The 72,089-nt window shown below is 33.1% G+C and overlaps 1 protein-coding gene across 2 annotated transcripts; it reads right to left on the minus strand.

Annotated features, from left to right (window-relative positions):
• Window positions 1-23,181: 23,181 nt before the first annotated feature.
• On the minus strand, window positions 23,182-55,923 carry LOC143075977 (uncharacterized). 2 transcript variants are annotated; one of them, XM_076251590.1, is made up of 14 exons: window positions 55,841-55,923; window positions 51,045-51,073; window positions 48,762-48,806; window positions 46,640-46,722; window positions 45,341-45,412; window positions 44,307-44,445; window positions 41,616-41,698; window positions 40,804-40,875; window positions 39,397-39,535; window positions 33,989-34,042; window positions 25,862-25,978; window positions 24,989-25,123; window positions 24,086-24,223; window positions 23,182-23,325 (listed from the first exon to the last, which is right to left on the minus strand). In XM_076251590.1, exons 1-14 carry the CDS (start codon window positions 55,846-55,848, stop codon window positions 23,291-23,293), a joined length of 1,149 nt encoding a protein of 382 aa, XP_076107705.1. In that variant the 5' UTR covers window positions 55,849-55,923; the 3' UTR covers window positions 23,182-23,290. The 2 variants fall into 2 exon arrangements, with proteins under 2 accessions (XP_076107705.1, XP_076107704.1); XM_076251589.1 differs by lacking the exon at window positions 23,182-23,325 and adding an exon at window positions 23,539-23,737.
• Window positions 55,924-72,089: the final 16,166 nt, after the last annotated feature.

Raw genomic sequence — 72,089 nt, forward strand, 5'->3', positions numbered from 1 at the left:
AAAAATTGTATATAAGTTGGTAAATATAAGTATATAGAAGAATCATGAACGATATTGTCCTCGATCAAAACGTATATTTAGTTAGTTTTAAAAAAATCAGTTCCCGAGGTCTAATATTCGCAACTGCATGGTGAACACTTGTTCAATTACTTTTACCGTTCTTAAATAATGTGCAACTCCTTTAATTTTATAAAATTAATATTAATCTGGGAAATTTGAGAAACGTATCTGTCGGTGTTTAACGATTTATAAATCTTCAGCATAAACTGTGATCCATTATTATCTTTTCGAAATAGTATTCATATATTATTGTTAAAATTGAAACATTCATCTCTATATATTTTCCCCGGGCGCTAATTTTTTTCCCCGGCGCTTTTTATTCATCCGGGCGCTCCCGACGCTTTTTAGTAGGACCCGATTAGATATCTTAACTTAAGTAGTTTTAAATTATTGAAAAACAATAGTTAATAGTTTTAAATAGTTTTAAGGAGTATGATTGAATTTAAGTAGAGTAGAACTCGTTTTTATAGTTTTACTTATAATTTTGCAAGTTAAATTAATCTAATCGTTATTTTTCAGTACAATATGAATTATGTTGAAACAAAGTTACAATTTCTTTTACAAATAACAGTATTTTTTAAATAGTTTATTACAGTGTAGAAAGTTGAACGTTAATCTTAACGGGATTCCTAAATGTTATGACACCTTCAGTAGGTCAGTCTAGTCATTAAGAGTTCAAATAATAGTCGTCTGCAAATGCAGCTGGTGGATATTTAATTACATTGTTTTTATCATCTCTGGGAATCAGGTTAACTTAGTGTGAAATTTTCTGTCTAATGTTGCAGACGTAAACAGTTCGCTTTTATTACAGCGAAAACAATGTTGTGAAATTATAATAAATGTTGTAAATATTGGATAAAATTAGTTATAAGCAAACATTCGATGTCACTGCTTTAGAGGAGATGATACTTTTGCAAATTTAAATGTGAAATTACAAAAAATCCTAATGCAATTGTTATAAAATATATCATATAACAAATACTATGAGAAAAATATAAAAATATTCATAACTGTCATACAAGCGCGGAATATAGTTTCAATTGGGAGATATATTCTCCGTAACACATTCGAATATCAACCAGAATACAGGTGCGCCTATACATGCGATTTCTTTATAATAAATAACTAGAGGCTCTAAAGTACGAACTTCAAGTCCTGTTGGTCTCACACAGATTATAAAGTGTCTTTTAAAGTCCTGCGCTGTGTAAAGTGTAGCGCTGGAGATATAGAGTCTAGCGCTAGAGATGTAAAGTCTAGCGCTGGATATGTAAAGTCCAGCGCTGAAGATGTAATGTCTTGCGCTGGAGATGTAAAGTCCAGCGCTGGAGATCTAAAGTCTAGCGCTGAATATGTAAAGTCAAGCGCTGAAGATGTAAAGTCTAGCGCTGGGGATGTAAAGTCTAGCACTGGAGATGTGTAAAATCTAGCGCTGGAGATATGCAAAGTCTAGCGCTAGAGATGTAAAGTCAAGCGCTGCAGATGTAAAACCAAGCGCTGCAGATGTAAAGTCTAACACTGAAGATGTACTATCAAGCGCTGGAGATGTAAATTTAAGCGCTGGAGATCTAGATGTAAAGTAAAGCGCTGGAGATATAAAGTATAGCGCTGGAGATGTAAAGTCAAGCGCTGGAAATGTAAACTCCAGCGCTGGAGATCTAAAGTCTAGCGCTGAATATGTAAAGTCAAGCGCTGAAGATGTAAAGTCTAGCGCTGGGGATGTAAAGTCTAGCACTGGAGATGTGTAAAATCTAGCGCTGGAGATATGCAAAGTCTAGCGCTGGAGATGTAAAGTCAAGCGCTGCAGATGTAAAACCAAGCGCTGCAGATGTAAAGTCTAGCGCTGAAGATGTACTATCAAGCGCTGGAGATGTAAAGTTAAGCGCTGGAGATCTAGATGTAAAGTAAAGCGCTGGAGGTATAAAGTATAGCGCTGGAGATGTAAAGTCAAGCGCTGGAGATCTAAAGTCTAGCGCTGAATATGTAAAGTCAAGCGCTGAAGATGTAAAGTCTAGCGCTGGGGATGTAAAGTCTAGCACTGGAGATGTGTAAAATCTAGCGCTGGAGATATGCAAAGTCTAGCGCTAGAGATGTAAAGTCAAGCGCTGCAGATGTAAAACCAAGCGCTGCAGATGTAAAGTCTAGCGCTGAAGATGTACTATCAAGCGCTGGAGATGTAAATTTAAGCGCTGGAGATCTAGATGTAAAGTAAAGCGCTGGAGATATAAAGTATAGCGCTGGAGATGTAAAGTCAAGCGCTGGAAATGTAAAGTCAAGCGCTGGAGATCTAAAGTCTAGCGCTGAATATGTAAAGTCAAGCGCTGAAGATGTAAAGTCTAGCGCTGGGGATGTAAAGTCTAGCACTGGAGATGTGTAAAATCTAGCGCTGGAGATATGCAAAGTCTAGCGCTGGAGATGTAAAGGCAAGCGCTGCAGATGTAAAACCAAGCGCTGCAGATGTAAAGTCTAGCGCTGAAGATGTACTATCAAGCGCTGGAGATGTAAAGTTAAGCGCTGGAGATCTAGATGTAAAGTAAAGCGCTGGAGGTATAAAGTATATCGCTGGAGATGTAAAGTCAAGCGCTGGAGATCTAAAGTTTAGCGCTGAATATGTAAAGTCAAGCGCTGAAGATGTAAAGTCTAGCGCTGGGGATGTAAAGTCTAGCACTGGAGATGTGTAAAATCTAGCGCTGGAGATATGCAAAGTCTAGCGCTAGAGATGTAAAGTCAAGCGCTGCAGATGTAAAACCAAGCGCTGCAGATGTAAAGTCTAGCGCTGAAGATGTACTATCAAGCGCTGGAGATGTAAAGTTAAGCGCTGGAGATCTAGATGTAAAGTAAAGCGCTGGAGATATAAAGTATAGCGCTGGAGATGTAAAGTCAAGCGCTGGAAATGTAAACTCCAGCGCTGGAGATCTAAAGTCTAGCGCTGAATATGTAAAGTCAAGCGCTGAAGATGTAAAGTCTAGCGCTGGGGATGTAAAGTCTAGCACTGGAGATGTGTAAAATCTAGCGCTGGAGATATGCAAAGTCTAGCGCTGGAGATGTAAAGTCAAGCGCTGCAGATGTAAAACCAAGCGCTGCAGATGTAAAGTCTAGCGCTGAAGATGTACTATCAAGCGCTGGAGATGTAAAGTTAAGCGCTGGAGATCTAGATGTAAAGTAAAGCGCTGGAGGTATAAAGTATAGCGCTGGAGATGTAAAGTCAAGCGCTGGAGATCTAAAGTCTAGCGCTGAATATGTAAAGTCAAGCGCTGAAGATGTAAAGTCTAGCGCTGGGGATGTAAAGTCTAGCACTGGAGATGTGTAAAATCTAGCGCTGGAGATATGCAAAGTCTAGCGCTAGAGATGTAAAGTCAAGCGCTGCAGATGTAAAACCAAGCGCTGCAGATGTAAAGTCTAGCGCTGAAGATGTACTATCAAGCGCTGGAGATGTAAAGTTAAGCGCTGGAGATCTAGATGTAATGTAAAGCGCTGGAGATATAAAGTATAGCGCTGGAGATGTAAAGTCAAGCGCTGGAAATGTAAACTCCAGCGCTGGAGATCTAAAGTCTAGCGCTGAATATGTAAAGTCAAGCGCTGAAGATGTAAAGTCTAGCGCTGGGGATGTAAAGTCTAGCACTGGAGATGTGTAAAATCTAGCGCTGGAGATATGCAAAGTCTAGCGCTGGAGATGTAAAGTCAAGCGCTGCAGATGTAAAACCAAGCGCTGCAGATGTAAAGTCTAGCGCTGAAGATGTACTATCAAGCGCTGGAGATGTAAAGTTAAGCGCTGGAGATCTAGATGTAAAGTAAAGCGCTGGAGGTATAAAGTATAGCGCTGGAGATGTAAAGTCAAGCGCTGGAAATGTAAACTCCATGCAGCGCTGGAGATCTAAAGTCTAACGCTGAATATGTAAAGTCAAGCGCTGTAGATGTAAAGTCTATCGCTGTGGATGTAAAGTCTAGCGCTGGAAATGTGTAATATCTAGCGCTAGAGATATGCAAAGTCTAGCGCTCAAGATGTAAAGTCAAGCGCTGGAGATGTAAAATCAAGCGCTGGAGATGTAAAGTCTAGCGCTGAAGATGTAAAATCAAGCGCTGGAGATGTAAAGTTAAGCGCTGGAGATCTAGATGTAAAGTCAAGCGCTGGAGATATAAAGTCAAGCGCTGGAAATGTAAAGTCCAGCGCTGAAGATGTAAAGTCTAGCGCTGAAGATATAATAAAATTAATGGTATCAATTTTCTTGCACCAGATGCGCAATTCGACAATACATGTCTCTTCAGTGATGCTCGTGGCCAAAATATTTCAAATCCAAAGCTTATAAAAAAGATGAAGAGCTATAACCCAAAAGGTCCAAAAAGTATAGCCAAATCCGTGAAAGGAATCAGAGCTTTGCATGAGGGAGATACATTCCTTAATTTATAACAATTTCTATCATTTTGTAATAGCAAATTTTAATAACACATAAAAAATCCGTATTTTCATGCCAGTACCGAAGTACTGGCTATTGGGCTGGTGATACCCTCGGGGACTAATAGTCCATCAGCAGAGGCATCGACCCAGTGGTAGTAATAAAATTAACGGTATCAATTTTCTTGCACCAGATGCGCAATTCGACAATACATGTCTCTTCAGTGATGCTCGTGGCCAAATTATTTGAAATCCAAAGCTTATAAAAAAGATGAAGAGCTATAATACAAAAGGTCCAAAAAGTATAGCCAAATCCGTATAAAGTGTAGCACTGAAGATGTAAATTCAAGCGCTGTAGATGTTAAGTCTATCGTTAGAAATGTAAAATCGTGTTTTATAGTGTGTTGCAAATAAGGATGCAAGAAAAGCCTCGGTCACATCTTACCGGATAGCTCGAACCCACGCCTAACGGAAAACCTTTTTTCAATCCGTTCATATCCGTTAGACGTCCGTTCTTATTCGTAAGACGTCCGTCCATATCCGTTGCATGTCCGTTAAGCGTACGTTTTATCCGTCGACGTCCGTTCTGTCCGGTGGAAAATTTTGAGCATATTCAAAACGTTGAACGGACGTCCAACGGATAAAATGTCCGTTGAACGTCCGTTAGGCGTCTGTTTTGTACGATACTCGTCCGTTTCGTTTCCATTTTGTATACGTTACGTGTCCGTTATACATCTATTGGTGGTCTAAATGATAAACTCACCAACGGACTTCAACCGGACGTATAACGGATAAAACGGATGTTAAACGAATGAGAAACGGACTTCTACCGGACGTATAACGGATAAAACGGATGATCAACGGATCTGAAACGGATATATGCCAATTGAATTTTTTGCGTCAGAAATGCCAATTATTGGTATGTCAGATTTCTTAAGGTTCATGAATTCTTATTATTCATAATCAACCTTCAAATAAGGGCGATTCTTCACAATCAAGCAGCTCTTATTTCAGACGCTGACCTTATGCGGTATTTTGAAGAATAAACCAAAAACAGTTACACCTAAACATTTTGAATATTTATGCGATGTACATGTATTATTAACGTTGCCTTTTATTTTTCCGTATATATTGTTCATCCGTTTTATCCGGTACGCTTCCGGTAGGTGTGCGTTTTATGCGATACTCTTCCGTTGGATGTACGTTCGACATCCGTTCTGTCCGGTACATTTCCGTTTCTCGTACTTTGCATATCACACCTTACCGGATAGCACGAACGGACGCCTAACGGATGAAAAAAAAAGATGTCCGGACAGAACGGATGTCCAATGTATATACGGATGGTATTTACCAAAGAGAATAAGCCTTCTTCAAATCTCTTCGATCAGAAGCTTAAGTTTTATAAAAATGTCTATGAACCAGAGTTTGAATAGTGTCGAAACTTTTATATTGACTGCTTTATTTGAATGAACGAATCAGTACATTGCTTTAAAATTAATGCACTTATATAATAGAATCGAAGAGTACATCGATACAGAATGGTTATTAAATTGGGTATGTTGTAAATGTTAGATGAAATTGTCTACGTTTTTTTATTCTTCTGTAATGTTTACTGTTTTCAGAGTGTTTTTTTTTCTTTTTTAGCCATGGCTTAGTCAGTTTATTTTCGACTTGTGGGTTTTTATGTCCTCTGGGTATCATTTGCCTGTTTTTTAGTTATGATTTTTTTTAAAAGTAAAAGAAATGGAGGATAAATGGTTTATTTTTAAATAAATTGTTACCTATGTCAAATTCAAAACATTGCCAGTGTTTATCTTATGAGATCACCACATGGTAGACATGTCTACCGAAACAAAAACATATTCCAATAAAATCGTTATCACGATATGATCGATTTTTTAATATCTTGATGCATTATAAGCATTTCCAAAATTATTTGATTTCATAATATTAATCCACACATTATGCTATCTTATAATATGATGGATTTCTATAATATATCTTAAATTATGGTGTACCATAATATTCGTTATGGTGTAATACTAGCACTTTACCAAAGAAAATAAGCCTTCTTTAAAAGTCTTCAATCATTAGCTTTAGTTTTTCAAAGATGACCATTAACGAGAGTTTGAATGGTGTCGATAGAGTATGCATGTTATTAAATGTGGTATTTTGTAGATGATAAATGATAGTTATGGATTAACCGTTTTACAGATGATATCGGATATGTTCCTTATTTCATAACTAAAATCCCCTTTCCTTTTCACGTATATGACATACCGAATTAAAGTATTTACCGGGTTTGTAATAACATGAGCAACACGACGGGTGCCACATGTGGATCAGGACCAGCATACCCTTCCGGAGCACCTGATATCATCCACAGTTTTCGTTGGGGTTCGTGTTGCTCAGTTTTTACCTTTCTGTGTTGTGTATTGGGTTCTATTATTTGAATGTTTGTCTTTTCTTTTTTTGCCATAGCCTTGTCAGTTTATTTTCGATCTATAAGTTTGACTGTCCCTCTGGAATCTGTCGCCCATCTTTCACAGAGAGTGGTTATATTGTTTTAGTATTTTGTAAGCGCGACATTTTTGTAAACTTAATAGGTAGTAACATTCATATATGTAATTTATTATTGTATTAGATTATAGCAATTCAATGGGACGTCGTCATATATCTTATATGAATTCACTCGTTTAAACTTAAATTGGAGAAAAACAGTTTCCTTACGACAAAACACGATAATACCATATCAACCCGGCTTTTTACTAGTCTGAAATGTTCACCAGGATTCAAGTCTTGCTAGTTCACAAAGTGTCAGTCTGTTGTCTGCTCTCTGGCTGGAGTTGTCTCTTTTACATATATTCCCTATTTCGATCTCAATTTTATGTAATTAGACATGACGTCCTACTCGGACATATTATTGTGAATCCGGAGCAATAAGTCATTACTCTCAATAAAAAAAAATACTACTTAATTCGGAAATTAAGGAATACAGGTGTTATAGTTTTAGAATATTAGCCGAGATAATAGAACAATTTTTAAACCTTTATACAACATTTCTCGTAGCTTTTATATTATATTTTATTGTTTGAATCAACTGATTTACCATTCAATGAATTTCGATTAACACGTAGTGATTGATATTTGTTTGGAGTGTTCAAATCTCTATATTATAAATATTTAATATATTTATTTATATTATTCTATATTATATTTTGACTAACAAACTTCGTGTTTTGACTAGTATGATGTGTAAAGAAGTCAACGAATAAATTTGGATAAATAGAAATAGAATATTTTTTTTTCGATTTTAATATTATATATTAACAAACAAAAATTAAAGTCTATTATAAATGTCGTCATGTATAAGTCATCATCCACATTTCATACAGTACTTATATCTTAATTTATTTCCAAAAGATTATTTTGGCAGGTTGCACTCCCATTAGTACGTTGTGATATAATTTCAACTAGGCATTAATATTATGAGTTCATTCTGCAATGTGTATAAATTTTCATATCAAACGTAAATTATGTCATCTGTTTCTTACCAATTAATGATACTGCTGAACTAAATAATATTGTATTACATATGACCTTGCTTCGCATTGAAATAGTTTAATATTTACAATTTATTTCTTCTGCTGTTTTTATACTTGTATATAAATTAATTTTGTGGTTCTCAAGAACCAATATGTTATTTCAATTTTTTAAGAATTTTTTTCTGCAGATATATAGAAGTGAAATGGACAATAACTGAATTTTGATATGCAACGTGTTATGTAGGAAAATAACAATCATACATGTCATAGTGCTGTTTTAAATACTCAGGTGTATCTATCATCAAATATTGACCGACGTCGAAATAAATATTTATTGGTAATACATCAAAATGAATATCTAATTTCTACCTGCCTATGTTTATAGATTATGATTTAAATTCTGTCTTGATGTCTCGATTTTTATTCTAAGATGTAATTTTTATTTACATGTAAGACAACACAAGAGACTTTTCTTTTACAGACACAATTTTATTTTTAAAGGATTTGAAAAGAAACATTTCAAATTTGATGGTGACAGAAAAAATACGTTGTATGCATGTGTATTCGAATTAATGTACCCACCTTACCCAATATACACAAATACACATAAGCAACATTAAAACGGTCTGCAACATAAACTGAATTTGAAACAATAACAATTGCATGTAATGAGTTTTTGTGGATCTGACCATGAATTAAATTTCGTCAAATCAAGACATATAAACACGTGAAAGTAATGCGTTTCTATACCTATTGTGTACATAGTCATTTATAATTTATAAAGACGTCTGAAGGATGTGTACTATTTTTTTTATAACATTTGCCCTTGATAAAACTTATGTATTGAAAACGAGGTCAACTGACACACTTATTTTCTACATTTATTTTCTAAAACACGATTTATTCATTGTTTAAGGAACGATAATACACTTAACAAAAATATGGCTTATAAGACTACACGATTTGTCTCCCTTGTACAAAATACTGTTCTAGATAAAAGACATTGAAGACGAAAGCATTTTAAATAAGACGCGAGAAAGGCGACGATTGTCGGATGAATATAATCAATAGATGATCATAAAAATAGCATTTCAAGATTAATAAATTACGGAACTTGTTAGCAGTACCCAAAACATTGTTTTTCGGACACATCAAATTTTATTTTTTCATGCATAATTATGAAATTCAATAATATTCAAAATTATGGACACACATAATATTACTGGAAATATTATTTAATCTCATAATATTATGGCTTTTCATAAAGCAGTCAAATTTAGCCAATTCCATAATATTATGGAGTTCGCTAAGTGCCCCGACTGTAAAACTGACACAGCGTAACAAAAAACTTTACCTTGTAAGAGTTATCTCCCCGAACACTGTTTTTCTTGTTATCTCTAAGGCTTCGCAACCGTATAAGAAACCGACAAAATTATTTTATCAAATTGCTCGTTTTATCCTCAGGATGATTTGATTTATTTTGACCGAAGCTATCCGGAGACTCCATATGACAGTTATCCCCCCTTTTGTATATGATATAGGTGATATGCATTTCTAACTGGTAAACCATTAGTGATAGAGACCCAGGGTCTTTTGATTTAAGATCCTTGGTCCAAAATATTGAAAATTAGGTCAAGGTCAAAGGTCAAGGTCAAATTCTAAATTTTAATTTTGGTTTATTTTCACTTATAAACCTTATAAGATATCAACAAATTATTTTTACTAAATTGTTAGTTTTGACATGTCGTAACTTATAAATTTTGGTTGCAAGGGTGCATAGACATTAAATGGGAGTTTTCGCCCCTCTTATATTTAGAATTAGGCGTAAAGTGATATTACTAATGAACCATACATATATAGGAACTAATGTCTTTTGATTTGAGATGTTTAGTCTATGACCTTGAAATTGAGGTCAAGGTCATAGGTTAATTGGACGTTCTAGATTTTGACCTTTGCTCGAAATTCATATTTCTACATCATAAAGCCATAGGAACTGACATTTTCAACTGAATTTTAATATTTTCATATCAAAATAGATGCTATTTGGTTGAAAGACCTTCAATTGTTCTCTGAACAATTGATTTTTAATCATTATTTTTTTTCTTCCGCCAACTTTTTTTTGCTTCACAGTTTTTTTGTTTCGCAAGATGTCGCTTAGACATATGGTATATGATATCGAACAGTTATTACGCTTTTGTGACTCATATTGTGTAACCAAAATCTTTTAAATGTAAGAGTTATCTCCCCAACACTGTTTTTCTTGTTATCGCTTAATATTCGCAACCGTATAAGAAACCGACAAATTTATTTTTCCAAATTGCTCGTTATATCCTCAGAATGTTCTGTTTCATTTTGACCGAAGCTATCTGGACACTCCATATGAGAGTTATCCCCCCTTTTATATATGATATAAGTGATATGCATTTCTAACTGGTAAACCATAAGTGATAGAGACCTAGGGTCTTTTGATTTAAGATCCTTGATCCAAAAAAATGAAAATTAGGTCAAGGTCATAGGTCAAGGTCAAATTCTAAATTTTGATATTGGCTTATTTTCACTTATTTTCATTAACTTTATACGATTTCGACAAATTATTTTTATTAAATTGTTAGTTGCGACATGTCGTAACTTATAAATTTTGATTGGAAGGACGCGTAGACAATAAATGGGAGTTTTTGCCCCTCTTATATTTAGAATTAAATATTACTCATGAACCATACATAATACAGACCTAGGGTCTATTGATTTGGTATCCTTGGTTTATGACCTTGAAATTGAGATCAAGGTCATAGGTTAGTTGGACGTTCTAGATTTTGACCTTTGATTGAAATTCATATTTATACATCATTAAGCCATAGGAACTGACATTTTCAACTGAATCTTAATAGTTTCATATCAAAATAGATCATTATTGGTTGAAAGACCTTCAATTGTTCTCTGAACAATTGGTTTTTAATTATACCATAGTTTTTGTTGAAACCCCCAGGCAACCTCACTCGACCTTCGGTACTTTTGTAAAATTTTGTTTGATTTTTAAATTTCTATTTAGGTTAATTACAAGTCTATCCAGTATTGCATTTTAAAGAAATAGCTTGATCAATACGTATTCAAGTTTCTAAATAAAACAAGTTAAGCAGATTACTGTGACTGACAGTACGCAATTCTTCACATTATCTGGAGAATAAACTTATACAATTTGAAATGCTGATGTAACTAAAGTCCGTCGGTAAGTAGAAAGAACATCTATATTTTTGTAGCCCAGAAAAAACCACATAGTTTAATCTAACAACAAATCAACAAGTTAAGTCCTCTGTCGTCTTTTGGAAGCACGTGTTTGGAGTGTACTTAATTTAAAGCACGTGATTTAAAGCCGTTTCTCTGCCATGGAACTTCACATGCACAGTTCTACTTCTGCTTCTCCCATTACGCGGTCACCATCAATAAACTAGTTATCTATTTTGCCACTTTTGGATGCACATGTAAGTAGTTTAAAGAAAAAAGGTTGATTTGTGCTTTTAGATGTTTTTTCAATACGTTTCTAGTTTTAAACATTGATGAAAATATTTATGCGATTATCAAGCCTCGATAAATGTATATCAATATTCTCAATGTAGATTCGGTTAATAATTGTCACCGATATATATCAAAACTGTTATTTTACTTTGCGAGCTGATCTGTTTCATACGCGTATTTGATCAGGGTGACCCACTGTGCTTCACTTCCGTTTGGTATAATTAGAGGGTATTAGTGGCGTGTTTTACTAAATCGTTCAGGTGAGCAAATGACGAGCAGACAGTATTTTGGAAATATCTCGATAATTACAAGATAAAATTTTATCGTCATTTTTGCGTTTCTTTACGATTATTGCGCACTTTAAAATTATTCAAACATGTTTTTTGCGTTGAATGCAATAAACTCAATATCCTTACTTTAACCAGCTTGACTCAAACTGTAAACTTAAAACTATTTAGATCCCCAAAAAGATATTTTGTCAAGTGTTGTATCCTATATAAAGCAGTCCATGGAGGTGCAAAAATAAGGTGTGGACCTTATTTTTGATACTTATATATATACATATATATATATTATTAATATTTACTTGACTTGTTTAGAACTTTATTCATGTTGTGCATGTTTCTTGTGTATATGTCTCTTAAGTTTGCATTTTAACCCGTCAAGGTTTTACTTTTTGCAAATAAAGTTATGTATATATTATATTTGATAATTGACACGCTCCTTGTACATGACACAACTCTGAAAGGTCTATAGATTGTCTGTGACTGGGTAAAAAATGTTCCCGTTTTCAAAATGTTCAGAGGTCGGCTTATCTTATAGAAGGTGAACGATTCAATTGTGCATTATAGTTTTAGGTCCTACACAGATTCATGTAATTATATAGTTATATAATTAGAGCAAGATAATAAAATAATTTTACGCAGATTATATAATGAAATATTAAAATTGATATGTATGCTTTTTGGTCGGGTTATTTTCTTTTTGACACATTCCCCATTACAATTCTCAATTTTATGCTCAATTTCAGATAAAAATGTTTACACAACAATGTTTATAGAAGTAAAAAGAATTGTTCATGAATATAGTGTTGGACGTTCACTAGTGCATGGCCATGTCGCACATTTTGCATCATTTATCTTAGAGCTTCTGCGGGCCTTGAAGATCCACAGACACTTATTCGTCTGACCATCTCGGTTGGTCTGAAACGTTTCGCGTCCTTGTTCCACATTCACTTTATGTTTAGCGTTCTCTTTATTTGATTGTGGCTTCTGTGTCATAGATTTGGCTTGTAATTGTAATGTAAATTTTATAGAAGCTGTTCAAGAGTAACTACACGTAACCTGTTTGTAAATTATCGGAATTACGATGGCTGTGATTTTTATATTTGCTTAGACTTTTCTGTTCATATGTTTGGTTTTTTTTTTTGTGGTCTGTTATTTTATTTTATTTTTTACATTTTTCAACATTGGGTATATAAGAAATGAGCAACTATGTACATACCAGGTTATGCTTATCGGTACATCTTCGTTTTGTATGTTATATCATTCTATAATGTTCTCCATTGTATTACATATAGATCTTTTTTTTTCCATAAAAAATTGTTCTAATCGTTTGTTTTAGTGAAATTATTTAAATGTTGATAGTCATGCTCACATACTTATTAAATATTGATATATATATACCGTGCCAAATTATGGTATAATTTTTTTCTTTCATAAACAGACTTTAGTTTATTTCCTTGCACAAATCAAGGATACATCCATTAACTTTACTACGATCAACATGTTCAGACCATTGTTTATTATCAATACACTTAGAGCTGTAAACAAAAAGGGACTTTAAAGGTCATCTTCGCACATTCTGTAACACTTATTTTCGGTTACATTTTTTTATTTATCATTCAACTGTTCGGCGACTTTTTAACTTTGATGATTTATTCAATAAAGAAAAGGCAAAAGTTTGATATATGTGAAACAATTTTGATATGTGTTATTGTTTTACTCTCTTGAATTAGCATGCTTAAAAATGGGAATCTCTCGGCAGTATTCAATACCGCGAGTAACCAATATTCTCTTAAAAGAGGGACGAAAGATACCAAAGGGACAGTCAAACTCATAAATCTAAAACAACCTGACAACGCCATGGCTAAAAATAAAAAAAGACAACTCGAAAAACAATAGTACACATGACACAACATACAAAACTAAAGAATAAACAACACGAACCCCACCAAAAACTAGGGGTGATCTCAGGTGCTCCGGAAGGGTAAGCAGATCCTGCTCCACATGTGGCACCCGTCGTGTTGCTTATGTGATTACAAATCCGGTAAATAGTCTAATTCGGTAGGTCACATTCATGAAAGGGAAGGGGATTGTAGTTACGACGTGGTAAAAGTTTTTCAAAAGTTCGACCGAAAATTTATTTTAAAAAAGTGTATGTGATATGGCTTGCATTCACACAATATTATGTTAATTCGAATTCTTTATTTACTATAAGCTAAATGTTAGGTAAGCATCAAAGAAAAAAATGTCCTCTTTTTCATCGTCTCGTCTTGCTACTGATGGTGGTGTAGCGCTGGCATCTATAAAAAAAAAGCAAAAAAAAATATAAACTATCGAGTATATTCACATCAATTTAGAAAATATCAGGTTCTTACGCTACCTTTCGGAATGTTGGGTCCTCACTGGTCTTTAATTTTGTAATGTTTTGCCTTTTAACTTGTTTTCATCGAGTAAACCGGTAAGTCCTTTGTAGGCAAAATGCGTTTCTGGCATACACAATCATAAACCTCGATTTTTTTTACGCTCATAAAAATCTTACTCGAATAATTACGATTAGTGATCGAAGTGCTTGAAATAAAGCGACTGGCTTTTTCGGGTTAATTAAAAGCAGTATCTTTATTTGTAGATTTTATATTTCAGACTATATTCCTTTCAAATGAGGACCAAATAATGAAAGTAGTCAGAATCCAATGCATTCTGGGTAATATTTTCAAAAACTATAAAACGTTACAATTGGCTTACATTGTCCTTAACAATTGATATTCAGCCAATGATGTGACGCTATTTTCATTTTTGAGTACGAACGAAACGGGGAGTTGTTAAAAAAAACCAACATGCATGCACATAATATATTGTTCATTTAATTTAACCATGGTTATCAATGAACATTTGTTATGTGCAAAAAACGGTAATTACTAGTATTGAATAATTAGACATTTTCTGAAGTCATCTAATTTTACAACTGGCATCTTATGTTTGTATTTTTTATTATCTATTATGTGTAAAAATACGGTAATAATTTGAATAGTTAGACGGATTTTAAAGTCATATAATTTAACAAATGTCATCTTATGCACGTTTAACTCAATGAAAATACACAAAACTAATAAAAAGTCATGCAGATCATCATATTTTCATATTTGATACTCTGACTTTTCAAGGAATACTGGAAAAAATACACGTCGGCATCCCTAATTATAACAGAACAATTAGTGTTCCATGAAATGAGAAAAACTATAATTCTAATGCAATTATTTTGTATCAATGGTTCTGATTGGATGGTAATAAGAGTAAAATTATGTATCTCCCTGTCTGTAACTAAGGAAGCCGACATTTTGAAATCCGAAATGAATTGACATGTAATTTATCTAGTAATACGCTTAAAAAAACTCTCTTTTTATCTAATTGTATTACTTTCTGAAGCGCACAAGAAGCCAGAAAACGCCCGGTGTTTACGGTGCACGACGGAAGCATACCTATGACGTCACCTAGTTTAGGCGTTAAGGAAAAAACATCATTTCGCGGTATTTTCGTTTAATGAAAATTTAACACCAAAATATTGACTAAAATTAAGTGATTTGTTTATTTTGCATTAGAATAGAGATAACTGTATTGTATTTGAAGTTTTACGGACGTCCATCGGTAGTTTACTGTCGCAAAAAAAACGTTTACCTGTCTGCGCTACGCGTCGCCAGATAAACTCAATTTGCGACAGTAAAACAACCGATTGACGTCCTCAAAGCTTCAAATACAATACAGTTATCTCTAAATTATTATAATATTACCTGCTTTTTTGAAAAGTCCACAAAACCGTTGACGCTTGTCTTCTCTAAAGAGCCTGAACAATGGGTGTGTGCAGAGATCTGCATCATACTCATAACAGTAAGATATTTTGTCGACGCATGATGATTGTTCTGGAACTAATTCATCATTTCTTTTCATTTGACCATCATTTTATATTGTTAATGTTTCATTGCGTACATCGTTTTGCGTACTCCAGTTTTAGGAGTTTTATACAGGAAAGTGTAGGAATCCGTGTTACTTTCCCCTCTCTTCTGAGAGACGAAAACTGATCAGCAGGCCGTGTGCACAACTACAAGGAACATTCAGCGGACACGTTGTCCAAAGGAACAATTCGTGGCTAACCACAGCGTGAGTTACATTTAAATCATTACAAATCATGTCTTTACATCAGCGATGAACTGTTTTTATATATTTCCTATGTTATAAAGAAACTATGAACATTTCACCGTTCAAACTGTTCGTATCTGCGATTACACAATTTAATTCAAGACAGAACCCGACGTGTGCAAGAATAATCATCTATTTATTATTATAAAGAACATTAACCGCTTTATATATCTACGAACTGTTTATCCGTATTTTTAATGGACTTTAATTATCATTGAACACATTGTAAAATTGTATTTATATTTTTATTTTCAGTTTTTCACCTTTTTGATTGGTAGTAAAATAAAAGTCAGCTCCTGATTGATTTATCCTTACTTAAACCCATCTTGGTTACACTCACTGGTCCGGCCAGTACAATGAAAAAGCTACAACTTGCCTGTTGTTTTTCTTGTAAAACAAACGCTACTCTAAGACAGTCAGCAAACCAACAACGTTGAACATACATTGTCTACAATTAGTTGATTTACATTATGGATCCCAGTCACTAGGAACAGCAAGAAGTTCAGCCCCCGGAGGTAGATGTCACCAAAGAACCAGAAGAAAAACCGTAGTAAAAAACAAATCTAGATGAAAATGGCGAAACTAGGCAAGTGCGTGAACTTACCGAAAAAGGACAGGGAGCCTTTACAAAAAAAGGTGATAAGTTCTATCACGACTTAGAGGCCCTATGGTCAAACCTAGAATCTTGGTTAATAGAAACGGCCAAGCCTCCTAACGACCTCCAGCAGTTGTTAACAAGATAAAATTGTACAAGCCTGTACTAATTATCGCAGGCTCACAGACGAGTACTTGAAATTTCTCAAAAATACAAAAACATTAGACAGCCTTTAAGACATTAATACGTTCAAATTCTCAACGGATATCCGAATGTCTAAAATCGACCTAGCAATTGAAACTGTACACGAGCATCGCCTTACCTTGACAGAGGCTAAATCAACAAAAACGAGGACATCAAAGGGCAAGACCACCTCGCACAGTGAGAGCTCAAACGTCTCTGACATGTCGAGCCTAGCAAGGAGAAAGTGTGCCTAGGCAGAGTCCGCTAGATCAAAGATAGCCTTTGCCGAGCAAGAAGCTGCGCTCCTAAAGCAGGAGGCCGTTTTACAGGAACGAACCCTATACAGACAAACTGTAATCAAGGCCGAAATTGAACAAGAAGCCATCCGTGCAAACCAAGAGGCCACACGTAGAAAAGCCGAAGCGGAACAAGAGGCTACACGTAGAAAAGCCGAAATGGAACTTGAGGCTGTTCACCTTAAAGCTCGAATTGAACAGGAGGAAGAGCATATCAAAGCTAAAAAAGAACAGGAGGCCGTTCGCAGGAAAACTCAAATGGAACAGGAAGCTGCACGTGCGGTCCGAGAAAAAGCCGAACTTGAGGCCGCTAGGAACATTCTCGAAGCAAAAAGAGAAGCTGCAGCCGCAGAAGCCGAGGCCCGTATCCTGGAATACGACGGAAGCCAAGCAGTTAGCGATCTTCCTAACGAAAAGGAAGACCCGCTCCAGCGTGTGCAAAATTTCGTCAAAAAACTTCTGTATCAACTGCTATAAAGACGTAACAGGAACTCGCAAGATAAGACAAAGTCCTGGTATGCTTAAGCTGAGTCATGAAGCACCAGCGTTCGTGCCATCCATGGCACTGAACCTGCCGCCACAGGCACCTGCTGTCTTGCCTTCCGATACTAAGTCACCGGAAATTACCTTAATTCCAGATCTGGAAATAGTATCTGGCATACAAAAAGTAAGCCTTTCAGATGAGATCCCTGCTGAACACCAAAAACAGGGTGTTAGAGAAGCGATCTCTGTCTTACGCATAAAAAAAGATGTTATAGAAGAGATCCCTGCTTCAAACCAAAAACAAGGTGTAATAGAAGAGACCCCTGTTGCATACCAGCAACAAATTAATCTTACGTCAGAGATAACTAGATTTCTTCTACGCAAAGCCCTATTGTTCTCCCGGCTACTAAATTTTAATGACCAGGCAGAATCCTTCCATACATGGAAGTCCAGCTTTAAAACATTATAGACGAATTACAAGTTTCGGACTCGGAACAAAATAGACTGATTAAGTGGCTAGGATCAGTCTGATAAACATGCCATGAGTATAAGGGCATCAAAGCCAACAACCCTACAAGATGCCTACAGAGGTTATGGCAAAGATTGGATGAGCGATATGGTGCTCCAGAAATGTTGGAAGCCCCTCTCAGGAGTAAACTTGACAAATTCCCATCATTGACAAAAAAGGACAACGCACGTCTCTATGAACTGTCTGACATTCTATCAGAAATAGAATACCACAAGGACAACACCAAGCTGGGATGTCTGCTAGTTTATTTTGATTCACCGACCGGAATAAACCCTGTCATTGAAAAACTACCCCATGGACTTCAGGAAAAGTGGATTACAAGGGCGTCTAGATACAAATCTAACCACGACGTTGCCTTTCCTCCTTTTACAGAGTTATCTGCATTTATCAGTGAAATCAGTAGAATTAAAAACGATCCTGGATTCATTTTTGGGTCAAGAGTCACACCAAGCACAAAAGGTGCTGCGCCAAGGTTCACACCTCAGCCTGGAACGAACATCAACGTTCACAAGACAGCTGTCGAACAACGATCTAGAGAGACTGCACAGCAACAAAATCTGTGCATAATACACAATACCGAACATTCGCTAAATGAATGTGTGGGTTCAGAGCAAAAACTATAGAGGAACGCAAGGAACTGTTGAGGCAAAACAATCTTTGTTACAAATGCTGTGATTCGACTATGCACAGAAGTCGTGATTGCAATGCAAGTATCAGTTGCAATGAATGCGGAAGTAAACAACACACCACCGCATTACACACAAATCGAGTAAACCAACCTAGATCAGTCGACGGCGGGGAGCAACTTGAGTTAGCTAAAACCAAGCTAACCTCTGTTAGTTCTACTTACACAGATATCTCCAAAGACGGCAACAGTAGTAAATCTTGTGCCAAGAAACTTCCTGTGAATGTCTTTCACAGAAAGAATCAGGACAAAGTAATTCGCATGTATGCAATTATTGACGACCAAAGCAACCGGTCTCTCGTGGCTCCTGAATTCTTCAGCCTACTCAATGTACAGGCAGAAACGAAAGACTATTTGTTATCCACATGCTCCGGCAGCAAGGTTACTTACGGTAAACGAGGAAGCGGCTTTGTCGTGAAGTCTGTACACGACAATACTAGATTCAATCTGCCTGAACTGATTGAATGCGATAACATTCCCAATAATCGGAACGAAATTGCTACACCTGAGGATATATTGCAATATCAACACTTGCAAGAACTACAAAAACATATTCTCCCGATTGATGGAAAATGCAAAATCCTATTGCTCATTGGAAGAGACCTTATAGAGGCACATCATGTTCTAAATCAACGTCTAGGACCACCAAAGGCTCCATTTGCACAAACGTTAAAACTGGGTTGGATTATTGTTGGAGAAATACGCTCTGATAAGCAACATGTTCTCCTTGAACTCACTACAAAGGAAACAAATCCAACTTACAGTGTTGTGAAACCACAGACAAAGAAATTACCTGAGTGTAATAAAACCAACACCCAGTGAAATGAAATTCAAACTGAGTCGTTAAAACATCCCCTTTTACATGGGCAACCGAAAACAAAATCAGCGACTTCAATCGCCAGATTTGCAGAAGCCGAAAAGTTCACTTCGGAATCAACGCCACCAAAAGTGAATGCCGACAAAGAAAAGTACATCCAAAAACATTCAATTCCCAAGGAAAGCTTCAATTCGCTTTTGGATACGCAAGGACAAGAGGAAAGCAGAATAGACAATTCCAACTTAAGTGACAGAGAAAAGAAGCATAAAGAAATCGCAAAGGCTTCAACCGACACAGAAGTTATCATAACTAAGGAAGACGTCCGGAAAGCTATAAACCAACTCAATACTAAGAAAGCAGCAGACGAATATGATTTAGCCTCAGAACATTTGAAACACTCAGGGGAAAGCTTGCATGAAATACTACAAGAAACATTTAACCAAATTCTATTAGAGGAAAAAGTACCATCAACGTTTAAAACCGGAACAGTATCTCCGATTCTGAAGAAAGGAAAGGCATTCTATGAGGTAGAAAATTACCGTGGTATAACAGTCACATCAATTATTGGAAAAGTATTCGAATATATCATTTTGGATAAATCTAACTTAATGAAATCAGGTCAATCTCCTTTACAGTTTGGTTTTACACAAGGACTATCTCCAAACATGGCAGCCCTAATACTTTCGGAGGCATGCTCAGAGATCACAGGAAAACAAACCATCTTCGTCACAACACTCGACAGTCAAAAAGCATTTGATGTTGTAAGTCACGTAATACTGATGGACAGGCTATATCACTACGGACTAAATCTGAATTTGTGGAACATTATCGAGGAGCTATATAGCGGCGTAACATCAACAGTAAAATGGAAAGGAGAAACAAGTACAAGCTTTGAAATACACCAGGGCGTGCGACAAGGAGGTGTCCTATCTACTCACCTATATAAGGCCTACATAAACGAACTGCTTCTAGATCTGCAAAAACGAAATCTAGGTTCTCATATAGGCAACAATTATGTTGGATGTCCTACTTGCGCAGACGTAAAGATCCTGAAGATAGCGATGCTTTTAAAATGGGGAACAATGATTTAAATTGTACGGATCGTACAACCCACCTAGGGCTAACAAGATCAACAAAAGATGAAACCCGAATAAATGTAGATGATCGCATCAGTTTAGCCAGAAGAACATTATACTCGCTCATAAAGACTGGTGTACACGGCTCAAATGGTTTAAATCCTAAAACTTCATATAGGATCTATCAAGCATACGTCCTACCAAGGCTACTGTACGGGCTTGAAACTCTACATGTGAACTCTAAAGAAATGTCACTTCTTTCAAGCTTCCACCTCGATACCTTGAGAAAACTTCAGTCTCTTCCGAAAAGGACAGCATGTGCATCAGTATACCTACTTCTGGGAGCTCTACCGCTTATTGCTGAAATTCACAAAAGACAACTTAGCCTCCTATTTGGTGTTCTCAATAGCGACAATGAAAATATTAGATCACTAGCTATGCGTCAATATATGTCCGGAAGATCAACAAGCTTCTTCACTAAAACAGCAGAAATTTTAGAGATGTACAACCTACCTTTCTTTCTGGAATTATGCGAAAAGAAGTATTCAAAAATAGAATGGAAAAAACGGACAAAATCAGCAATAAACGGTCATTGGACTAACAAACTACGCCTAGAATGTGAAGAAAAATCAACTCTACAAAATTTAACAATTTCGAACTTAACAATAGGTGTCACACATCCTGTTTGGGCTAAAGTTTCTTCATCAGTCTCGGACATTAGAAAAGCAATTACAAAAAGCCGCATGTTAACGGGAACCTATATATTACAAGCTCATAGACACAGATTTAACCAGGCCAAGGTAGACCCGATTTGTCCAAACTGTAGAACTGAAAACGAAGACCTATGTCATGTGTTAACAACTTGTCCATTGTATATGAACATCAGGATAGCATTATATACTCCAATTAAGAACTTTATAGTGAGTATTATATCTGCATCAACATGGGCAACTCACTTCAGTAACCGTGAGGCAATATGTACACTTATAGTAGACTGTCAAAGCTTCGCAAATCTGAACATTATACCGAACAACCCAGAAATACTTGGAAAGATTGAAAATATGTCCAGAATATACTGCTATGAAATTCACAAAAAGAGACTATCAGCCGAGATATAACACTTCCCTGGGTTTCACAGCTCCCCATAAAGACACTAATGACAATATTTACTACCATGTGTCTATATATGATATATATCATAAATAGTAAAATAGTTGCCGTAATTAAAATACTTTAGTGTGATGTTTATGCATAAATATTTAGAACGTTAATATCTGCTTGCTTAACTATAATATACACCATATATACAAGCCTGAACGTGTGTACCGTGCAAGACTTTAAAATTTGAGTACAATGTAGAACTAACTCTTAAAACGCAAAAATATATCATTGCTTATTAACAAAGATATCAACATTAGAAAGAAAATAACCATCTGTAGCATCCTCTAAATGCATAGTATTTTGGCTTGCACTTCTTGGCTCCCATATGAATGAAGACCTTTTAATTCATTAACTCTATCCAGTGAATTCAACAGCCAAAATAGTTAATTGATTTTATTTAACTAGACATTACTTTTTTCACCGTATCTACATCCTGGATAACGGAGGAACAGAACCTGGATAATGAATGGGTAATCCGTGTATATAATATGTACATTTCTGTAAATAAATTTTGTGCATGTGCAACGTTCTGGTGGAGGATTTTATTACAATTTGGAATAACTTGTGGATATGTTAACATTTTTAAAAACTAATTCGTTAAGGAAACACAGCTAGCTGTGTGTGCTCCAACACTGGAGGGATTTACATAAAGAAGAAGAAGGCACCGGATGGTCTACTGTATGCCGTAAACGTAAAGGAAAGCGTCCGTCTCGCACGACGTCTTCGTTGGATTGCATATCCGTGTCGAAAGGAAATTCTTCAATTAGAACTACAGCCATGGAGTTGGATCTTAGATCGCCGCGATCTCGTCGGAAACACCGCCTTATCTAGAATAGAAGCTGTGAAATACCCAGCCTCCCCTTGGACTACTTCTAAGTGAACCATCGGACAGTTGTTATATATTTAGCATTTTATTTGTTTTTGATAATGGAATAGTGATGTCAAATAGACCTCAGACGGGAAGTTTTATACAGGAAAGTGTAGGAATCCGTGTTACTTTCCCCTCTCTTCTGAGAGACGAAAACTGATCAGCAGGCCGTGTGCGCAACTGCAAGGAACATTCAGCGGACATGTTGTCCAAAGGAACAATTCGTGGCTAACCACAGCATGAGTTACATTTACATCATTACAAATCGTGTCTTTACATCAGCGATGATCTGTTTTTATATATTTCCTATGTTATAAACTATGAACATTTCACCGTTCAAACTGTTCGTATCTGCGATTACACAATTTAATTCAAGACAGAACCCGACGTGTGCAAGAATAATCATCTATTTATTATTATAAAGAACTTTAACCGCTTTATATATCTACGAACTGTTTATCCGTATTTTTAATGGACTTTAATTATCATTGAACACATTGTCAAATTGTATTTATATTTTTATTTTCAGTTTTTCACCTTTTGGATTGGTAGTAGAATAAAAGTCAGCTCCTGATTGTTTTATCCTTACTTAAACACAGTCATCTTGGTTACACTCACACGTCCGGGAAGAATGGTGGTGTTGTACTGACTGAAATATATATTTAGTCTTTATTTTAATGCATTTTGATATTCTGCATAAATAGTTCTCCCTATCTTTTTTTGTTGTTATATCACTTGATCCTTTAACAACATGTATTTTTGTTTTTATCTTAAGATTTTAATTGTAAAGAAATAAAAGAAAATTTGACAGACGATATGCAACTTACGCACATAAAAAGCAGTATCTGTATTTGTAGTTTTATATTTTAGACTTGATTCCTTTCAAATGTAGACCAAATGATGAAAGTCTTCATAAACTTATGCGCTCCAGGTAATAATGTCTAAAGCGATAAAACGTTGAAATTGGCTGACATTGTCCAAATGGAAATTCAACTCATGAACTGACGCTAATATCATCATGGAAATAGTGAACAATGCAATTTCCCATAGTTCTTTAGGTTCTGAAACGGCCAATTGTTAAAAATACATGCAAGCACATAATTATTTTGATCATTTAATTTCACCATTTGGAGAAAACATTTATCATGTGCTAAAATACGGTAATAACTTGAATAATTATACATTTTCTGAGGTCAACTAATTTAACAAAATTAATGGCATCTAGTGTACGTATAACTCAATGAAAATTCACAAAACTAAAAAAAAAAGAAGTAAGATCATCATATTTATATATTTAATACTCTGACTGTTCGATGAATTTTGAAGGAGGTACGCGTCGGCATCCCTAATTATAACAGAACAATTAGTGTGCCCTGAAATGAGTAAAACTATAATTATTATAATATTACCTGCTATTTTGCAAAGTCCACAAAACCGTTGACAATTGTCGTCTCTAAAGAGCCTGTATAATGGGTTTGTGCAGAGATCGGCATCATACTCCCTACAGTTAGATATTTTGTCGGCGCATGATGGTGGTGGTGTACTGACTGAAATATATATTAAGTCCTTATTATAAACATTTGGATATATTGCATAAATAGTTTACCCTATCTTTATTTTTTGTTAGATAACTTGATCCTTTAACAACATGTATTTTTGTTTTTATCTAAAGATTTTATTTCTTGAGAAATAAAAGAACATTTGACTTAAGACAGACGAAATGAAACTTGCGCACATAAAACGCAGTATCTGGATTTGTAGATTTTATATTTCAGACTTGATTCCTTTCAAATGTGGATTAAATGATGAAAGTCGACAGAATCTAATGCGACATGGGTAATAATTTCTAAAGCTATAAAACGTTGAAATTGGCTGACATTGTCCAAATGAAAATTTAACTCATGAAGTGATGCTAATTTCGTCATGGAAATACTGAACACTGCAATTACCCATAGTCCTTTAGGTTCTGAAACTGAGAATTGTTAAAAATACATGCATGCACATAATTATATTGGTCATTTAATTTCACAATTAGGAATGAACATTTATCATGGGCTAAAATACGGTAATAATTTGAATAATTAGACATTTTCTGAAGTCATCTAATTTAACAAAATTAATGGCATATAATGTGTTTATAACTCAAAAATAAATTAAAATACACATAATAAAAACTAAGATCATCATATTTTCATATTTGATATTCTGACTTTTCGAGAAATACTTGAGGAAGTACTCGGCGGCATCCCTAATTATAACAGAACAATTAGTGTGCCCTAAAATGAGTAAAACTTTAATTATTATAATATTACCTGCTATTTTGCAAAGTCCACAAAACAGTTGACAATTGTCCTCTTTAAAGAGCCTGTATAATGGGTTTGTGCAAAGATCTGCATCATACTCATTACAGTTAGATATTTTGTCGGCGCATGATGGTGGTGTACTGACTGAAATATATATTAAGTTCTTATTATAATACATTTGGATATATTGCAGACATAATTATCCTTTTCTCTTTATTTTGTTTTGTTACTTGATCCTTTAACAACATGATTTTTTTTATCTTAAGATTTTATTTCTTGAAAAAGAAATAGAAGATTTGACTTAAGACAAACGAAAAGAAACCAGACAACCAGTGAATAGATGACAAAAACACCGGCACAGTCAAGATAGACGATACTAAACAAACCCGAAAAAAATCATATTCGCGGTTACTGAAAGCAAGATCAAAGTATATACTACTTTCTTCAATCATGCCGTCTTATATCCTTATATCTTAAGAAGAAAATCCTTTAAAATGCTCAAAATAAAATCGACACAATTTCGACACAGAAAAAGTAAAAGAAACATGCGAGTCTTGATTCAAACTTCGAATTAGGGAACTGATGTTCTTAAATATAAGTCACTATAATTGAGCAACACGCTTAATTGTAACCTTGTATTGATTATGAATTCTTTTGAGCTTTAAAAAAACCCAAGAATGCATTCATAGTCATAATTTTAATACAATATTATCAAAACAGAAGTGTGCCTTCCATAAAAATCGACAAGGAGTGTAATTTGTTGACCTTCAACCAAATTCGTTGCTTGCGTTTTGTCGGTTTTCTTTCCTTGTTTTAATGTAATACGCCCAACCATTTGTACTGTCTTGATATTTCTATTGCTAATCAAAACTGATAACTTACCAATACAAAAACCACAATACATCCTGCATCTTACATTTGCCCAAGAATGGTAACTACTATTGGCTGGACAAATCCTTTCTTTCGGATACGGGCGACAGTTTATCAAATCTTTACAGTCTAAATAACGGAAACAGGGTTTAAAGTAATTGCAAGAATAAATCTAGAAGTGGGCTGTATTTCAATCAGACGGCAACCCGACAATTACAATAATAATAACAAAAAAACACTTCGAGCAGGGCAACCTACAGGTTGCACTTTGTAAATACAGCTGTTTCTCAAACCACGCCTCTTTTGGGGAGATATATAATATTCATAGATAATTAATTTTGTTTACGTACTGGTTCCCAGATATGCCATAATGATCTCTATGTGTTATCTCGTAGAGACATATCTTGGGAATGTTACCAGTAAATATACATATGCATAGCAATGAAAAGGAAATCTGTGGAAATCCTTAAGTCAAGGTAGGAGTAGTATAGAATTTTATGTAAGTTTAAACTCTTAGAAGTTCGGGGCATATGCCGCACAGCCCTATATTTTGACCTTTGAAAAAAATAGAAGTGCATATGAACTTTCCATTCCAGGATATGGTTTTTTTCAAAACTTCATATTAAAAGTGGTAGTTTTAGCCGTGACAGGAGTTCCCATGGGAAATTGCATTGTTGATATTTACAGAAATGCAACCTTGTTGTCTGCTCTTTGGTTGGGTTATTGTCTCTTTGACATATTCCACATTTCCATTCTCATTTTTATACTATATTGAGTAAAACAAGATAACATACAGAATTTAACCAAATCTGGTTTATCTCCGAGATTTTAATGAAATTAACTCAAATATGAAGTTTTATAAATAGTTCATGATGATTGAGAAAATCCTTGCCCTTAACTATGATGACTTATTTAGCATAAATTCACAGTTTACAGTATGCATAGTTTACTTAAAGCCCTGAATGCAAAATAAATTCATAATGTATGGATATTAGTAATTTGAATTGTTGAAAAGTGCTTATATTTACTCTTCACAGTCTTTGAAACTCATAGATCCTTCCTGAATATTATTGTAGGGGTGTTTTTTCTGTCGATAACCCAAAAGTAAGCCCTAACATCTAAATGTGCTTTTTTGTGACCGCGAAATAAAAAATACAAGCTAGAAATACACAAATACATCAAGAAAACTTACAATAGTGTGTTCTATCCCCAATATTCCATATTGCTAGAAACAGCAGAATAATTTAGGAAATTTTAGGCCCCAGAGGCAAAACACAGAGAAAAATGCCTGCCCCTTGGGTCATTAAACAAATAATTTAACTTGTAAATGCTATGACTTTATCATTTTAAAAGGTCTTGTGTATAGAAACCAATGACTGTGCTTAGAAGTAATGCAAAAATCAGATGTTAGCAGTCATTTCTATAAAACTTTTAGTAAAGTCATACATCAGACTGGTATCTCCATACATATTTATAACTTTTGACAATACTACTTTGTTTAAACACTTCTAGTTTAAATATTAGCTAAATAATGTTATATATATGGTAAGAGATGATTCTGTTGTGACAAGATTTCTAAACTGACCATTTGAGGCAGTAACTTTGAACTTTCATTGACAAATAGGCATACAGTAAGATGTGGACTGGAGAAAGAGGCATGATTGGGTAATTTATATTATCTTGAATGTTGGAATGATTAGCTGCTAAACATTACATTAATAGTGTTCTGAAATGCTTTCAATTTGTCATCAAAATAGTTTCAAACAGGTTCTAGACATTTCATGTCAGAAAACATGCACATAGGGGAAGCTGGCGATCATTTTAAAAAGTCTTGTTTTCAAATTCTTTAAAAAAATGATACAGGGATTGGGGTATAACATGTACTGTACAAGATAACTAAGAGTATATGCAGTGATTTCTTAAAGGCTATAATTCTGATAAATAAGTATTGTTGTGAGAAAAAAGTGTTTTAAGAGAGTTTTCTATTGGAATAAATGTGAGTATAGGTTGCACTTTGTAAATACAGCTGTTTCTCACACCACGCCTCTTGTGGGGAGATATATAATATTCATAGATAATCAATTTTGTTTACGTACTGGTTTCCAGATATGATCTCTATGTTTAATCTCGTAGAGACATATCTTGAGAATGTTACCAGTAAATATACATATTCATAGCGACAGAATTGAAATCTGTGGAAATCCTTAACTCAAGGTAGGAGTAGTATAGAATTTCAATGTATGTTTAAACTCTTAGAAGTTCGGGGCATATACACGTTGAAAATATGCCGCACAGCCCTATATTTTGACCTTTGAAAAAAATAGTAGTGCGTATAAACTTTCCATTTTAGGATATAATTTTTTTTCAAATTATAGTGGTACAATTTTAGCCGTGAAAGGAGTCCCTTTGGGAAATTGCATTGTTGATATTTATAGAAATGAAACCTACAGTACTCAAAAAGAGACGGGTGCCTATACACTATGTCAATCTCAGGATGATCCCGAGTCTGTATAAACTGTAATTTAAAAAATTGGATAGACATTTGTAAAAGTTGAGATTACGTACATTAAATCAAAGATCTGCCGTTATCAATAAATTATCGAAATTATCGACAAAAAAAGCCCCCAAAAAAAGAATATGAAATAAGACAACCTCGAGTAAGGTTCAGGCACATAGTCTGGTAGATACCCTACTAAACACATTATCAGTTCAGAACTGTGGTGGGGATTAACTTAGATTTTTTATATAGATCTGAACCCTCCCCTTATTTATATTTTCTTAATGTTTACATGAAATGAAATATGTTTATTTTTTATTTTTGATCGTTTGCTCTTCTTTGGGTGGTAAATATTTCATGCATATTCATGTTGAGTAAAGATAAACAATTGATCCAATTGGTAGGTACTGCAAAATTAATTGACGGAGATGAAAAAGTGAAAAACAGAGCAAGTTGGATACAGACAGAAACTTTGCATGGCAACATATCACATGCAGACAACTAATAGTTATCAAAAGTACCAGGATTATAATTTTATACGCCAGACGCGCGTTTCGTCTACATAAGACTCATCAGTGACGCTCAGATCAAAATAGTTAAAAAAAACTAAACAAGTTATGAAATTAAAAGAAGATTTGGCATGAATAACAATGAGACAACTCTCCACAAGAGACCAAATGACACAGAAATTAACAACTATAGGTCACCGTACGGCCTTCAACAATGAGCAAAGCCCATACCAATTAGTCAGCTATAAAAGGCTCCGAAATGACAAATGTAAAACAATTAAAACGAGAAAACTAACGGCCTAATTTTTGAACAAAATATGAACGAAAAACAAATGTGTAACACATCAACAAACGACAACCACTGAATTACAGTCTCCTGACTTGTGACAAGCACATGCATACAGAATGTTGCGGGGTTAAACATGTAAGCGGGATCCCAACCCTCCCCCTAACCTGGGACAGTGGTGTAACAGTACAACATAAGAACGAACAATACAAATCAGTTGAAAAAGGCTTAACTCATCAGATGGATACAAACACTAATACTACACAGAGTAGACGTGGTCGAGTACTTGCATATCCCAACAACAAAAAGACACTAAGTACTGATCTGGGAGTACTCGCATTTACTGACAGCTATTTCAAAGACACTAACAACTAATTAAAAAAGCATGCATATAAGACTAAATTATTAATCCGTACACATCCAACATCCAATGGATTTAGTGTAAAGACGTCATAAACTGTCAGAGAAAAACATGACCTTGTGCAATGCAAAGTTACAGGTATCGACAGATTGTAGATCCATGAATGTGTATATGTATATATCAATAATACTTAGTTTGCTTTTAATCTACTAATAACAAAATCAATATTAAAACCAATAAAACAATATTCAATGATCAAATTACAGTGTTGAAGAAGTTTATTTATAGGATCGATAAGTTTACCAGGATCGTTTCTTAATTTCCGGGCACGGTAAACAACATTTCTGTAATAATGAGGATGTGCTATCCCGTTTGAAATAAGTTTTCTACAGGTACAACCAAACTTCAAAACCAAATCTTTATATCTATGGAAGAATTAAGTAAAGGTTCTAAGTAATTTGTGGTAACGAATTCCCTGGCTTAATAATTTACCAGTAATACATATAGATAACGTTCGTTAAAATCAAAAACGGCACAACAGACCCGGGCATAGCGAACGAGTTGTGAAATATAAACACCGTAAGATGGTGCCAAAGGAACATCATCATCCAAAAAGGGAGAATTAACAGTAGGGAACGAAAAATCGTACCTTTTGTCGTAAATTTTAGTGTGGAGTTTCCCGTGTAAAACCGAAATATCTTAATCTAGGAAAGGACAGTTATTACTGTTTAAATTTGATTTATTTAAAGTAAGTTCCTTTGAGTAAATTTCGGCAGTATATTTAGAAAATTCTTGATTATTTAACGAAAAAATAACATCAAGATAACGGTAAGTGTTGTTGAATTTGTCAATTAAATGCAATTTAGATGGGTCTTTACTGAGTTTGGTCATAAACTGTGATTCATAACAGTACAAAAACAAGTCTGCCTTTAAAGGGGCGGAAATTAATGCACATTGGAATACCTACAACATGTTGATAAACTTTGTTGCCGAAACGACCATCTAATTAAATAGGAAAACTTTTGTTTAATAAGATTGTGTGGAAGTGTAACGAAAGAGTAAAAAAGTCAAAACTGTCAACAGAATCAAAAGAACCACCAAAAGCACGTAGTTTATCTAAAACATCCAAGATTTTTTTACTCTCCAAAAATAGTTAATTCCACTATGTTAATATATATTTTATTACAATAGATTATGATAAGCTCTTAGTAGTCAAGGAACTTGTTAAAAACACCGAAAGATTAGTTGTAGAACACTAGAGGGCGAGATGAAACGATATTTTATTGTTTTTTGTGTAGTTTAAGTAACCAATACAAAGTAGGGTCCTTCAAATGTTCAGAAGAAGACTCCAGCTTTGATGTGGTTATATGTTTGTTTACTATATCACTCTCTGTGGAGCGCACGGACTTGAATGTAGATGAATTAAAAATTTCATTCTTAAGAACGTCCGTGTAGTATTTATGGCAAACCATCACCACTGTGTTGGCTGCTTCGTCTGCCGGTTCAAACACAAACCGCTTTGAAAGTTCTTGAAGTTTATTACTTATTCTGGAAATAGGCGTATTATGTACTATTTTATTTATTTCTGAATCATTTTCAAAATATGATATTCTATTATCTACAGCAAAGGTTATTTCACATTCATATGATGGTCCTTTTGATTCTGTTGACAGTTGTGACTTTTCAACTCTTTACACTACACTTCCAAATAATCTTATCAAACAATAGGATTCCTGTTTAATAAAATGCCCGTTTGGTAAATCTAAATGCAAATATATATTGGTAAATCTGAATGCAAATATATTTTGCTGCAACTCATTTAAAGCCTTCTTCTCTAATGAAATTCAACAACCCTTAGCGTTATCTTGATGATTGTTTCGTTAAATAATCAAGAATTGTGTAAATAAACTGCAGAAAAATACCCAATGGCACTTACTCCAAATAAATCAAATATAAACGGTAATACAGTCCTTGTATGGTGTAAACTTCCCACTAACACCATACACCATTACACCATACACCTTGTACCATTACACCATACACGTTGCACCTTTGCACCATACACCTTACACATTACACCATACACCATTCCCCATTCTATCTACACGATCCGAAATTACCCGTAATGCAATTAAATTTCAAATATTAAGATTATTATTATTGTTTACGTTTCCAATTTGAAAAATTAAAATAAAAAGCACTTCGTTTTCAACCAATGAAATGTCGTACACCGTTCATTCACACCATTCCCAATCGCACGTTACACAATCACACCATTCCTCATACACCATTACACCATACACCATACACCTTACACTATTGCACCATATGCCATACACCATTACACCATACACGTTTTTTTTGTTTACACCAACCAAGGGCTGTAACTGCCTTTCCTATATTTAGATATTTCAGTTTTACACAGGCACTATACACTAAAATTGACGACAAAAGGGACGATTTTTCGGTATTTATAGTTTAGTTTCCTTTTGTGGACGGTGTTATGCCTTTGGCACTATCTTACGGTGTTTCTATATCACAACTCGTTCGTTATGACCGTGTATGTCGTGAAGTTTTGGATTTCAATAAAACGTAATCTATGTATTTTTGGTGAATTATTATTTTGCGGATTTTGTTACCACAAATTACTCAAAACCGTTACTAAATTTTAGATACAAAGCTTTGGTTTGAAAGTGTGGTTGTACATGTAAAAAACTTATTGCAAACGGGAAAGCACATCCTCATTTTACAGAGAAGTAGTTTACCAAGCCCGGAAATTTAAAAACGATGCGGGTAAACTAACCTATTCTTTAACTAAACTTATTCTAAAATGTTATCAATTCAACACTGTAATTATATCTTTGAATATTTGTTTTATTAGTACTAATATTGCTTTTGTTATCAGTAAATAAAATTAAGACTAAATATTTTTTTTATATACATATGCATATTCATGCCTCTACAATGCTTACAATTTTTCGATACCTGTATCTTGGCATTGTACAAGGTCATGTTTTTCTTTGACTGTTCATGACGTCTTTATAAGAAATCCACTGGATGCTGGATGTGTGCTGATTGATATTTAAGTCTTAGATGCATGATTTTTTAATAACTTGTTATTGGCTTCATGATCTTTTTAATAACTTGTTATTGGCTTTCAACTAGTTATCAGTAACTGTGCGTACTCTTAGATCTGTACTAAGTGTCTTTTTTTGGCAGGGATGTATAAGTACCCGTCCACGTCCACTCTGTGTTTTATTTAGATGTATTACTATTTGTATCAATCTGATGAGATAAGCCTTTTTCAACTAGTTTTTATATTTGTGATGTTGTACTGTTACACCACTGTCCCAGGTTAGGGTATGGATTGGCGCCTTCAAACGAATTTAACCCCGTCACATTTTGAAATGCCTGTCCCAAGTCAGGAGCCTGTAATTCATTGGTTGTCGTTTGTTGCTGTGTAACATATTTGTTTTTCGTTCATTATTTTGTACATAAATTAGGCCGTTAGTTTCCTGGATTGAATGGTTTAACATGTGTCTTTTCGGGGACTTGTATAGCTGACTATGCGGAATGAGATTTGTTCATTGTTGAAGGCCGTACGTTGTTGAAAATTCCTGTGTCATTTGGGTCTCTTGTTGAGAGTTGTCTCATTGGCATTCAAACGACATCTCATTTCTTATATTTACCAGACTAAAATATCGTTGGTCTATAAATACGAATACAAAGAGTGATGGGTTTATGTCAATGAAACAGCAACCAATTGACAACAATAAGACAAATATACTAGAGGTAAACATACAGAATACATCGAGAGATAGATGTTCAAATTCCGACCGGACACGGCTGCCTATTTATACATTCGTGCAAACTATCAAACTTCCGGGATCCAGTACGCTCGAATATGCAATTAAGGTATGCTGAATTTTTCAGCACAAGACAGGATAAGGTATGGTTTTGACATGAAATGACTGCCACTGTATTTGAACTTAAATCACGGTAGTCATTAAATATGCTTGAAATTGCTGAATTTAGCATAGAAGGCAAAGGGGCTATGAATTAGTGGATGTAGTCATGTCAGGTTTGAAATTTTTTGTCGGATATTCGTACTTTTTGGGTTTTCACCTACGATGCAGGATAAATTATTTAAGAGGATTATATATTTCTTTTCTTACGATTTGAGACCCAAATTATGCCAATGCTAAATATATACATTAAATATATCGAAAAGGAGTTTCCTAACCTATCAATATTTTTAACTTATGTTGTTCCTTAAATAATATTCTTCTGATTTATAGTATCAAGTTTAAATTCAACAATTTTTAATTTCACCTGACTGCATACTTAAAAGAAATTCCATTTCTGTTTTAATTATATTATTTTCTTCTGATTTAAAGTATCAAGTTTAAATTCAACATTTTTTAATTTCATCTGACTTCATACTTAAAAGAATGTCCATTTCTGTTTTAATTATATTTCTACCAACCGTTATGATTGTAATCTGTAAAATGACCAGGTGTTGATGTGTCAGGTGTAAATCCTAAAAAATAACAGGTAGAAATAAGCCATTAATACAATAACAGTCATATTGTCTTTAGAATGGTGACACATTTGAATGACGTTTATATTATAATATTAAACGCAATGAAACACAAAAATAATAACCAACAGTTTTCAAAATGAAATTCATTTTTTTATGATCTTCGAAAACAAGTTTTTGTTAAGAATTTTCTAAATAAACTGCAGAAATATAAAAGTTTTTGTTAAGAATTTTCTAAATAAAATATACCCAATGGCACCTACTCCAAATAAATCAAATGTACACGGTAATAACTGTCCTTTCCTATATTTAGATATTTCAGTTTTACAAAGGCACTATACACTAAAATTTATAACAAAAAGGACGATTTTTCGCTATTTATAGTTTAGTTTCCTTTTGTGGACATGGTTATTCCTTTGGCACCATCTTACGGTGTTTCTATATCACAACTCGTTCGTTATGACCGTGTATGTCGTGACGTTTTGGATTTCAATAAAACGTAATCTATGTATTACTGGTGAATTATTATTTCGCAGATTTTGTTACCACAAATTACTCAAAACCGTTACTCAATTCTAGATACAAAGCTTTGGTTTGAAAGTGTGGTTGTACATATAGAAAACTTTTTGCAAACGGGAAAGCACATCCTCATTTTACGGAGATGTTGTTTACCGAGTCCGGAAATTTAAAAACAAACAGGGTAAACTTATCGATCCTTTAACTTAACTTATTCTAAAATGTAATCAATTCAACACTGTAATTACATGAATTATATCATTGAATATTTTTTTTATTGGTACTTATATTGCTTTTATTATCATTAAATAAAATAAAGACTAAATATTATTTTTTATATACATATGCATATTCATGCCTATACAATGCTTACAATTTGTCGGTACCTGTATCTTGGCATTGTACAAGGTCATGTTTTTCTTTGACTGTTCATGACGTCTTTATAAGAAATCCACTAGATGCTGGATGTGTGCTGATTGATATTTAAGTCTTAGATGTATGATTTTTTTAATAACTTGTTATTGGCTTTCAACTAGTTATCAGTAACTGTGAGTACTCTTAGATCTGTACTTATTGTCTTTTTTTGCATGGATGTATAAGTACCCGTCCACGTCCACTCTGGACAGCGACCCATTGACAACAATAATACAAATATACTAGAGGTAAACATACCGAATACATCGAGAGATAGATGTTCCAAATCCGACAGGACACGGTTGCCTATTTATACATTCATGCAAACTATCAAACTCCTGGGAACCAGTACGCTCTCATATGCAATTAAAGGTGTGTTGAATCTTTCAGCACAAGTCAGGATAAGGTATAGGTTTGACATGAAATGACTGCCACTGTATTTGAACTTAAAACACAGTAGCCATTAATGCTTGAAATTGCTGAATTTAGCATGGAAGGCACAGGGCTATGAATTAGTGGTTTATAACTTAAGGATGTAGTCATGTCAAGTTGGAATCTTTTGTTGGATATTCGTACTTTTCGGGTTTTTTCCTACGATGCAGGATAAATTATTTAAGAGGACTATATATTTCTTTTCTTACGATTGAGACCAAAATTATGCCAATGCTAAATAAAAACATTGAATATTTCGAAAAGGAGTTCCATAACCTATTAATATTTTTAACTTATTTTGTTCCTTAAATAGTGTTCTTCTGATTTATAGTATCAAGTTTAAATTCAACATTTTTTTAATTTCACCTGACTGCATACTTAAAAGAATGTCCATTTCTGTTTTAATTATATTTTTATTTACCGTTATGATTGTAAAGTTTAAAAGATTTGCCAGGTGTTGATGTGTCTGGTGTAAATCCTTAAAAATTAACGGTAGAAATAAGCTATAAATACAATAACAGTCAAATTGTCTTCCAAATAGTGACAGATTTGGTTGACGTTTATATTATAATAACAAACAGTTTTCAAAATTAAATCACCTTTTTTATAATCTTCGAAAACAAGTTTTTGTTAAGGAAGGTGAAATATGAGTGTTACATTGTACAAATGACAACTGATAATGCTTTATTCGTCGTCGACATTATTCCGTGCTCATCTACTTATCAAACAATAGGATGATTGGTTCAGTAGTGCTTTTATCAGACTATATCAGGATATGGGTATTTCATCGAATCTTAACAGAAAGTTGTGAAAATATTAGAAAAAAAAAAAACGACACGGATAAAAATAATGAACAATGTCAAAATGTTCGGGCTATAATTAAATCTAGATCTGTATTTGTGTAACATGTGTAAGTTGATGCAAGCTTACGATCTGTATTGTGTCTTATACTATTAGAGGCAAATAATCTTTAACGACTATACTATATTAATGTGCAAACACGTTTATTATGAGCTATGAAAGTCAAGTAGGACGTGCATTTTTCTGAGTAAGTTTTAAAAAAAAATCGCACAAATATACTTAATGTGCGTTAGCTGTCACTATCTTATAGATTAACAACTGTTGGATACATTGATACTTAAGAATCTTCATCGAAGTTGGAGCACGAATGATGTGTTAATTATTTTTTTTATGTGTCATTTGTATGCATGAGTGACATTCCATTTTACTATATTTCAATTCGAAAAAGTCTGTTGAATCTATCGTGTATTGTCTCCCTTGAACAGATTCATATTTTTATATTTACGTATAGTTATTTGATTTAATTTTAAATAATTTAAAAATTCAATAGATTTTAGTTTTTATTATTGGTTTGTTAAAGACATTTATGCATATTTTATAATTTTATATATTTGTTTCAAACGTTTCAAAGTGTTATATACCAACATAAATAACACTTTATAATTTTATAAATATTATTTAGTAACATTAAAGTAATAAGCTCACCGACAGTGCAAGAAACTCATTGGTAATCAAGTTCGCTATAAACCCCCCTCACAAAAATATATTTGGTTTAATGAGGCAACTAACTGTGAGAGTGCATTTGCCTTAATCTTTAACAGCCGCATTATTGTAATATAATATATATAATGTCGTCTGTCTTTTTATAATTTAAGGTAAATCATTCAGGTGAACAACACACGTGCTACTTGAGACATGTAGTAATTCTGCTGTAGTTGCATTACTTGTTTCCCTAAATACAAATACATGACTGTATGATGCGACACCCCTAACACAAACAGACACAATATAAACATACGCACAAACACAAAAACAGAACACCATAACCACCACTTTATTCCAGAAACTTCAAACCTGTGTCTAATGCTATAGTGAGAAGTTATGATTGAAACCTATATAAAGCATTTGACCTTTTATGAAAAAGACTATAATTATATGAAAACCGAATTATATTTTCTCCTTATAATGATAAAATTTTGAGAAAATTAACCAGAGTTATCTTTCATTTATCACAAAGAGGGGCTAGTAAAAAGTTAAATCACAAAAACACCGAACTCCGAGGAAAATTCAAAACGGAAAGTCCCTAAAGAAATGGCAAAATCAAAATCTCAAACACACCAAACGAATGGATAACAATCGTCATATTCCTGACTTTTAATTCGAGCTTAATTAACGTGAACTCAATTTTTCACTAAACATGAATGTTAATTTATTCAATAATGAGAACTTATTTACCCAAATCTACTAATTTTATTTGAAATTATGAATATTGATGACAAAATATGAACATGCTATGTGTTGAGATTTCCAATGCGACAAGTCTCCACAAGAGTTTTGTTTCATTACCGAATGATTCAACTTAAACTTAACTATTCTGTATCATTTGCACGTTGTGTCCTTGACAACAAGTTGTTCCTTTGCAGGAGTACAAGGGATCAGTCTGCATTATGCGGTGATCGTTATGTTCGACAGTTTAACGGACAGTGATCTTAACTGTTTTCAAACTTTTGAATTATTCAAATACCAAGATTTTCTATCCCAAGAATAAATTACATTAGCTGTATTTACCATTACTTTTTTCAATATCGGATCCTTAATGCTCTTCAACTTCGTATCTAACAATGTATTTGACGTTTTTATTTTTTATTAAACCGCTACTGATGAGTCTTTAGTAGACAAAAAAAAGTAAAATAACAAAATATAGTCCGAGGAAAATTCAAAACCCAAATTTCTTGCTCAAATGGCAAAATCAAAAGCTCAGACACAGCAAACGAACGGAAAACAACTGTCATATTCCTGACTGGGTACAGGCATTTTCTTATGTAGAAAATGGTGGGTTAAACCTGGTTTTAAAGCTAGCTAAACCTATTAATTGTATGACAGTCGCATACAATTTCATTATAATGACAACGATGTGTGAATAAAACAAACAGACATAATAGGTGAACATGTCACAAATAGGAGTTAAGCAGTCATTATTGTGTTATAATCTTAATCACTCTAAAAACAGACAAATATGTCAACAACAACAAAAAACACAAAGGGGGTTATAGACAAGCACATTAGCAAAAATGATAGCCAAGAAGACAAAAATTTGACATAGCGTAATTACACAATGACGGGATGTATAAGCACCGAGCCATGCAAACGGACATTGCCATCAATAGATTAAAACGTAAAAGAAATATTCACAAAGACAAGTAAAAGAATACTATAGCATGTTATTAAGATAGTAAACAACGTTAGTACTACGAATCATTACTCCAGATCATCGTGTATCATTTGTGAAGTTGATACAGAATATTTATCAACAAGGTCTTGGTACCTTCCGATGAACTTTTTTTAGAAAAAAAGTAGAGACGTTCTTTGACATACCCCTTGTTCATCAACTTTCTGCTCAGACTCTGATGACGTTAACAAAGTCTAAGTAGCAGCTGTAAGCTTTTAAATACCGCAAATGTATTTCCCATATGCAGGTAAAGTTGGTATATTGCAACTAAGGTTGGGGATGTTGATAATTTCAAATTTAAATCATCTTGTTTGTCATAGATTCTGGTACTGAGATGACCGTGTGTGTCAAATTCGAGGTATAAGTCTAAACATGAAGAAGCCGTGTCCGTTGTTTCTTTAATTTCTAGTTCTGGAGGATATATATATGGACCCCAATCAGAACAGTTTGGATTGTAAATGGAAAGAACATCATCAATATATCTGAATGTGAAATTAAATGGTCTGAAGGAACTCCGGCTCGCTTCTGGTGTACGACATTTTATTCCTGGTATCTATGGTGAGTTTTTTCCTTCTATTGATATCTAGGCATAGCTCCTTCCGTATTCGACCTATGTTGTCTTGTCACCGTTGTCACTTCCTACGGCTTTGCTGTTAGAAATACATGTTGACGTATGCAATCGATAATAATGCATCTATGATCTAAGACACGGAGATGGTTAAAAATTATAAATAATACTTACGATCCTCGCATAATTGTGCATTGCACGGCATACTATTCCTTGGAGGTGTATTACAGCACTGTGCACAGAGAACCGACGTCCTACGTGACCGACTTATAACGTCTCTTTTCCCTACGGCATTTCCTACCAAATCGCAAACCTTAAATAAAATTAGTTTTTTTATTACATGTTTGTCCCAACCCACAACCATCAGGAAATTTTCTGTTTTCATTTTTTCACTATATGTCTAGTCTTAAAATCAACTCATTGATCTCGTTGTAGTATGTTTGTCTCGAGTGTGGTAGGTCATTGTTTCCCTGTCCAGGACAAACACAGCACTTACAAATTTATATGCTATACCTTTACAATCAGCATGTTGTATAAGATTACAAACAAAGAATGGCTGGATCGGAATCACTATAATGTGTCTGAGTAGGTTGACATATGTTTTCAACTGTACTGTTACCTCCGGTTCGATCAGCAGGGTAATATTCATTTCACGTTAACATGTTCTGGTCCTTGAACGCAGGTTATTTTTGTAACTAGACATTAAAAACCAAATAACTATCATCATAACTAAATGTCTTTTGAATTTTTGTCTTATCTTGATAAATATTTTGAATGTATACCCTTTTTTTTGTTTTAACATTATGGACTTCCACATCACATTGAAATTACTTTGAACAACTCAAAGTACATCCATTTTGGACATAATTTGGTGTTGATAGGAAACCCATGTCAACAGTTGTCAAAAAAGACAAATCCATATTGTCAGTTAGAGGATACAAAAGTTAATATAGACATAAGTTCAAAATTTGTTTGCAATAGACCATGCACATGCTTTGCCGTTCGAATTTCATTTTGCTTTTTTCTACACAATTTCCTGCAATTTTAGTTGTAGAATGGTCATTTTCATAATTGTCATTCCTTCTCCCTCCGAATATCTAATGGTTATCCCCCTACCGAGAGATAATTCTAAAATCTAGTTCCAAATGGTGAAGTTAAAATCATCCCTTCGTAAATTTTACGGACGCCACCACCAGTTGGTTGACCGTTATGGAAAACCCGTTTCACAGATGATATCGGATATGTTTCTTACGTAGTAACTGCAATCCCCTTCCCTTTTCATGTATGTGACCTACCGTATTAAACTATTTACCAGATTTGTAATAACATGAGCAACACGACGGGTTCCACATGTGGAGCAGTATCTGCGTACCCTTCCAAAGCACCTGAGATCCCCCCAGCTTTTGGTGGGATTCGTGTTGCTCAGTCTTTAGTTCTCTATGTTGGTTCTTGTGTACAATTATTTGTCTGTTTGTCTTTTTCATTTTTAGCTATGGCGATGTCAGTTCATTTTCGAATTATGAGTTTTTGATTTTTCCTCTGGTATCGTTCGCACCACTTTTAAGTCAATGTTTTGCTTACCGCCTTTTCCCTGCAGCCTGCAGAGTAAACCACAGCAGAATTTTGCAAAGTGGTTTTGTCAAAGAAGCATTCCTGAAAGAAAAACAAGAAAGTTATTTCAAGCATTTATACGAATTGACAATTGAACTTTCCAGAAATTGTTTAATAAAATATATTTAAGTTTTATATTACCAATAGACATGATAGAGATCTACCGTACAACCGTACAATACAAGTCACAGCAAGAAACGTGTATATGTTAAAGAATATTAAAATCGTTTGGGTTTCACCAATTGATAATATGACAACTATCGTCTGTTAAGCAAGTGATCCTGATAACATCCCCGCTATAGCACACTGAGGGCCTTGAAATGTATAGTGCATAGAGTGATGGTGTGATAATGTGCGTGTTTATGTGTGTTTTCATTGTGTATTTCGATAAAATTTTTGTTTGCTTTCTTTTGAATCGCTGACATTCATTAAAAAAAATCACCTTTCACTACTAAAGACCAATATAAAACTTCTTGAAGTTTTGACATAATCTAAGACGTTCATGATACATGTAATCTGTTATTTTTGTTTGTTTCTTTGTTTGATTTGTGTTCTTTTATGTACGTATTTTTCGTCTGCTTTGTTTAAAAGGAAAATACAGTTATGTCAAATACTTTGATGCTTAAATACCAGCTAGTGAAAAACAAAACGCGTTCCGGCTTTCATCAAACTAAAATTTAAAAATACGTCATTTCTTTCAAGTCGAAATCAACTTCCAATTCCTGCCAAACAGTATATTTCAGATATTTGTAATAAAAAGAACAAGGAATTCAAATGTTTACCTCAAGTCCATCCCGACATTCTACCTGATGTGTCAAACACTTTGATTTATCGGATTCGCTATGACATGATAAACAAAACAGACCTAATAGTTATCAAAAGTACCAGGATTATAATTTTATACGCCAGACGCGCGTTTCGTCTACATAAGACTCATCAGTGACGCTCAGATCAAAATAGTTAAAAAGCCAAACAAATACAAAGTTGAAGAGCATTGAGGACCCAAAATTTCAAAAAGTTGTGCCAAATACGGCTAAGGTAATCTACTCCTGGGGTAAGAAAATCCTTAGTTTTTCGAATAATTCAAAGTTTTGTAAACAGAAAATTTATAAAAATGACCATATAATTGATATTCATGTCAACACCGAAGTGCTGACTACTGGGCTGGTGATACCCTCGGGGACGAAACGTCCACCAGCAGTGGCATCGACCCAGTGGTGTAAATAGTTATCAAAAGTACCAGGATTATAATTTTATACGCCAGACGCGCGTTTCGTCTACATAAGACTCATCAGTGACGCTCAGATCAAAATAGTTAAAAAGCCAAACAAATACAAAGTTGAAGAGCATTGAGGACCCAAAATTTCAAAAAGTTGTGCCAAATACGGCTAAGGTAATCTACTCCTGGGGTAAGAAAATCCTTAGTTTTTCGAATAATTCAAAGTTTTGTAAACAGAAAATTTATAAAAATGACCATATAATTGATATTCATGTCAACACCGAAGTGCTGACTACTGGGCTGGTGATACCCTCGGGGACGAAACGTCCACCAGCAGTGGCATCGACCCAGTGGTGTAAATAGTTATCAAAAGTACCAGGATTATAATTTTATACGCCAGACGCGCGTTTCGTCTACATAAGACTCATCAGTGACGCTCAGATCAAAATAGTTAAAAAGCCAAACAAATACAAAGTTGAAGAGCATTGAGGACCCAAAATTTCAAAAAGTTGTGCCAAATACGGCTAAGGTAATCTACTCCTGGGGTAAGAAAATCCTTAGTTTTTCGAATAATTCAAAGTTTTGTAAACAGAAAATTTATAAAAATGACCATATAATTGATATTCATGTCAACACCGAAATTATATTATATTTCTTACATAGTGAAATCATTCTTGTGTACAAGAATTTCATGTAGAAATGACGTGTTATTAATAGTTTTAGCATTACAATTACTATTTTTAAACTGACTCGGTATAAAGTAATTAGATATACGTAATTATCTTCGTTTGTTTTTTATACAAAAAATATTTTTTTCAATTTTATTTATTTTAATTGTTTTTTTGTTTTTTTACATCATCCACTTCCTTCTCCTCTTCCTCCTCCTCTTTCTCCTCCCCTACTCTTCCCTTAAAACAAACAGTTACAAATAAGATAAAACTACAAACCAATAAGTCTGAAATGGCCTATATATGTACTCGACTGTACTGATGTTTAGTCCTGGTATCTATGATGAGTTTATTTACAACCACTGGGTCGATGCCAATGCTGGTGGAGATTTATTTCGCCGAGGGTATCACAAGCCCAGTAGTCAGCACTTTTTGTGCCCACATGAATTGTCATTGATATGGTTATATTTATAAATTTACTGTTTACAAATTTTTGACTTTTTTGAATTAATAATTAAGGCTTTTCTACCTCAGGCATAGATCACCTTAGCCGTTTTTGGCAAAACTTTTAGGAGTTTTGGTTCTCAATGCTCTTCAACTTCGTACTTTATTTGGCCTTTTTTACTTTTTTTGGATTCGAGCGTCACTGATGAGTCTTTTGTAGACGAAACGCGCGTCTGGCGTATATACTAAATTTAGTCCTGGTATCTATGATGAGTTTATTTACTTGAATAGTCTGAATACAAATAAGATTACCCTGTAAACTGATAATGTTCTATTCGTCGCCGCCACAATTCCGATTTTATCTACTTGATGTGGTGAGATTGCCAATCAGAAACTCTCCACTAGAGTTTTGTTTAAAATAAAATTGAGAATGGAAATGGGGAATGTGCCAAAGAGACAACAACCCGACCATAGAAGGTCACCAACTGGTCTTCAATGTAGCGAGAAATTCCCGCATTGTTTCAATACCAAATTTGACTTATCTTAAGCTTGTCAAGGACAACACGTCCCAACAATGAAGATTCAACATAAAATAATTTATGCTGTGTTTTTGGCACGTTATGTCCGTGACAACTAGTAATTCCCTTGCAGGGGGTACACGGTCTCAATCGCCTTTATGTGGTGTTCGTTCTGCTCAATCTTGTGTTAAGTCAGTTATACGGACAGTTATCTAAACTGTTTACAAAGCTTTGATTTTGTTAATAACTAAGGATTTGTCTATCCCTGGAATAATTTACACTAACTGTACATTGTATTTGTCAAAACCTTTAAAGGATATCGTGTCATCCCTGTTCTTTAACATGTTTAATCAGGTGATTTATTTAGACTTTTGATTGTTTTAATTGGAGCGCCACTAGTTTTAATCCTGGTATCTACGATGAGTTTATTTCCTTCTATTTTCTTCTAGGCATGACTCCGTCCGTTGTAGACCTAGGGTGTATTGTCGTCTTAGTAACATCTTACAGTTTTGCTACTATTCGAAATATATATTGACGTATGCAATTAATATAAATGCATCTTTGATTTTTTTTAATACATGATTTGCTTTTTCATAAGAAAAAAAAATTATAAATAACACTTACGATTGTCGCATAAATGTGCATTGCATGGAATGTTATTCCTTGAAGCTGTATTACAGCATTGTGCACAGAGAACCGACGTCCTTCGTAACCGACCTATAACGTCTCTTTTCCCTACGGCATTTCCTAACAAATCACAAACCTTAAATTAAATAAGTAGTTTAATTACATGTATGTCACAACCATCAGCATGTTTTCTGTTTTAATTATCTCACTTTATGTCTAGAATCGGGATTAACTCATTTATATCTTTGTATCGTGTTTGTCTCGTGTGTGGTAGGTCATTGTTCCCCTGTCCGGAGCAAAGCAAAGACTTACAAAGTTGTGTTCTATATTTTTACACTCAGCATGTTGCATTAAAGTTCAAGCAAAGAATGTCTAGATTGGAATCACGATAATGTGTCTGAGAAGCTAACACATGTCTATCACTGGCCTGTTATCTCCACTTCGATCAGCAGGTCAATACTCATTTCACATTAACATGTTCTGGTCCTTGAACGCATGCTATTTTTGTATATGGACATTAAACACCAAATTATCATCATCATTGTCTACACCCGGTATATCGAAATTAACATATAATCAATAGTTCGAAACTAAATGTCTTTTAAGTCTGACTGATTCATGTGTTTAATCTTGATAAATATCTTTATTTTTTACCCTTTTTTGTTTTAATATTATTGACTGCCACAACCCGGATCTTACTTTGAACAACATATAGAACATCCATTTTGGACATAATTTGGTTTCGATAGGGAACCCATGTTACATGTCAAAAAAGATAAATCCACATTTTTAGTTAAAGGATACAAAAGTTAATATAGACATAATTTCAAAGTTTGCTTGCCATTGACCATGCACATGCTTAAATTTGCCGGTTGAATTTCATTTTGCCTTTTGTACACACATTCCTGCAATTTGTGTTGCAGAATGATCATTTTAATAATTGTCCCGCCTTCTCCCTCCGAATATCAAATGGTTTTATTCCCTACTGAAAAATAATTTAAAAATCTATGTAAAGTCAATGTTTTGCTTACCGCTTTTGCCCTGCAGCCTGCAGAGTAAACTACCGCCGAATTTTGCAATGTGGATTTATCAAAGAAGCATTCCTGAAAGAAAAACCAGAAGGTGCTTTAAAGCAGATATACAAATGGACTATTGATCTTTCCTTTCCAGAAATTGTTTTATGAAAAGTATCTAAGTTATACGTTGCTAATTGACATGACAGAGATCTACCGTACAATGCAAGTCAAAGCAAGAAACGTGCATATGCTACAGAAAAATTAAAAACTTCTGGGTTCCACAATTGGATAATATGACAAATATTGTCTGTAAAACATATGACCCAAATACCCTACCCACTATATCACACCGAGAGTCTGACAATGTGTTGTTTAATGGTGTGATAATATATCACCTTTCACTACTAAAGTCCAATATAAAAATTCTTGAAAGGAGTAGGTCCAGTAAGACCCAGTAAGACCCCTTTTTGGCCCCAAAATATATAGCAGTTTTACAAAAAATTTGAAATGTTAACTTTTAGTTATTTATTGGACAGTAGAATGCTTCTGCTACATGAATATGGGCTGTTTTTGACAATACAATGCACATGTATCGGGTACTAGCACCATTAAGTCATACTAAATTACTGCAATCTTCACAATTCTAGCATTTTAGTTATATTTTAGACGGCTTTCGTGTGAAACGAAAGTGACCACATTCGTGTTCATTCTAAAAATTGAAATGTAAGTTGTATTTTATGATAATACATAACACATATAAAGATTGAGGATGAATACGGATGCGGCCACTTTCATTTTTGACAAAAACCATCTGAAAAGTGACATTTTTCGGCATATTTGGTAGATTTTTCATATTTGAGCTTGAATCCGGTTGTTTTTAATGACTAAACCAGTTACAATCTTTCACATAAACTAATTGATTCAAATGAAATCGACACTTAAGTGTTAAAAAAGTGGTCAAAATCTTTCGTAAGATGAACCTGAAATTTGAGGCCAAAAGCTGTCCTCACCGGACCTACTCCTTTTGACATAATCTAACACATTCATAATAAGTGAGCTGTTTTTGTTTGTTTTGTTGCTTGGTTTGTGTTGTTTTATGTTCTGTCTTCTTTGTTTGGTTTGGTTAAAAGGAAAGGACAGTAACTTCAAATATGTTGATGCTTAAATACCAGCTAGTGAAAGACAAAGCGCTTTTCTGTTTTCACCAAACTAAGAATTTATATGCCTCATTTCTTTCAAGTCGAAATCAACTTCCAACCCCTGCTAAACAGTTATTTCATATATTTGAAATGAGCAACGCATTCACATTTTTACCTCAAAACCATCCCGACATTGTACTTGATGTGTCGAACACCTGGATTTATCGGATTCGCTATGACATGATAAACAAGACAGACCTAAAATATAGTATTAGATTATATTTTCACATTGTGAAATCATTCTGGTATACAAGAATTTCACGTAGAAATGACCGTTAAATTTTAGCATTATAATTACTATTTTAAAACTGAATCCTTAACAAACAGTTACAAATGAGATAACACTACAAACCAGTAAATGTCTGAAATGACCAATATCTGTACTCGACTGTATTGATTTTTAATTGAATATTCTGCATTGGTCTGAAATTGACTTGGTACTACTCGACTGTAGTCTAAACCATATTTAACAATCTGAACTTGACCTTGACCTTTACTCGCTAGTATTTAACCATTTTATACGTGTCGAACAATATTCGACCAAGTCTTAATCATGCTCGACCAAGTCTGAACCATGCTCTATCTAGTTTGCACCATATTTGCCAAATCTTAACTAATCTATACCTATTTCTGTTGCTATCTATAGTATTTTTATCTTTCTAAAACACAAAATGCATTTAACTTTTATATATCTAGTGAATGCTAGGCATTAAAACTTTTCCAACTACACAGTTAAGTCTGTACTCAGAGTAGTTTTTGGCATTTAAATACAGCCATATTTGTCCGTTTGTTATGATGAATCTTAAACAGCGGTGTTGTTTAATTTTCAAAGGATGTTATTTAAAATGTATTACTGTCTGACCAGATGTGATGAGTGTGCCCCAAGTAGGAGGTATTACTAATTAGTTTACCCATTATCAGAAGACAATTTTTAAGATTTAGATATTTTTTTATTTATTTTTTTTATCCCTTTTAGATATGTTAAACTATTGCAGTGATTTGGTTGGCTGTTGTGGCAGTCAGGATTCTACTTAGTCAAATGTATCTCCTCTATTACGTCAGTCTATTTTTAAAATCGTAAAAATGTAAGCCATTGTAGGGATGACGTGCTGTCAATTTAGCTCTTGAAAACAAATAAATTGATTCACATAGCACTATTACTATCCTTATTTGCCAGTTGTATTTTCAAAGAGAACTGTATCTACTAGCTATTGGGCATCATTTAATTTACTTTTCTGCATTCAGTCAACTTTTAAAAACTATTGTCTGATGGGTTGTCAGGTGGAATTTCGAAAATTTAAAAACATTTAAAAACATTCTAATTAAATATTTCGTAGAAAGGCAGAATTAAAATGTTCAAAGGTTGAAGACTTATAACCTTTGATAGCACACACAAAAAATGAAGCTTTTTTTAAAGTTATGCATTTTTAAGATCAAGTTGTAAAGTCTGGCGTAAAGTACTTTTGGTAAAAATGTGTTTTTCGAACCCACCTACATTGTTGTGTATGACTCATTAGAAAAGTATGAGCCATATATTTCATTTTTTAGTACTGTGAATAGTTAGTGTTATTAAATCAACCTGGCCTATGACAATGATAGAATCTGAAGCGAGATGATGTTTCAAATATTTTTGCTTTTTTAGGACATTACAGTAACCTTAGACACGTCCGAACATAAAAGGTGAACTCGATTTTCTTTTTTTGATGAAACATTTCCCATTTTGGGGATTTTTTCCAAAACAACTATTGCCGAGGGCATCGATGCAAAATTCATGCTTTAGAAAGACCAATCTTTTATCTATATGTATAATTTTTTCGGCGGAACTTATGCTTATGCACAAACAAGATCCACTTGGTTGAACCTACCACAATCGACTGTTTCATGAAAATTTATCTAATATAATTTGAAAGTTTACAAATATCTCCATCTTATAATGCAAGTCAAAACATGTATATAAAATGCAAGAAATCATATATTATGCACTTTTATCAACTTTTTAAGCCTATAGAAACAGATGTAAACAATTCAAATATACAAATTTGGCTTTTTTCCCTTATCTGACAAAGAGTTTCATTTCTTTTGTTTGATTTCAACTGGGTTTCCGCCTGGTAACGTCAATTAAAAAAAACAGTTATCTATTTTATGTAACCATCAAAACCAATCAAAACATCGCAATATAACAAAACATACATGTTATATAATTAAACGAAAATGAATAAAAGCATATTTTATCATACCCAATGAAATCTTCCATATGATGGACGTAACAGTAACGAGAAGAACTGAAAGGATGAACAAATTATTATATGTGAAATAAGTTGACTTTATTTTCAACGTCTAAAACAATGTTACCGAAAATAATAATAGATTAAATTAATTTGAAGGAAAATATGTTGATAGAGCATAATAGCATTTTTTTTTTTGTTTCTATTGACTGTCTTCCAATTCTTAACTCTCTCTGTGTTTTACACTTGCTATTTTTACTTTTAACACTTTTAATATTGATATATTGAAGTATTACCTTACAGCAACGAAACTGAAATTACGGGAAGCAACACAGATCCTGATTTAAATGTGAAATTTGTGGTATACTTACTCATATGATCAGGACGGTCGCATACATGTATATATAGTGCCTTTCCATGGTTTGTGCTGGATAGCTGTAGCTAATTGTTTATCATATCAAATTCATATTTTTATATGTAAAGATGTATATAATCACTTATGTTTTTCTTTCTATTTTCTTCTTTTTTTTTGGGGGGGGGGACTATTGTTGCTTTTTGAATAGGTATCCAATTTCAAGAATACTACATCTCAATGTTGACTTGAAGAAACAAATGCTAGATAAATATGAATGGAATATGTTTCCCAGGGACACAGATGATACCCCCTGGCATATAGATGTAATAACACTATTGATTTCTCCCTATTACTCTTTATTAAATTTGAACTTTATCATCACGATAGAATTGATGTGGACCAATAAATGATCAAATAGTTCTATCATCTGCTAACAATCAGTTGAATCTGATACAAACGATGACTTTAGGGTGATAAATACCAATAACGGATCTACTTGTCTCCCTTATAAGATCTCCTTTGGTCCATTTATACCTCTCATTTCCTCAAAATTTCAATTTCTTTGGTCAATAAATAAACAATTTGGGGTAACTTACATTATTTATGATAAAAATGTTATAATAAATGAGTAATTGAAATATTTAAGCTGAAATTACTATCCATAAAAAAGTTTGCCGACTCCAAGGAGGTTTCAATAAGTCTTACGTAAAACTTAACTTAACGCCGCGTTCCAGAGAGGTACACAAACAGCTTCTCTTTCGGTCAATAATTTGTTGTTACTGCTTTAAAAATAATTGCATTCACTTAACTATATATTTATTAAAGCATTATTTAGGAAAAACATTCTAGTATTGCAGAAAATAAGAAATAAGGAGAAAAAGCTCCCCAAAAAAATAAGTATGGCTTGTTCTGTCTACGAATATTCATGACAGAGTCCTATTTCAAGGAAAAGTTCTCAAAAATGTGTTTTAGAGACTCAATCCACTCAGAATATTTCATTTTTTATATTATTTCACTTGAATAGCAAGCAATTTTTAACAAATGAGAGTACTTACAAGGTCAAAGGTGCATGTACATCTTCCAATATTAGGTGTAATACCACTATTGATTTTCCCCTATTAGCCTTTGTAAAATTTGCATTTTTCAAAAAAATGTGCAGAATTCATCTTTGTTTCAAATAAAGAAAAACTTGGCATGAATAAAGTTTTATTCTGTCCAGCACTATAGAAAAAAATGACATAACATTTCATAGCATATAAGAAAATAGCCATCACTGGAAGTTAACCAATCAAATGTTCACCTCTTTTTACCTGTGTACAAGTTTTAGCAACCATGTAACCTCAAGTTTCCAAAATATTCAATAGAAACCCTAAATTATAAAATAAGGGTGCTTTGAAATACCAAAGATATATATTTATGACTAGAAATGTTTTACTGCAATGAAATGTAGAATTAATTACTCACAACTGTCAAACTCAAGGGAATATTTTTTTGCCCTATTTTCGTATGCAACCGGATGTGACGTACTTTGATTTGGTGCTATTACACCTATAACGTTTTAAAGTGACATAGCTTAATAACGGTACTGTGACACCATCAAAATTCGAACTTGACCTGAGTTTGGTGGTAATTAGCATTGTGTATGAGTTTCAAAACATTTTGTTGAGGCAAACTTAAGTTAGAGAAAGAAAACGAAAACTTCAACATTTTGTCCATTTTTGAAGGGCATTACTCTACAATGGTAAAAGTGACGCCAACCAAATATGAAATTGATCTTTTATTTATGGTATTTAGCATTATATATAAGTTTTATAGCATTTGGTTGAGGAAAACACAAGTTAAAGATACCTGAAACAATCTTCGGGACGTACAGACGGACGGACATACAAATGGACAAGGGAAACAAAAAGTTTGTATAGAAGAAGATCTATCATACTTACATATATATGACTGTACCATTGTATGATACCTAAAACAAATAAAAAATCCGTATGTAATATTTTCGCGAAAAAACGTAGCAATTTTAGGTAAATCATTCATTTTTGGTAAGAGCACTCGTCCTAGCTCCTCCTATTATTTGCTTACCTATGATAAGCTGTCAACGGCGAGATTGGAGAGTGATATAACTAAAACAAGACCATTCACACGATGAACTCCTCTAAAAATAAAAAAGTTAACTCACTCGAAGATCAAAGGAAAAATTTACCATTCATGTTACAATATTTGTTTGTGTTCTAATTGATGTTTTTTATATAAGAAACTGAACATGTTCTATTCAATCTACATGCAAGAGACGTAACTTTTGAGATCATGTGTCACTGTTCTTTATTTATTTTGACACTTGTACACTATTCCTAATATTTCACCACTCTATTATTCCGTTGGTTTTTTTATTGATTGTTCTCTATTCTTTATATTTTTTTGTCCTTGATTCTTCACTTTTCTCCCACTATTCTCTATTATGTAAACTCCGTCCGGAGTATTTTCTCAAAGTTTTATGCCATTTTGTTCTATCCTTTTTATTTTTTGCCTATTATTTTCTATTCTTAATATTTCTGCAATTTATAATTCTCTATTCTTAATTTTTTCGGTCCATTGTTTTCTCAGCGTTGATTGTATATATTGGTTTGACTTTGCCGCCATCGTGTATCATCGGTACAGCGGATATATAGGTACTAACCAAGCGAGCGTGATCGAGTTTGACCTGACACGGTAAGAAAATCTTTGTTTTGTTTATATAATATAAATGTGTACTTCAATCTTAACATAATTTTTGTTTTAAGAAATGATTTGGTCGTAGGTTGATGATAAGAGATGTCTCATTATTTTCCCAAAACAAGAACGCTTACTAAAAACATGTGCAAATACTTGTCAAAGAAGTTGACGCTCGTCTCATCCGATATGATTCTATATTTATTGCAACTTTTTTTTTCTGATAGAAGGCCACTGTGTGTGAGAAATAAGTAGTACTGTTTCAATAATTGGCATTGAAATGTTTCAAACATATGTTATTTTTCGATATTTTATTCCGAAAAGAAGCGTTTGTGTACGGTGTATAGCTGACCATATAAATTCTTCTGTACGGTGCATAGTTAAGTGAATGTACACCGTACAGAAAAACCTTATTTTCACACTTGTTTATTAGTATTTTACCGAAAATGTGTCATGGAATGAGTTATCACAGGTAGGTTTATGATTGATAACTTTTACACTTGCCCTGTATTCATGGTATTAGCTTTCATTCAGATAAAACATGTAAATGGCTCGACAACTGTATCGAAATTGAAAGTTGGTGTTGACATTCACAACTATAACAGTTCTACGATTAAAACTGATTTGGTCAGTTCTACGGCCCGAATTGATTTAGTCACTTCTATCCATAGAACAGTTTTTAAGAACTCTTCCTCTTAAATATAAATAGGTCAAAAGTATATAATATATATTAAAAAATTATCATCCCAGTACTGTTTTAACATGCCCTAACTGCAGTGACGTCATTCAGAACCGTTCTACAATCCTTACAGGTTTGGTCAATTCTGCGGCTAGAACAGTTTTAGACAGTTCTGCTGACAGTTCTACGGTTAGAACTGATTTGGTCAGTTCTGCTGACAGTTCTACGACTAGAACTGATCCTGACAGTTTTACCTATAACTGATTTAGTCAGTTCTACCTAGAACTGATTCTCAAATTTCTACTTAGAACAGTTCTAGGACAGTTTAGAACAGTTCTGTGACAGATTATTCTGACAGTTCTAATGAGAGGGTAGAAGTTATCTCCACTGTATAAACATCTGTTGTGTTGACCCCCAGCTGTCTTTTGCTTATTAGTGTCATTGGTTTTCTTTTTCTTGTACGTGTAACCCATATTTTCTTTTATCGAATTTTTTCTTCAAAAAATATCAGATGTTGCTTATATCATAACTGTATAGTCACCATAAGTTATACTAAACAATTAAGCTCAAACTTGAAAATAATAACCTTCAAATAGTACTCCTTATCAGGAATGACATAAACTAGAATATAGAGTTGAAAAGATCAAACTGATTTTTATCAGAAACTGATAGCTTTATGAAAAGATTGCCACATGTTCTTTCTCTTATATTTTTCCAGTTCAAAAATGCAAATGAAAGTGAAGTATTTAACACGTATATTCTGCATCGACCGATTGGGAATTATCTAATACTCAAGTACAAAATCCGGATACTTTTACCAACTTTTTGTGAATATGGAAATGTTCACGTCTAAGTGATTGAAAAAAAGCAATTTAGTAATCACACGAATCAGTAACCGTTTTTGATAAAGACAAGGGCCCCGTTTATCGAAACTGTCCTTAGATCGATCCTAATAATTTCTTAGGACAGAAATTATGATCAAGTGAGGACCGACTACGACATTTTTCAGCATGCACATCGAAGCTATCTTAGGATTATTTTAGCTTGGATGTTCTAACCGTTGTCCTACGTATTGGCGTAAAAGAAAATAGGAAATGAAAAATGAAAAGAAAATAAAAATATTGTATCAAATTTAACCAATAATTATAATCTTAAAAAATGAATTAATAATTAGAAAATAATTATTACTTTGTCATGTTTGTGAAGAAAATTTGTATATTATAATTGTACATTTAAGCTCTATGGAACAAAATCTTTTATATAAGAATTGAACAAACAAATTGTAAATAGTTAAAACTAATAAAAATATATCGGTAAAATCATTTTTTGCTTTGAGTGAGTTAAAATCGAAGTGTAAAGTTTTCATACTTAAAAGTTTACAGGCAAATCTCGTGCATATTTCATATACATACGGATTACTTCAACTAATTTATTACTGCATAACAAAAACAAAAAACAAACTACCTGAGAATATGAGCAAGAGACGAAATCCGAATTGTACCAAAGCAAAACTACAGACTCTCTTGGACCGTGTGGAAAAGAGTAAGACTTTGCTTTTTAGTAAATTGTCAAATGTTGCAACCAATGGTGCTGAAAAGATGGACAGGGATTAAATATGTAATAAACTAAATGCAAACCAACACAGGCCATATTTGTCTATAAAATAACCATCCTAAATAAATCTCAAAGTTAGGACCATCCTAAGACCATCTTAAGACACCTAAATTGGTATCCTAAAGTTAAGAAAATTCCTAGGATTATCATAAGTTGCGACATATTTGATAAACCAACTGAGGACTAATATATGTCCTAAGTTGATCTAAGGACACGTCCTATCCTAAGACTGCCTCGATAAACAGTCCCCAGGTTACGAATAAGTGTTTGTTGTCTGTATATTAACTGCTATTTGATTTAAAATCAGAGTGAGAACTATTCTTGTGAACGACCAAACACGATGCAAGATGTACAGTTCATAAACCATGGCAATTACTTATTTTTTTTAAATAGTTTACCAGCACATCTTATATCAAGAAATCTGTCAAAAAAACAAAATGTGTTATTAACGAAATAGCTAGAACTCTATTCAGCCTTCATAGAAAACAGGTGTTCAAAGTATAGTTAAATTGAATACGTTTATAATACCGGTAAATCGGATATTCTTTCGATCCATTAACCGGTTAACTGTTATAAAAATTTACAAAGAAGATGTACTCTAAAAGTATATGGGTTTAAGAAATATGGTAACTTTTGGTTTTATTCTGTCTGACATGCAGTAAAACACCTGCTAAATGGGGCGTCTTTTGTATGAATTCCCAAAAGAGTCTGGTCAAAATATGGACATAAGATTTGACACCTTGAGTACACGATAGAGAAAGCGCCATTCTGCGCGCGTTAATAAACAGTGCAGCAGCTCTCAGTAAGTGCCCTGTTGCAAGGCTTCATTTTTGTCTGTATCAAATATAAACTAATTTTCTAGCAAACAAGGGTCGGTTTCACGAATCTATTCTAAGACCTGTTATAAGATATATCTTAGGACATGTCTTATGATCCTCTTATGGCTACATATATCTTATCACTTATTTTAGACTTCGCCTCGAAGCTGTCTTAGGATGATCTTAGCAAAGATAACCCAAACCTGTCGCAAGTTCTTAAAATTTCCAAATATTAACATGGATTCATAGAAAAAATCTGTTAAATGTAGTATGTCTTTCCCATAAATTACTAAACGTATTTATTATTATAATTAGATAATTTGCAAAATAAAAATAAAAATGATTGTATTTTTTTTTATAAATAATATATCATAATACACCAATATACTTATGCAACTTTAGATACAAAATTGAAAAAAGAATAAAACATTTTTTTGTAAAAGTGAGCTGAATTCAACTTATCACTGTATTAATTATAAGAAGTTTAACGAATAAAAACGTGCATTCTTGATATCAATACATCGAATGTTCATTGTTGACATATCATGCAAAACCGTCAAACTACAAAGATTTAGTAATGATCAAGAAAAGGAGACTATATAATAGGTTAATTTGCAAAAAATGATATAAAAAATGTGCATAAATTTTAAACATAACCCTATGACTATCCTTAGATCACCTCTCGTAGAGTCCTAACGTTATGACCAGCTTTAAGAGATGTTCTAATTTAGAACCACTTTGTGAAACCCATTTAAGACTGATATATGCCGTAAGACCATCCTAAGAAATGTCTTAGTTCTAAAACAGCTTTCTGAAATTGGCCCCAGACGACTTGTCCGTGAACTGACCATTAGATTAATTGTTTCTATGTTCTCATCTTTAACATGCATAAACTAATGTATATTGTACTTACGAAATCATCAATAAACCAATGCACCTAACAACGAAAGAAATGTATGCAGTACTTTACCACGGTGAACGATTATATAATAAGATATATTACTAAAAGGTTACGTCACACCGTTTCGAAGAAGATAACCTTACTGTTTTTGGTCTGGAGTTGTTAGGTTTAATGATTGCACTAAAAATCTGTCATACTGTATTGAAAGAACAATTTTGGAAGATGTAGAAAACAAAAGAGGGTTTCAAACTGAAATATGAATAGTTCAGATTATACTCGTCCGTACACTTACAAGCATAAACTTGGCTTTGCATTTTTTGACAACCTAGTTGTGCATGCACTTTTACATAACTTCACCCAAACGCACAAAATACTAAAATTCTTTTTCGTAACACATTTATACTAGGTAAAATAGAAGTAAAGACTGTTCATGTTGTGTTTTACCGTAGTCTAGTCTTTTAGTTTATCGTCTTGATTCTGTAGATACTGCGTAATCAATGTGTTCATACATCATAGAATTGTAGGAAAAGTTCAATATCCGTTGTATTTGAAAACTATCAATGATTTGTATAATAACCTGACTATTATTGTTTGCATAAATAAAAATGAAATAATTCGGCTACAGTCTATTGCAATTATCTTTTATAGCGAATATAGATACAATGTAGTATAAGTGCCATACACGAATGAACCAACGCCACAAAAAGTGACGTATTCTTGTGATGTTTATATTTTCAAAGGGAAATTTCTAAAAATAGAATAGATTTGTTTAATTGCAGAAACGCACACAAATACGAAATTGGGATTGACTCTGTAATGGTGTTATTCTATGTATTTTCTAACAATGACCAGGATATCACAATTGAAGCGTGATTGTAATGGTGTTTTCATTTGTGTTTTCTAACCATGTCGGTTTTTATCGTAAATCAAAACAGTGTATACACAATTCAATTATGTGCAATAAATAACTGTAATATAAGGCAAGATGATGTATGACCAGTAATCACACTTAAAAACGAACTACATAAAACAAAACACTGTAGACGAACCACGAGAAACTAGAGAATTTATACCACAAACGATAAGACATAACATGATATCCAACTAGGCGTACAAAAGAAACATCATAACTAAATACATTGATGTTGGATGTTTCAATACCGAGACACGTCGTATAGCATTGCGAGTTCACACTCGGCTAAACAGTCATTTCCGGGAATAGGTTCCGTACTTAGCAGACCAGAAGACGTAGATGGTAAACCATAGTCTAAGACGTGGTAAAAATGTCGTTATCTAGTGTAGGTCAACCAATTTGTATTGAAGTCCATGAAATTTACAGAGTTTGATTTTTATCTTTCCTCCTCATAACTCTATTAGAGACGTTTTTGCGTAAGGAGCACGTTCTTGTATTTAAAGTCAATGTAATGTGAACATGCACTATCACAACGTATTGATTGAGATATATAACCACAGAACGATGGTGCAGAGGGTATGTTACTGGTGAGAAATGGGAATAAAATAATAAATAAGTTGAAACCAGCTCGTTTGAAGTAGCATAAATAAATTTTAAATTCTGAAATTGGAATGTCTTTAAGAAAAAAAAAATTGTAATGATAAACAATGAGAAGAAATGAATCACTATCCATGCTCAATAATACAGGAACACAATAAGTAGACATTTAAAACCGATAAGTCGAAGAAATAAATAATAAGGCCAAAAATAAAAAGGACCACCAGTACCATGAACTGAACTACAAAACATTCAACTGAAAATTGAAGATTCAGCAGTACGAAAGTCTTTCGATATTAAGAAAAGCGTTTTCTAGATTTAGTTTATTCTCTGCAAGATGTGATTTGATTTAAAAAAATATCATTGCATCTATATTAGTTTTAATGACAATGCGATAGAAAGAGCATAGGTCTAGTAATTTGCCTTTAAACAACATAAATGTAAAGGCTTATCGGACATACGAAATTACCGTACTTGACAGTATTTAGATAAGCTTAAGACAAAAGAAATTATACGTACCATAACCCTGACCAGTTACTTCAGTGTTAAAGATGAAAATCAACAAGACACTGATCAGAATCAGATCGGTAAGTTTGAACATTGTTGTGTCGTTATGTTAACAATGATAACGTGTTCCTATACTAGTTTATAATTATATATAAGTGCATACCAAATAATTAATTAAAAAAAAGAAAACAAATGCGTTTAAGCGAAAATCCGAAATTAGTTAACATGACAGCGACATTTCATTTTTTCTTTTTTGCATGTACCTTTAGAAATGTACAAATTAACACGTGTACCTTATTTTGATACTTTTATTTATTGTATTAAGTCGTGCAGTTGTCATAGCAGTTTTATGTGTCACTGATTAATATGTTGATCTAAAGCCGCTGAGACATGGTTTGGATACAATATATAGACAATGTTAGTAACAAGTTTCAGACGTTTTTTAAAAATTGTTTGACCATGTGAATGTGATTTAAGTACAAATTTAACAACATTACATCTTTTTGTCAATTGAAATTATTCAAAGATTAGTGTTCATGTACACTTACTATTTTGATAAAACAGCTATCATCAAAAGTTCAGTGCGAAAGTACAATTTGGTTATTTTTGGTCCCCAATGCTCTTCAACTTCGTACTTTTCTTGGTCTTTTTTGTGGAGCTTCAATGATTAGTCTCTTGAAGACAAAATACGGGGCTGTCTTACAAAATTTAAAATCTGGTATCTAAGCTCAGTTTATTTCTAAGTTGGACTATGCGAATATTTCATTGTACTTGTGTACTCATATAGTTTTTTAATTAAAATTCATAAATTAAATTTCAACTAAGCAATCTAACTAACCTTTGTAAATAGATATTCCATTTCTATGTAAAAGATATGCATTGGAGCCAAACCGACAAAAACATATAGTAATCAGCTGATCTGTAGGTCTTGCAACATTTTCGCTCTTTGAATTTAACATCCCATTTAGATGATAATAAAACGCATGTGTAATTCATCAGTTGATCATTATGTTCCAGTACGTACATGATTGGAAGAACAACTATGTTTGGGTTTTGAATTTGAGAAATTGAAAAAAACAGAAAAATGAACAATTTGTATGCATTACAACTTATTTAAATAAAGCGCCACTGATATGACAGAAACGCGTGTATGTTGCACACACTGTGAATTATCGTTTGTGAGTTTTCACAAAGGCAGATGTACGTACAGTAATGTGTCAGATCAATAAATGATTTGTGAATTCGTCATTTATTATCTAAAATAGTTGTAAACCACATGACGCAAATGAATACCGCACATTAATACAACTATTTCTTAGTACTTATTTCGTCTTGCGGTTTTGTCTTTTGTTGATGTTTAAGTAAAGTTATTTGTAGCGTGTTTCATTAGTACTATTTTACTGCATGTTATTGTTTATTTTTTATGATAGGGCGCTCACGTTTTCTGGATTGTCATCTGTTGTTCTAGACTGTCCAAATAGAGGATTTTGTATCAACATTTTTTTAAATTTCCTGGATAGCAATGAAAACATAGTTTGACGATAATACTTGCACATGTTTTATTCTTTGTCATTTAAGAACAATTTAGAAAGAAAAAAAAACACTTTCATCTTGTCTGTTATTTGCTCTCATTTATGGACTAAAACATGAAACATGTTTTACCAATAATACACATACATATAAATTTTTAATGCAAATCATGGTAATTCATTTGGTGTGAGGTCATAAAATAAGCCAAGGGGATGCAATTTTCCATGCTAGCGTACATAAATCTTTGAATTCCCTTATATTTGGCCTCGAGCGAAGCTGATCATGATGAAAAGTAAATTCACAAACGATTATTGTGCAGTTCTAAAACACACTGTTTTATATGCAAATAACGAACTCGTAGATACAGTTGAGATCGTCAAATGTTGGCTGCATATGCAATCATTCTGTTCAGCAAAATGACTTACATCTTAAGCAACTGCTGAATTTAAGAAGTCCCAGTGATCAAATGTGTATACCTTAGTCTACCCTTGGAAACCCATTTGTACATAATCATTAATTTAAGCTAATTGGAAGACATGACGTGAAAGAATAGTAGTCGACTATTAAGTTTATATACGCAGCTGTCTTTCGTTTTCATTCAATAAGTTATTTATAGTATTGATACACAATTTACATTTTCAAACATAAAATCTATACACTGATCTAGTTTATTACTAGGACTATATTTAGGACTTCATTTTGAAAGCAAACCCGATTTTGATATGTGCATATATTTTTCTCCTTCATGATATCTTTACTACATAATGCCGCTAAAAAAATGTACAGTAAACATTACTCGGAAATGCACCATTAATACCTGTTAATACAATGTTTGAAATGCGACGAGATGCAAGCGGCTGTTAATCAACTAATTAAGAGAGACAACGCTGTGTTTCCATTTCAAAAGCAAAATACCGCAATGTATAATTAAATATGAACACTTTCTAATGTGTTCGTAAATACAGTACATGTATACTTCAAGTTATTTATATTAAGATATGTGGAATAAACTTTCATGAAATGGCCTGCCGACAATAAATCACAGACATATAAAGATCAATTTACGCATTTATTCAGTCTAAATGCAGTCAGCTAGCATAAACAAAATATTTTAATAAATGATGAGCATTGTGCTATTTTATTTGATAACCAATCGAATGAAAAGAATCTTTTGCAGATTGAAATTGTCGGACACGAATAGAAACCAAAGGAACATTACATGGACATTGATTTGGGTTTTAATATTTGTTGTTATGATTTTCTTATGGACACTTATTTTAAATATACAAAACCAAACAGTTCTCGAACAAAGTTAAATTGTTTTAAAAAACTAGATACTAATTTGATAAGAGGCATAGTTATTAAATATATTCAAAAAGTAATTGTCTTAATTCAAAATAATAGTGAGAAACGCTTAACTCTAGATGTAACAAGTCAGGTAACAGGTCAATTTACTTTAAATAAAATTGAGAATGGAAATGGGGAATGTGTCAAAGAGACAACAACCTGCCCAAATAAAAAACAACAGCAGAGTGTCACCAACAGGTCTTCAATGTAGCGAGAAATTCCCGCATCCGGAGGCGTCCTTCAGCTGGCCCCTAAACAAATATATACTAGTCCAGTGATAATGAACGCCATACTAATTTCCAAATTGTACACAAGAAACTAAAATTAAAATAATACAAGACTAACAAAGGCCAGAGGCTCCTGACTTGGGACAGGCGCAAAAATGCGGCGGGGTTAAACATGTTTGTGAGATCTCAACCCTCCCCCTATACCTCTAACCAATGTAGTAAAGTAAACGCATAACAATACGCACATTAAAATTCAGTTCAAGAGAAATCCGAGTCTGATGTCAGAAGATGTAACCAAAGAAAATAAACAAAATGACAATAATACATAAATAACAACAGACTACTAGCAGTTAACTGACATGCCAGCTCCAGACTTCAACTAAACTGACTGAAAGATTATGATTTCATCATATGAACATCAGGCACAATCCTTCCCGTTAGGGGTTTAGTATCATACCATCATAACATATATGAGAAGAACATAACCCGTGTCATGCCAACAACTGTTTTTAGAATAAATGTGTTTAGTTCCGATGCAAAGACCTTATCAATGACTCAATATTAACGCCTAAATATGCAATCTTTAATGACTTGACAACAGTATCGTAATTATATCCCTTCTTAATAAGTCTATTCAAAGGTTTTGTAAGTTTCTGAGGTTAATACTGACACCTTTGTGCTTTATAAAGAATATTACCATAAAAAATTGGATGTGAAATACCTGAACGTATTAAAAGTCTGCATGTTGAGCTATATTTACGAATAATGTCTTTATACCGATGATAAAATTTAGTAAATGTTTTGACTAGTTTGTGATATCGAAAACCCTGGTGTAATAATTTTTCAGTAATACATAAATTTCTCTCGTTAAAATCTAAAACATTGTTACATACACGAGCGAATCGTACAAGTTGAGATATATAAACACCGTAAGATGGTGACAAGGGAACGTCACCATCTAAAAACGGATAATTAACGATAGGAAATGAAAAATCACCAATATAAGCATGCAATTTATCGAGTACTTCCAACGAGTTCTTGACACTCCAAAAGTAATTTATTCCACTATTTTCGAAGGCCTTATTTGAACAATTTATTATCAGGTTTTTAATTGTACCAAGTGTGCTGGTAAAAAGAATAGACAATTTAGTAGTTGAACATGGCTTGACGACGAAATAAATCTATATTTGTAAGGGGTTTTGTGTAGCTTCGGAAGCCAATACATAGTTGGGACTTTCATTGTATTTGGCTCTGCTTGTAAAGCGGTGCCTAAAAGTTTATGTTTGTTACAGATTTCGTTTTCTGAAAATGGAGTCAGTTGGAATGTTGGTGAATTGGTGATTTCCTTTTTCAGAACCTCAATGTAAAATTTACGTCAAACAATAATAATATTATTAGCAGCTTTATCTGCCGGGACAAAAACAAATTCCTTGGCTAGTTCTTTTAGTTTATGTTTGATACGAGAAATAGGTTTATTGTTGTAATGGTTTATAGTAAAATGTTCTTTAAAATGTTGAATACGTATATCAACTATCTTCATTACTGAATTAAAAAAAGAGTCCAAAGATTTTTTGTCAGCTTTTTCCCGTTTTATCCATTTCATACAGTAAGTATGGAGTGAGTCGTGGATGATATTAGGACACTCATTCCAATTAATAAATGACGGGAGACGATATTTAGGTCCTTTACTGAGGAATGATTTTAACTCTCGGTCTTGAACGATGTTAAGATCTCCTGTTATAACATGGGAAATGGGGCCATAAATATATTCGGAATTACTGCAGTAGGTGTATTTTCACTGATATTAACATCTTTACACAATTGACCATAATTAAACACAAATTTCCGGGTAGATTTCTTGTAAATATAACAAATAAGAGGTAGCTCAGTATTGTCAAAATATCCAGGAAATTGTTCTTTAACAGAATGGTCGTTAAATATACCGACAATATTTACAAAATCAAAGCCTTTATTGACATACTTAATTTTAATAAAATGTTTTTTATGATCTTCAGGGCGATCAATTTTGGGAAATAATTTAGAATAACAATATGCCATAATAAGAATACATCTTTGACTTTATAATTAATGGATTGATGTCTGCTTTATTTTGCCTCGGCACAAAAAGACTATTTCCCGGCGAGCTTTGAAATTAAAAGATGTTTGTGTAGCCAGGCAATTATCGAAAAATGATTTTTACTGTTTAACGTTTAAAAGAAACTCATCTGATATCACCATTAATTCCAAAGAGAGGCATTAAAGTAGCTTTTTTTTCCACAGAAATCAGTTGAAAGGCCAACATATATTAAGTTTCTTGTTTCTATTTAAACATAATAGATATATTAAATAACACATTGTTATTCATTTAGATAACATACTTGGTACGCATTCTGATAATAACACGTGTATATATTTGACGCACAAATTATACAAGACCTTGTGGAGAATGATTAGCACCTAAGGTATGGTGTCGCAGTAGAACATTAGAACCTTTCTATTATTTTATTACTATTGATGACGCTCTCTTGAGCATACCAGTTGTGAAACTGTCTAAAACTGTTTACTAACACACTTGTGCATGTAATACTACCGTTTACAGACTGATATATATATATTTATACTGCACTCGTTCTATTTGAGCAGTCAAAATGCGTTGAATGTATATTTCTATGTCATATACAGTCACTGACCCGATATCACTTATCCTCATGAATATTTAAATAGTACATCCGAAACTATTTCTAAAAATTCATGACAACTTCTTCAACCTTTCCTTGTTTCCAATGTTTACAATGAAGCGTGGAACGACTCAAACTTATTTCTTTTACAATTGTTGGAAGAACATATTTCACTTGTCAATATGTTTTTTTAAAACCTAAAAATCATTATGTTTTATGCCTATTGTTGATATTTTAGTCCATACTCAAACGAATTCGTTCACCATCGATTGGTTTCAACAGGTAATGAACATTTCATTGTGTTATATATTTCTGCGCCAGATGTGAGGCCTTTTTAAAGGGGGATTTTCCCAATATTTAAATTAAAAAAATAACAATAACACAATAGACAACAATTGACAATGTTTTTTTTTCTAGATTGCATTATAAAGACAATAATAGTGTATTGACTTGACATATCAAATATATAAGAATTCAGCGAGAAACGGGGAAAGAGCTCGGCAAAGCCTCGAATTCCCCCTATCTAAGCCTCATCCGTATATAGGTTTTAATCAAAGCGTTATCTTACCTATAAAAAAAGGGTAGATAAAGAAAGGCAACAGTAGTATACCGCTGTTCAAAACTCATAAATCCATGGACAAAAAACAAAATCGGGGTAACAAACTAAAACCGAGGGAAACGCATTAAATATAAGAGGAGAACAACGACACAACACCGAAACGGACCAAGCAACAGACAAAACACCACGAGAATAACAAATATAACAGCAAAACCAAATACGTGAATTTGGGATAGACATTGGTATCTTTTTATGTCGAGTGCCACGTCTCTCTTAATATAATACAAGCAGTAGTTTTGGTAATTCATACCATTATTTCTAAATAAACCGGATGGGCAGTATTACGTTACAAAACATGAAATAACCAAACAGTAAGATTAAGTGTAACCTTAACAGATTGACACTCCTCCCTGATTTGTAATAATTTTAAAATTACGTGTCCATTTGTTGTTTCTGCTTTTGACTTTTGAACTCAAAAATGTTTTAAAGGGGACAGGGCAAGTTTGTTTTGTCTATGGCATAAACCTTTTTAATCAGCACTTTGTAAGTCCACATGCTATTTAAAGTACAAAACTTATGTACATGATAGTAGACTCATTGATTAATAATAAAAAAAAATAGGTTCTTCTATATAATACAGTACAACCTGTGACTTTCTCTTAGTTATATTCACCATCTTTTATGGTCACCATTGAATGGTGGCCATTTATTGGGGTATTCAATCTTGAGATGTTGGCCATTTATTGGGGTCATAAAACATATGTTACATGTTGAAATCAACTAGGATTGGGGTTTTCAGCTTGTATGTTTCATTAAAATTTACCTGTATAGGTAACTCAGGTTTCTTCTCAAATTGACATTACACCTTTTTTTGAAAATGTAGAATAAAATTTATAACATTTGTTGATTTGTCTGTCTTTAAATTTATATATTTTCCTTTTTTTCTAATGTTTTTATTTTTTTATGATATTTTTTATTTTTTATTGTTTTTTTTTTGCTTCTCATTCTTTTAATTTCTTTTTGGAAAGAATGTTGTGTAAAAACGACAAAATTTCAAAGATAATTTATTGACTAGCATTTGAAAACAAAACAAAGAATCCTTTAAATAATTATTTTTTCAGTAAAAAAAGTTATTGTGCATGATGTACATGGTATTCAATTGTTCATTGCATTATTAAAGGACTTATTATTAATTATAACTTATAATCATGCAAATGATATGTTTAAAGGAACCATGAAGCAAGTAATTTAACAAGCCTGTTTCTTAACAAATTAAATTTATCAATATCATGAATATCAATCCTTTTACAATAAATTTTGTTAACAAAGTTGTACAATCTATTATCATGATTATTATTCAGGAAAACTACAAATATCATTGTATGATATAGGAATAAACTATTTTTGTTTATCTTTTATATTTTTCAAATCTCAAAACTGGAGTTGTGTGCATGAATAATCACTAAAGAGACTTAAATTTTCCAAATGGCTACCTAGATATCATCAAATTTCGATAAATGCTTATCATAATGAAAAATGTTCATATCTTGATTAATGTAAATCTTATGAAAAGAAATTATCTAAAGAAAAAATTGTCTTGCTATTTGAAACAATTGTAAACTTATCAAACATGTTATCTTCAGTTTGGCTAATTTTGTCATAATAAGTTCCTAGCTATTTTTCGAGAGGAAATGTGACATGGCAACCTAATGTTTCTTTTCCTGCTTCACGAAATTTGTAAACACTAAACACAATCATTCTTCATCTCCACACTGAAGAGAGTTCAATTGCTGCCATTGGTTAAGAATGATGTTGTCGACATGGGCGTGATTTTTGTTAACCGGCAGATGGCGCTGCATTGTAATCACAAATATTGACCTTTTCTGTCAAAGGTGGAGAGGAGGGCACTAGATTGTAATCTCTTGCTAGCGAAGATGGCCAAACATTTTACATAGACAATGATAGATGTGTGATTTTGTTGTATAAATTTTGTTTAACCGTTGTATATCAAATTCAAAATATTAAAGATATAAAAAAAATGATAACTCAGAAATATTATGAATCGGTTGAGTTTTCCACTATGGAGAATTGTAATGGGGATACCTTCATGACGACAAACCGTTAAAAAATAGCCAAAAACGTTAACATGAATTTGTTATCCGTAGTTGACAATAACGGTAAATTTAAGTGCATGACGATAGAATGTACACGTTCAACCTTTCGAATTATTTCGGACGATAAGAAACCACAATCAAACAACAGATTAATAAAAGTGAGTTCAATGTATGATTTTTCGAACAATGTCTCTGTTGCTTGGTTTAAATAAAAGCAAAATTAATGTGTTATAATGATCCGGGCACTATAAAACAAAAATGTAAAGGTATATCAACGTAATGGTATTAATTATAGTTTCATGATGCATCAAAAAAATGCCTGAACCAGGTCATGGATATGACAGTTGTTATCCATTCCTTTAATCTGTTTGAGCTTTTGATTTTGCCATTTCATTAGGGACTTTCCGTTTTAATTTTCCTCGGAGTTCGTTTTCTTGTTGTTATTTTACTTTTTATACAGAAACATCAACTCTAGACCACAGTATATAAAATGAGATATTTTATGATCGAGTACAAAGAACAAACCGGACAATGACATTAACAACTACAGAGACTGCTTGAATGCTAGTTAACCATCATGCAGTTTAAACACATAGTAATACCTTATTGGCATAATTTATAACAATCAATTGTCACTAAAAATTAAAAACAAAATCTATAAACGAAGATTAAGGCATTTCTCAAAGAATTTACAATAATATTCGATTGATAAAATACTTTTTAAGGATACGTTATAGATATTTCATGTCTTTTGGATAGTTTTGCGGTGTTTCGTTAATTTTACCATAAGATAGCTTCAGTTGAAACCCTCGGCAATAACCTCACTGGACTTCGTCTCGTGAGGTTGCCGAGGGTTTCAAACAGGAAACTATAGCATAATTTACGATACACCGACAAATTATCCAAAAAATATGGAATATCTGTTTTAACCTATCACATCTTTTGCTGTTTAAAATAGTATATTTCATAATTTTTTGTTAGTTTCCTTTAACGGTAATTTTGATAAGAATCAGTCAAATAATAACCCTTTTCGGGCCTTACACACAAAGCTCCACCTGCTTTCTAAGATGAGTACGGGATTCTGAAACAGAAGGATTATTATTATTTTCTCGACAGCGATGGATGCACATTTGCCATTTGGTGACGGATAACGTTACATATATCAAATGTTGAAGGAATTAGATGTTCTAGATATTGACGCAAGATAACTTAAAGTTACAGATTTGGAAGATTTCTGGAATTCCAGATAAAAAGTTGAACTGCAAAGGGTTATTTTTTTTTAAATTTCATCTAAATGTTCGAAAAGATTTATTATCTTTAATATTAATTTATAATTCCGAGAAAAATAATTTCACAAGAATCTGAGAATTTTGATGAATCATTCCACGTTTTATTTGTACCATAATCTTAAGTCGTACATGAATTAAAAGGGATTTCAAAATGATCAAGATTAAAATCAAATATTGACTATTTAATTAGGTAATATGTATAAAAAGTTAAGTTTCATGTAGAGTAATCAGACGCTATCTCATTTTAACGGTCCAACATTATTGTTGTTACTTTAGCAACCTCGTTATGTCTAGGTGCCAGTAGTGTTTAACAACTTTGGAATAATGCTTATGAATTTACCATATATGAATCTCCTTAAAGGGGTGTGCCCCCTGCTCCCTCTCCCTAAAAAAAAAGTCTTGGTAAATTTTAATCTATACATGTAGTTGTACAGTGGAGCCTATGGGGATACAATCCAAGTACATTATCTTAATAACTAAAATAAACTGATATTTTTCAGTATACTATATATCTATATATAAATATATATCTTAACACATTTATATATTTTTTAAACTTTACTTGTTTGTTTGTTTCTGAGTGCGATTTTTTTTTCTTTTAAAAATATATGACAACGAGTTGGTGTACTCGGGTTCAATTCCCACCCTAGGCATTGATTTATATCAACTGGTACAAAGCGGACATTTTAGATAAGTGACCACGCACTGACTTTTCTGTTACTGTGTCAAAAAATTCAAGAGGCCACTCCAAGGCCTTGCTATCATTTTCTTTTCGTAGACCATATACAACAAAACCTTGTTATAATTGTGAAAATTAATAAATAGCTATGGTATAATTTTCAGTTATTGAGATTTATACTCGGGTTGCATTCCCATATGTTCCATTGTACAGCTAAAAGTTAAGTTTATTTCAAGGATCATTAAGTTAACATTGATCATATCTTAATTTAAGAGCTTTATAATCTATCACAAAAAAAAGAGTTGATATCCCGTCAGCATTACGATTTGAAGAGATAAAGCCAAACTTAAGTCTTAATATCAGAGATATAAAAACACATCTGTCTCTGTATATACTAAATATATATCTCTGAAAGTATGTATGTTTTGCACACGCACATTTTGAATATTTTATAGGTATAACTGTAATTGTGTCATAATTTAATAATCAGCTTTTGTGTGGTTGATAAGCTTGTACATATAATTGGGCAATATAACAGCCAGATAGAGATTATGTTTTCTGATATAAAACTTTGATGTAATTAGAAAAAAAGTTAATAAATAAAACAGTGCAGTTGGTATAATTAAACTAATACTCACATTTAAAACAGTATACATTTATTCTAGTAAGACAGAAAATAGATAAAAATAGAAATAATAAAAAAAAATGTATCCAAGAGTTCATTAAAGACTTGAAATAGATTTGCTATATTTTATTGAATATCGGTCTCAAGAAGCTTTTTGTGACGTTATCATGGTTATGATGTACTCGAACATGTATGATGACCAAGATATTTGTAGAAAATCCAGACTTTAAAACAGGATTTTTTGATATAAAATTTTAAACATAGATTACACACTTGTTTTTCTATGACGTGCTAGCGTTAATTGTTAAACAAAAAGTCCTTAACAATCTTTTAAATTTAAAATAAACCTGGTGCCGAGTCAATAAAGTTGAACGCACCCTAGAAGGTGTACTTGAATTGGTTCATATATATAGGCCTGTTTTTTCATACTCAAACTAATTACTGGTTAAAAACAACCTGACACATGTTTAAGCTTAAACCATAAACATGTTAAAATGGGTAAGAAAATCGCAACGGTTGAAGAAAAATGTTTAAGCTATAAAACATTTTGAATATATATAGAACATGTTTTAGATCCCGGTTGAAATGTTCTTTAACAATTTAACCTCATGGTTAAGACCGACCCGTCAAAAAACTGTTAACCATAAAAAAAATTAAAACCAGGTTAATGGTTCAGAATTTAAAAAACAGGCTTTATATTTGTTTTAACCAATATCTAAAGTTGTTTTAAGGAAATCATTGCTAGCACAGCATGCAATAATCCACTTCTATCAAGCACCGAATTGCCAAATATGAGAGTACAAATGGAAAGACGGGATTTTCTATAAAGTTTCCATATGTTTAGCATTGAATCAACACAAGGGTACATAATCCTTAATAATAAAAACAATTTATCATTCCGATCGTTGAGATAAAATAAATAAAAACTAACCTTGAATATGGGATTCCAGAGAGCTTCTAAATATCAGAAAATCTGTGACTTATCTTGCGTCCATATCCAAAATATCTAATTCCTTCACCATGTTTCCGTCTAGATCTGTAACGTTATCCGCCACCAATGTAACTATGCAACCTTCGGTGTCGAATTTTCAGGTCTAACTGATATTCCCGCGGTTTCAGAATCCCGTGCTTATTTTAGAAAGTAAGCGGACCTTTGTGTGTAAGGCCCGAAAAGGGTTATTTTTGCTGATTCTAAACATACAAAAATATATGAAGTATAAAATTTTAAACATTAAAAAATGCTATTAGTTAAAACAGATATTTTATATTTTTGGATATATTTGCATTAATTAGGTATTTCAACCTTTTCGGTTGAAAGACCTATTGGTTTTGTTCTGATTATTAGGTCTTTCAACCTTTCGGTTGAAAGACCTATAGGTTTTGTTCTGATTATTATTAGGTCTTTCAACCTTTCGTTGAAAGACCTATAGGTTTTGTTCTGATTATTATTAGGTCTTTCCACTTTTCTGTGGAAAGACCTATTGTTTTTCTTCTGATTATTTTTTTTTTCTTCCGTCTAATTTTGTTCTTGCGATAAACATTTGTTTCGCAATATGTCGCTTAGATATTTGGTATATGATATCGAACAGTTTATGCACTTTTGAAATTTACCCTGCGTAAACGAATACTTTTCTTTGTAGGAGTTATCTCCCCAAACACTGTTTTCCTTGTTAGCGCATCTCCTTCGCAACCGTAAAAGATTAGGACAAATTTATTTTACAAAATTGCTCATTATATCCTTCGCATGATTTGTCCTATTTTGACCGAAGCGATATGACCGCTCCATATGAGAGTTATTTCCCCTTATGCATCTGATATAAGTGATATGAATTTCTATCTTATAAATCATAAGTGATAGAGACCTAGGATCTTTTGATTTGAGGTCCTTGGTCCCAAAAAATGAAAATTAGGTCAAGGTCAAAGGTCAAGGTCATATTCTTATATTTGAATTTGGCTTATTTTCACTTATATCCAAAGACTGTATAAGATATCAACAAATTATTTTTACTAAATTGTTAGTTGCGACATGTCGTAAGATGTAAATTTTGATTGCAAGCGTACGTTCAATGTAAAAGGGAGTTTTCTCCCCTCTTGTATTTAAAAATACGCGTTTGGTGATATAACTCATTAACTAAATATAATTAAGACCTATGGTTTTTTGATTTGAGGTCCTTGGTTTATGACCTTGAAACTGATCTCAAGGTCATAGCTTAATTTGACGTTCTAGATTTTGACCTTTGCTTTTATTCTATATGTATACATGATAAAGATATACAACTTTTAGAAAAAGATATCAAACCATTTAACCTTGTAAAAAACAACCGGAAGTGACCTTTTGTAAACCGGAAATAGCTATTTTTTTGTACTTTTTAATATAAAAGTATATAGAACCAGATATTTTTGGAATCAGTGTCAAGTAAATATTCAAATATAATCGGAAGTAACATTTTTCAAACCGGAAGTAACAAATTATCTCCCTTATTTAAAAAAAATGTATGGAAACAATATATTTTTGGAATCAGCTTACTAGGAGATATTATTTGACGATTGAAATGACATTTTAAACTTAGTTTCACAACTTTTCATATCAAAATACATTGTTTTGATGGAAAGACCTTCGAGAACAATTGGTTTTTAATTATTATTATTATTATTATTTTTTTTTCTTCCGCCAACTTTTTTTACCTTCGCTGTTTTTTTGTTTCGCAAGACGTCGCTTAGATTTTTGGAATATGACATCGAACAGTTTATACGCTTTTGAAACCAACTCTGCTTAACCGAATACTTTTCCAAATAAGAGTTATCTCCCCAAACACTGTTTTCCTTGTTATCTCTAAGGCTTCGCAACCGTATAAGAAACCGACAAATTTATTTTTCCAAATTGCTCGTTATATCCTCAGGATGTTCTGTTTTATTTTAACCGAAGCTATCCGGAGACTCCATATGAGAGTAAACCCCCCTTTTGTATATGATATAAGTGATATGCATTTCTAACTGGTAAACCATAAGTGATAGAGACCTAGGGTCTTTTGATTTAAGATCCTTGGTCCAAAAAAATAAAAATTAGGTCAAGGTCAAAGGTCAAGGTCAAATTCTAAATTTTGATTTGGGCTTATTTTCACTTATTTTCATTAACCTTATAAGATATCGACAAATTATTTTTACTAAATTGTTAGTTGCGACATGTCGTAACTTA

The sequence above is a fragment of the Mytilus galloprovincialis genome, chromosome 5, assembly GCF_965363235.1.
Source record: "Mytilus galloprovincialis chromosome 5, xbMytGall1.hap1.1, whole genome shotgun sequence".
Classification (NCBI taxonomy): Eukaryota; Metazoa; Mollusca; class Bivalvia; order Mytilida; family Mytilidae; genus Mytilus; species Mytilus galloprovincialis.

What these genes read in the sequence shown, in the direction of transcription:
- LOC143075977 (XM_076251589.1), bottom strand. An exon ending in CAGGCTGCAGGGCAAAAGCG is followed by an intron (nt 44,446 to 45,340) that starts GTAAGCAAAACA and finishes ATTTAATTTAAG; the next exon opens with GTTTGTGATTTGTTAGGAAA. An exon ending in GTATTGTGGTTTTTGTATTG is followed by an intron (nt 25,124 to 25,861) that starts GTAAGTTATCAG and finishes TATATATTTCAG; the next exon opens with TCAGTACACCACCATCATGC.